At 44.3% G+C, this 72,089-nt stretch overlaps 2 long non-coding RNA genes and 2 pseudogenes across 2 annotated transcripts; 1 reads left to right on the top strand and 3 right to left on the bottom strand.

Moving 5' to 3' along the window:
- Window positions 1–19,033: 19,033 nt before the first annotated feature.
- Window positions 19,034–24,126, bottom strand: LOC146174960 (uncharacterized; annotated as a pseudogene).
- A 409-nt stretch (window positions 24,127–24,535) lies between these two features.
- On the top strand, window positions 24,536–26,303 carry LOC146174959 (uncharacterized; annotated as a pseudogene).
- A 25,017-nt stretch (window positions 26,304–51,320) lies between these two features.
- LOC146174958 (uncharacterized) lies at window positions 51,321–58,152 on the bottom strand. Its single transcript, XR_014701706.1, has 3 exons — window positions 57,966–58,152; window positions 53,675–53,829; window positions 51,321–51,435 (listed from the first exon to the last, which is right to left on the bottom strand). It is a non-coding gene; the product is annotated as an uncharacterized LOC146174958 (long non-coding RNA).
- A 3,052-nt stretch (window positions 58,153–61,204) lies between these two features.
- Window positions 61,205–66,341, bottom strand: LOC146174957 (uncharacterized). The gene is made up of 3 exons (XR_014701705.1): window positions 66,276–66,341; window positions 64,989–65,125; window positions 61,205–61,544 (listed from the first exon to the last, which is right to left on the bottom strand). It is a non-coding gene; the product is annotated as an uncharacterized LOC146174957 (long non-coding RNA).
- Window positions 66,342–72,089: the final 5,748 nt, after the last annotated feature.

Here is a 72,089-nt window from a genome sequence, read left to right as displayed (position 1 = left end):
ACGAGAGGTTGACGGAACAGCGCTCACCGTTTGTTCCTGAAGCTTTTTGGGTAATGCCTGTGGCTCCCACTCTGATCTGGGCCGGGTGAGCGGTTCTCGTCTCTGCTTCACCGATGGTCGTTCGTGCTTGTATTTTCGTGGCAACAGGATGGTGTGACGACCAAAATACCCTCCTTCGTGGTATAGTTCCGGCCTTCCGAACTCTGTAAATAGGAGGGGGCGGAGGACGACTTGCACCCACAACTCCGTCAGCAGGAGGCGGCGGACGATGACACATCCACAACTCCGTCAACAGGAGGGGGCGGACGACGACTGGCACCCACAACTTCGTCAACAGGAGGGGGTAGACTACGACTTGCACCACAACTCCGTCAACAGAAGGGGCGGACGACGGCTCCCACCCACAGCTCCGTCACCAGGAAGGGGCGGACGACGGCTTGCACACACAACTCTGTCAGCAGGAGGAGGCGGACGACGACACACCCACAACTCCGTCAACAGGAGGGGGTGGACTACGACTTGCACCCACAACTCTGTCAGCAGGAGGGGGCGGACAACGACTTGCAACCACACTTCCGTGAACACAATGGGGCGGACGACGACTTGCTCCCACAACTCCGTCAACAGGAGGGGGCGGACGACGACTTGCACCCACAACTTCGTCAACAGGAGGGGGTGGACTACGACTTGCACCCACAGCTCCGTCAACAGGAAGGGACAGACGACGGCTTGCACCCACAACTCCGTCAACAGAAGGGGGTGGACTACGACTTGCACCCACAGCTCCGTTAACAGGAAGAGACGGACGACGGCTTGCACCCACAACTCCGTCAACAGAAGGGGGTGGACTACGACTTGCACACACAGCTCCGTTAACAGGAAGAGACGGACGACGGCTTGCACCCACAACTCCGTCAACAGAAGGGGGTGGACTACGACTTGCACCCACAACTCCGTCAACAGCAGGGGGCAGACGAATACTTGCACCCACACCTCCGTCAACAGAAGGGGGCGGACGACGACTTGCACCCACAACTCCGTCAACAGGAGGAAGCGGACGGCGACTTGCACCCACAACTTCGTCAACAGGAGGGGGCGGACGACGAGTTGCACCCATAACTTCGTCAACAGGAGGGGGTGGACTACAACTTGTACCCACAACTCCGTCAGCAGGAGGGGGCGGACGACGACTTGCACCCACACTCCGTCAACAGAAGGGGGCGGACGACAACTTGCACCCACAACTTCGTCAACAGGAGGGGGTGGACTGTGACTTCCACCCAAATCTCCGTCAGCACGAGGGGGTGGACTACGGCTTGCACCCACAACTCCGTGAGCAGGACGGGGCGGACGACGACTTGCACCCACACCTCCGTCAACAGGAAGGGGCGGACGATGGCTTGCACCCACAACTCCGTCAACAGGAAGGGGCGGACGACGGCTTGCAGCCACAACTCTGTCAACAGGAGGGGTGGGCGACGGCTTGCACCCACAGCTCCGTCAACAGGAAGGGGCGGACGACGGCTTGCACCCACAACTCCGTCAAAAGGAGGGGCGGGCGACGGCTTGCACGTGACACCTCGTGGTAGTCGACAGATGTTGCAGGTTGTGTACACGGCACGCCTACCGGCACTTCATGGCAGGCAGCAAGGAGGCTTGGTGGCTGCAAGGAGGCCCCCGGGACCAGTAGGTCACGGGCCGGCAAGTGGTCATAACGGCTTACCACCGCCGGCCGTCGTCGTTTCCCTGCTGACAAGAGCCGCAGGGACTTGGGTACCGGCTTCTGTAGTGGCCTCGGCCACCACACTGGAAACAGACTGGAAAGTCGGTGTTTGTGTCGTCCATACCTTGCTGCGTGCTTGGATCAGCAGACCAGCGACGGCCTTGGGTACGCCGTGGGAGTGCTCCTGGGTTCCGTTCTCGGAGTGGGACGTGGCCCGGTGATCCAAGAGCTTGGTAGCTGAACGGGTCCACCGAGCGAGGCAGGAGAGATGGCAAACAAGGTCCCCCATTTGCAGCAAGCGCACCAGACCACTCACATAAGGGCTCCAGGGCGATTTCTGGTGGGGGCGATGGCCGATAGGTCAATTCGTCTAGCATGGTGGCTTGAATATCGGAAGCCGCTCTTGTGAGATCGTCCAGTGAAGAAAAGCTACGCCCCCGTAAATAGGCCTGAAAACGTGGGTGGGCTTGGCGTATCGCTGGCGACAGGGTCCTCCGCCGCACACACCCACTCAGCGACGCAATACTAAAACGCGCGCCTATCTTCTCCGAAACATGCATGATGGTCGGGCAATTGGCGCTGTTAGGTTTGGGTCGCGAGTGCCGGGGTAGCGTACCGCTGCGGCGCTCGGCCTCTCGGTAGCGTTGGCCTGGCGGCTCCGTGGACGGCGGACGGCATCAAAGGTGCCAGCAAAGACGAGGCGTCTTTTAACGAAACAACCTTTACTGTAACATCAGGAAGAAACGGGCAGTGAAGCTGACCCGGAGAGATTACAGACACTCTCACACAGCTGGTGTCTAGCGTCGTGCCAACGGCGCGTCAAAGTAGTCTCTCTCTCAGCGAAGTCGGCCGCTGCTTTTTATAGTTTTTCCAGTTCACAGGGAAAGGGTAAACCCTCACAGGAAAGGGAGAGCCAAACATGTTGGTTCACGACGAATGACTCAATCGCAGGTGTTCCGACCTCATCTCCTCCACCTCCTGCAGACAGGAGAGGGCGACGCACTTTCCCTCGATCTCCAGGCTTGTCCAGCTTGTGCACACACACGCACGCACACACATTTGGCGCGTGGCAGGAACACGCTGAGACTTGTCGGCGGGAGGAAGCGTTGCGCGGCCGATGAACGGCGTCGAAATGGCCGATCCGCTCGCGGTTCTGCCTGTTGCTATGCGGTGGCCGCGTCAGCTGTCCCACTTCTCGGTGGAGAAACGTAACAGACTGCCCCGCCGGGGGAGGGAGATCCCGAAGGGCAGGGGACTGCATCCGCTGTCCGGAGGGATCGGGATGTTGCTGCTAGCCGGGGTCGTTCAACTCAGCTTCTCTTGAGCTCAAACAGCCTGAAGAAGTCCTTGGCAAGTCCGGGTTTCCAAGGCACTCTGCAACTTGTCTTCAGGAGAGATTTCTGGCAACCCACAACGTCACAACCACGCTAAAAACTCAACCGTTCAGCCAGCAAGCACGGCACAAACTTCACTAAGTTTTGCCAGACTATTTCCCTCCTATGCCCCCATCTTCATTAAAGGGCAGCTTAGCAGCACTTGGAACGCGTCCACAAATTTGAAAATCGCATTTTCAAAACAGCATTCTCAAACAAAAATAATACAATGCAATCTGTTCAAAATCCTATGTCAGGAAGAAAAACACCAACAAGTGAATACAGGCTTCTTCTCACGTTAGGGCTTCGACTTAAGCCCTCGGCATTACCGTTGAGATCACCCGGCCTTTTCACTAAAGCATCGGCTGTCCGTTTCACGGAACAACCTTACCTTCCTGTTTCTGTGCAAAGAAACACATGAGGATGAATCACTCACTTTCATGAACAACCTATCCCTCTCCTTACGTGTGGCGCACCAATCACGCATTTTCTTTGCACTGGCGCATTTGTGCCTTTGGGATAGTCGCTTTTTCTTTCGCGATAGCTTACACTTGCTCCATTCTTTCTCGCGCCTGCCTTTCCGCTTTTTTTCTCCGGCAGCGCTGGAACACAGGCGTTTTGCTTTCTTTTCGCAATCGTTTGAGAGTCCTCTCCTTACGATGGCAGCATTCTTTATCGCGCCTGCCCTTTCGCGTTTTTCGTCGGCAGCACAGGAATACTAGCCTTCTGCTTTCTTTCTGCAATCGTTTGCCCTCCTTACGATGGCAGCATTCTTTCTCGCGCCTGCCTTTCCGCGTTTTTCGGTGGCAGCACTTGAATACTCTAGTCCTACTTTCTTTCGGCTCGAGCTCTGGCAAGCTAGCGGTAACCGGAGCTAGTAGGACACCGGTGTCGTCGAAGCGGTCAAAGTGCGGTGCAGCGTCTGCATCGCAGCCAGCAGCGCATGACTCACTTTCCGTCAAGTCCGAACGACAACTGCTCACGCCAGCCCTCAAGCTAGGCATTTCCTCTGGCGGCGCCGCGGCTGCATCGCATGACTCACTTTCAGTCAAATCCGAACAACCGCTTATGCCAGCCCTCAAGCTAGGCATTTCCACTGGCTCGCCACTCACGTTACACGGGTCCTCCGATGAGCCGCATCGCTCAGCATTAACCGGCGCACGATCAAGCTCCGTCGACAGCTGGGGCGCTTCGGATAGCGTGAGGGTCATGTGTGCTACGTCCGCGTTCGCACTGGGGTTGCTTTCGCGAATATATCCTAGCGTGGTATCAGGGCACGAACGATTCTGACTCTGCTCTGGTCGCTCGCTGTCGCCTTCGCAAGTCTCGCTCTCTACAGCGAACGCGCACCCCTCGTCGGTCTGCCCTGGCTGATCACAACTCGCGGGCTGCGCAGTTTCCCTGGTCGGCACTTCGTTTTTCTGCGTGCCCTGCTCTATGACACAGCTGATTTCGGAACCCGAAATTTTCTCATTTCCTAGCTGATTTCCATCTCCGCCACGCTCTACACCAGCTTCTGCATTTAACTCGAGAGGCGGTTCAGTTATTGCCAGTTCCCCACTCTCAATTGATGGAACTGTATCTCCTACAGCTACTTGGGTCCGCATGCAGTTTACCTCGCTTAACGGCGTCACTTCGGACTTCTCACCGATTAAGCCTATGTTGACCGTCTCAGCTAGTGGCTCAACCAAGGTAACACGATGCCCTTCTGTTAGAGGCTCGGTCGGCTCACTACTGCGGTCACGTTGCTCGGCCGCTTCCCCAAGCTGTTTCTCACACTCCGGTGCAAGTTCGATTTTCTCCGGAACTTCCGCACTGTCTAGCCATTCGCTTACAGCGGCTTTCAACTGATAGGCCAAATCAAAGTATGCCTCGTTACAATGTTTCTCGCTTTCATATCTCTTCCGAAGATCCTGAGGCGTTATCTGATATCGTATCAGCAATGACTCTTTTAGTTCATCGTAATTTTTCAAGCGGTCGCCAACCAATCGCTTGATTTCTTCCGACGGTTCAGCGGAAAGAAGAGCTACCAACTTCTGCGCCCAACTATCTCGCTCGAAGCGTTTACTTCTGCAGACATTCTCGAAGTCTGCCAAATACTCGGCCACATCCTCGGCAATGAGGAACGGTGACGGACCATCTCGCGGTATTGAACCGTTACACTGAATGGCATTGCAAGCTTTAATCCTTTCCACGCTCATTCTATGTGCTGAAATCTCCAGCTGCATCAGTTTCCTACGTTCACGTTCACGCTCCTCTTTCTCTAGCCTTTCCTTACGTTCTTCAATGATCTCAAGGCATTCCAAAAGCTCGTCATCTTCAGCTTTCAACTCAAGAATAGCCTTTAACACTTCTGGTTTTCTGAGTTTGTCTGACAAATCCAGACCCAACTCCACCGCAAGCTCCAGCAATTTCGGTTTGCGCAACGACTTCAAATCCAAACTCATGGCTGTTCCGAGTGCTGCCTTCTCTACTGCCCACTATTGCCTTGCTGCAATTAACCCAGCAACAACGACAACACAATTACCAGCTCTGTTCTCTACTTAACGAAAGCCTGGCAAAACTCAGTAGAAGAAAGTCCCGCACTCACCAAACCTCGCAGCCAAGAATCCAACGCAGTCGTTCCGCTGCAGGCAACCAGTCATCACACAGGGCTCGTTGCACTGCTCCCGCCTTTTCCGCTGAGCTGCTTTGATTCACGAGTCACGCCTCGGACATCTCCGCTCTTCCCACCAGATGTTGCACCTCGGTAAGGCCTGGCTCGTTTCAAAACCACGGTCACTGCTTGGTCGTCCTCGTCTCTCCGCTTTCCGCTGTTCACCAGTTGTTGGACGACGGTATCGCCTGGCTCGTCCCTCCAACCACGGTTACGGCTTGGTCGTCCCACCGATGCCTACCAGTTGTTACGTTTGAGGGTCGCGCGCCCCTCTGTGGCGTTGGCCTAGCGGCTCCGTGGACGGCGGACGGCATCAAAGGTGCCAGCAAAGACGAGGCGTCTTTAAACGAAACAACCTTTACTGTAACATCAGGAAGAAACGGGCAGTGAAGCTGACCCGGAGAGATTACAGACACTCTCACACAGCTGGTGTCTAGCGTCGTGCCAACGGCGCGTCAAAGTAGTCTCTCTCTCAGCGAAGTCGGCCGCTGCTTTTTATAGTTTTTCCAGTTCACAGGGAAAGGGTAAACCCTCACAGGAAAGGGAGAGCCAAACATGTTGGTTCACGACGAATGACTCAATCGCAGGTGTTCCGACCTCATCTCCTCCACCTCCTGCAGACAGGAGAGGGCGACGCACTTTCCCTCGATCTCCAGGCTTGTCCAGCTTGTGCACACACACGCACGCACACACATTTGGCGCGTGGCAGGAACACGCTGAGACTTGTCGGCGGGAGGAAGCGTTGCGCGGCCGATGAACGGCGTCGAAATGGCCGATCCGCTCGCGGTTCTGCCTGTTGCTATGCGGTGGCCGCGTCAGCTGTCCCACTTCTCGGTGGAGAAACGTAACAGCGCCATGAACATCTGTGATCTCAGACCTTACAACGAGCGTCTAAACCACTAGTAACGGTGTTTTCGACATTGTGGCTGCACTCCGAATTGGAGAGTACATACACAGACCGATCTTTGTTGTCCTCAATCCTTTCCGTTGCTGCGCAGGATGCCACGTGATCACCGCAACCAAAGGAGCTTTCACAGCTATGATGGTAGCTCTGCGGCCTACCACAGCTGCAGTCATCACTGGACGGTCCAAGCTCCGTACAGTTGACCAGCCTATCTTGCTCCCCCACGGCGTCGGCAAGCAAGGACCGAGGTTCAGGGGCACTTGCGGCACGTGGCAACTTGGTGCCACATTGACGCGGGCTTTGCATCGCCTTCCATCTCGGAGACTCGAAGACACAGGTACGGCCGGAGAGAGGCAGTCTGCCGGCACCGCCGCCATTCACCGGCCATACCATGCAGGAACATCGCCGTAGAGACCCCATCCGGCCCCTTCCCGAGGAAGCCAACGTAGGCTGGTGCTCGCTGTGTGATACATGCATAATCTTTCAAGAGGCGCATACCCTCGGCGCGCTTCACCAGGAGCAGCAGCGGCTGCGCGACACTTTGCACCAGGCTCTGCAGCCGGGCGCTCCAAACGACGCCAGGCGACGCCTGCTCACAGAGTTCGCCACAGCTCTAACCCAAAGCCAAGGCACGCCCCAAGCACCTCCAGTTTAAGACGCGGTGGCAGCTGAAAACCTCTTGGACCTATACGATGTCTAATTCGTCGTGAACACTTAATGCGTTTATGCTTTGCCTTATTTTTGTGTTTCCCAGTGTTGCTGAAACAGTGCTATTTGGTTCCATGCCGATGCACCTTGCCAATGGTGTTTTTATTGCGAACACCACGTACAACAAGCTTATGGCAGTCCAAAAGTACTCTCATATTGTAAAGAGGGCTGCCACGGCCATCTGGTCGACAGAGGCCCTCGCCAAACGGAGTGTGACGGGGACGCTCTCGAACAGATTTATGGCCGAAGGTGGGGAAAGGTCGGCCCAGCAGCCTTTGACACCCCTCAAACATGATGCACTGAGAGGTGAGTGCTAACATGTGGATTGTTGTTTAGTCGCTTTATGATAGTGCAATCGTTATGTGATTGCTCTTCAGTTGTTTGGGCAGCTGGTAGGACATACGTGCAAAAATGTATTTGTTGAGACGGATGAAAACTTGTTCATTGTATTGCCTGCTGTTAGGGTAGAGAAGTTTATCTGTGTTTCTCAATTAGAAGATGCTGTGGTATTATTTGTGTACAGTCGAGTCCACTTTTAATGACCTTAGTTGTAACGCACGTTTGCATATTTTAATGAGGGGGGGGGAGGTCTACTGTGAAATTTGTATTACAATCTTGGCACTGAGTCTTAGATACGAGGAACAATCGTGAATGAATCCCGTTACAGCAAGCAAGAATGCGGCTTTAAAACAAATACCAGCGCATTGGCTTAACAGCATCTTCCTGCCCCTGCAGGCTTCGTACTGTCGACTTCCCAGGCAACAATTTAAATATTGTATTGTAAGTGCAATTAACCTCCAGCCTAGTACATCTTGATAGGCTTCAATGTTGATCAGTGCGTGCCGCCTGGGCCCAGTGGCCAGGTGATGCATAAAAATACACTGTGGTCCATATATGGCTATACGTTGTAAGTACTTCCGAGAATATGTCTATTTTGCGTTCCATGAAACCAATGATAATAATAGCCTGCTAGTTTATATTACTGGAAATGTTAGTTTGCGCTGTATTAAGTGTTCTTCATTAATGCATAATGCTCCATTCGCAATTCAGTCAGTACTTTGTACCATAGAGATGCTGCTTTCAAACTATTGTTTTGTTGCCTCCTTGTTTATTTCAGGAATAAACTAATATTCCAAAAATGTGCGAATCTCGCACCATGACGAGATTTCGTCACATTGTAATAAGTAATTGCACCTTTCTTTTTAATTTCAGCGCAGTTAAACTGCACCTACCCAGATGGTACGTCTGACAAATTTCAATATATTTGTACAAACCTTTTTATTTACGCTGCTAATTCTGAAAACATATTGTAGCCTATTTTCTGCTCTCCTTAACTCTAGACCACTTTATTTTGTTTATAAACCAGATTTGTTTACCCTCGCACGCAAGCTCCTACTCTCGGCACCAGACGCAATCTGTCGGGCTCTCGACCTGTGTACTGTGTAATATCAGTGCATGTAAAACGCCCCAGCAGGTCGAAATTTCCAGAGCACTCCGCTACGGCGTGCATCATAGCCTATGCCTTTTTGGGATGCTAAACTTTATATACCATATGCAAATTGAGTTACGCTACAGCTACCATTCCTTTGCTCTTTTTTTGGCATGTACGATTATGTACGTTTTTTTCTTCCTGTGCGAGTGCACGCAACTACGCTCGAATGCCTTCACCCATCTTTGTGCGCTGCAAGGACGATTGCGCAGTTGTGCCAGTTCCTAGTGTGAAAGGATTACACCCTTGGAGCAACAGTGGTTCACGGCAATAACACATCAGGACGGACGACTCCGGCGAAAGCGACCGCGTTTGAAAATGAGTACTGCGATCGAGCTTCGTGAAAATCTGCGCAGCGACAATTGTGTGAATATTTAACAGCGCAGTGAACCTACTGACACATTTCAACGCGAGAGCATCAAGGAGCTAGTTACAACAAAAACCAGGCGTAATCGGCCTAGTGGCGTCCGCATATGTCGAGTGAGTTGGCTCTGCCTCTCCTCTACGCAAACTAGGAAACTGCTGGAGGTGCTATCGCGTTCCACCCTTGCAATCTTGCGAAGCTTAAACCAACCTCCTTGTTTTCGTCAACCAAGCTGTTGGGTAAACAGTCGGTCTTCAAAAATTGTTTTTTATTATGCTTGCTTTGTGGCCTAATTTTGTAATGCAAGATGCAGGTTGTGAGGGTACAGTCTGCGCTGCAGTGCATTAAACTGATAAAATGCATAACTGCTCCTGTACAATGCGATAATCGCCCAAGCTCGCGAGCTTGAAAGTTGTGCACCACTACAAAAAGAAAACAGCATTTCAGATAGCTAGTGGCCTTTTTTGTGCTTGAAATTATTGAAGCGCATTTTAATCAGATTGTTTTAATTTAGGTATGGCCTGTATGATACTGCCTTTTGACTGCAGCTTATTTAACTTTATCCTTGAAGCATTGCAGATGAATCTATGTGATATTCGAAAGATAGCGGGTGACCAAAAAGCTTGGTGTGATGTGCCACGACTGAACGATATAACTGGCGTGAACTAAAGGAAAGGAGGGCAGAACCTCTCTGATATTTGAGACTACTTGTAACAAGTGTTGTAGGGCAGGTACAATATGAGAAATACTCAATTTCCTTGTTATTGGTCTCCAGAAAACCTCAAGTCAAGGATTATGCTGTGCATGAGCTACATGCTATTTCTCTCACCTCATTGTGTTATTTTCGTCTTAATGTGAATACCAAGACAAAGTTGCCGAGCATTTCAGAAGGTCTACAGAAATTTAGTGTAGGCTTGAAGACTAACCTTTGTTGTTTTTTTCTTTTTACAGAAAGCTGTTTGCTTCCACTTCATCGCGGAAGATGGATGTGCGCTTAAAGTTTTACGTCATATTGAGGAATTAGACATTTTACAATAAAATATGCCTGTTGTACTTTAAGCTGCCCTTCTATTTTATTGCCTCGTGGGAGCGAAAAAAGCATGCATGCAGCATTTATGCGAATATCCGGGAACGGACGTCCGAAATGGACGTCCATTGCCCAGACAAACATGTAAACATGTCCCTTTGGACGCTCATGGAACGGCCGACGGACGTCCAATGGCTATTTGCAGACGTCCATCGGCCATTCGGAACATCTGAAACAGATGGCCATTGCCGTCCGATGGATGTCGGTGGTTGCTTGGGTAGATCAGCCGACGTGTTTTTCATCATATGTGCGCGCGCGATGGTGTGCATACCTGCGCATGACATCGCCGGGGAACTGAAGATCACTACGCTGTTTTTTTCTTTTCATTTGGCCATCGCAGGACGATCTGCGGGATGTAGTAATAGCGAGTTTTACTCGGTCGCCAGTTTTCCGTGCGTCGTGGGTGCGATCGACGGTACGCATGTGCGGATACAGGCACCAGCAGAACATGAGGAGGCCTATGTCAACCGATACTTTTACCATTTGGCAGTCTCTGCCGCATCATCGACGTCGTCTCGCGGTGGCCGAGTGGCACTCACGAAGCGCGGATGCTGCCGAACAGCAGTGTCACCGAACGCTTCGAGAGCGGTGTTTATAGGCACCGTGCAGAAACCCAGGGGGCAGCACTCGCGGCGAACAGGCAGCGCCACGAGTGAGCGCCGGAACAGTTTGATAGGGAGACGCGCGGTCGCCTAGGCAGGGCGCGCGCTTGAAAAGGCAGCCTGCGCAACGAAATGGTAGCAGTTTCAGCCAGCTCGAGCGACGTAGCAAAGCACGAACGATGCGAGAACCACACGACACAAGCCGCAGAGACAGAGACGAGCCCTGGTCGCCCGCTGGGCGTTTATTTCTAGGCTGGAAACGCGCGAAACGGAAGACGACAGGAGAAGCGCGCGCAGTTGGAAAAGGCCGAGCAAAAAACGAAGGGGGTGGGAGGGTGGGGGCGTAAAAAACACGGTAAAAATGTAAAAAAATACAAAAAAAATTTGTGGCGAACGCCCCTCCTCCCAAGTGTGGTACAGCTTTACAAGGGCCAGCTCGAACTGGGGTGGGTGAGAAAAAAAAAAAAAAAGCTGCGGGGAATCGAGCGGCCGAGAAAGGTGGAACGAGTATGGGAGAAGAACAGGAATGAATGAAGCTGTAGTCGGAGGAGAGAAAAAAGCCTTAAAAAAGGGGACAAGCCTGAAAACTCGAGAACGCGATTACCGGGGCCTGAAGATGACGCAGGCACTTACATTACGCAGACGGATTTTAAAGAGCTTAAGCTGTTTTCTGGTGAGACGGTTGCCACTTTTCTCGACGATAAAGGAAAAGGAAAGGATGGCAGATGGCACGCGGTCGCTGATACAGTGACACAGCTATGAGAATGCAAACTGCCTTACAGCACCGCACAAACGATGTAGTGTTTCTAATACACATTCATGTCTTCCTCTCTGTCACATGTCAGAATTGTAGCATGCTTAATTTTCTTTTTCGTTGAAAGAGCGTCCTGCCTCATCCCGACTTGAATGCTAGTTTTCTTTTGTTTTTTTTTACGATCCTTAATGCCTCATTAGCGGTACTTTCATGTCCTCTGCCACAAAATTAAGTTTTGATAGGGGAAGGTAACAGGTGGCAGCTAGCCGCTCGACAACTTGCTTGGAGCAGGATGGCATGTAATGAATGCAAGATCTGTTCAGTGTATCCACGAATAAGTAAAAAAAAACATTTTTTTACTTATTTTTATTATAGTCTCGATTGAGCAGTATCGCATGAGAAACAGCTTATCATTCGAGGTTCAACAACTCAGTAGACATCGACATGTCATTAACACAAGTAAATGAATAAAACGTACCAAATGGCACCTCCTGAATCACATCTACAGAGGAGGGCGAAGTGGACAGCAAAGGATGGCGAGAAAAAAATCATATCAGGCTGGGGGACGGACAAAGGAAGCCGCCCAAGAGGAGAAGAAAAGTAGCGGCATAAGCGTGGAAGGAAAGGTTGTGGAAAGAAGAAAAGGAACGAGCTGAGAGGAGGAAAAAAATAACAAAAGCAAGCAAGCAAAAAAAAAACTTTGCCAAGGCAAATTCGCGAAACTAATGCGCAAGACATAGTAAATGCGCCATTTAAACACTCCATTCCTGTTGATTACTCTCTGCATTGTACTGGTGCTTATGCAAGCTATCGTAGACAAGGGAAATATAGACCACAGGACAGCAAAAATAAAAATTATGCAATGAACTACTGCATCCACGAGCGCGGCCCACAGGCGCGCACGGTGTTCCCAGTAGCGCTGATGCCTATGAGTTGCCCAATTTCTTTAAATATTTTTTTTTGGGGAGGGGGGGGAGGTTGAGAAAGGATGCTAATTCAGGTGAAGGGATAGTCTGTCCTCTTTCGGGAAAAATGCTTCGCGGTAAATCTGGACGCGGCAATACCCAGGCATGATTGCCAGCTCACTGCTCATTGGAAGACAGCGATTCGCCTTAGCGTCGCTTCGCTTCGTAAAGCTTATTCGGTGACGCGAAAACTATTTTATCAGGCCAATGAAAATGTGTGCAACAGCAGCAATCCAAGGTCTGCAACCTAGCAATTCATTTGTGACCATAGAATGCCGCGAATCGAAAGAACGAACAGCGAATGCGCCCCATGCAAAGCAGGTCCCCCGCGTCTCCGCTGCACGGCCGGGCGCATGTCTCCCTACCAAACTGTTCTTCCCGCCGCGAGGGGCGCGCGCGTCGCTCTGCGAGTTACTCCTGCACGGTGCCTATACCACAGTGCTGCTTGAAGAGAGCGGGGACCCGTGCAGGCCTGGCCAATTACGCCATTCCGGACAGCGGACGCGCCAGGGAAAAGGCGCTACAACGCAGCACATGGCACTACAAGGTCGACTGTGGAGAGGTAAGTTTATCATTTTTGTGAAAGTAAACAGAGCTGTCAATGTTTTCGCGCTATTGCGTATACGCAGTCCGAGGACATAATGAACGCTCAAGATGACCTTCGAAATAACAAGCATGTCTGCCGTTATGTACGCGATCGACATCTCATGTAGTCGGTCATACTGCCATGGAACAAAACAATAACATTAGGGGAGCATTATTGGCTATCTTTTGAGTTTGCATTCTGATTTGCTTTTCATACACTGAGACATTAGAACATACCCTGTGAAATGCTCTCTTAGCCTGCATACTATATATAGGTCTACAATATTTTGAACATATTACTAGATTTAATTTCATTCAATTAGCAATCATTTTATCTGGAAGGGTGCTCATCTCTCATTAACCTTGACTGCACTGTGCTTTAAGTGTTTTGATGGGATATTTTGCCAAGCGAAAATGCATTATTGAGCGGAAGACAGAACTTTCTAAATGTTACTCCAAAGTGTACAGTTTACATTAAGCAGCTAACAATGCACATATCCTGAGGCAGATGCATTCATCAGTGTTTGAATTGTATTGTTGTTTCAGCATGTCTGTGCCAGTTCAGGGCAGCACTTTGCTTGTGCAGGACAATTGGGCAACTGAAGCGGCGCTTCCATTGCCTGCATGGGGAGCTTCGAATGGCACCTCATCGGGGCTCGGCAATTATTGTCGCCTGCTGTGTGCTGCACAACATTGCCAAAGAACACGCATGCAGTAGCGGTGAAGATTAGCTTCTACCAACAGAAGTGCCAGTTCGGCCCAGTGACATAACCGATGATGGCAACACGGTTCGGAATGCACTGGTGCAGCAACACTTTTCCTGCTGTAAGTATCGAAATATTTTGTAATTTCTAAAGTAAATATTTTTATCCCCTGTATTATCAGTCACATCTTGCCCTGAAGTGTACAAATGCTTCTGCTTACTGAGCAAATATTTTGACATACCTGTAACCAAAGAAATACACTGCAAAGCAAGAAAATTTATTTCAGTTGTGTACAGAGACATTGCTAAAATTCAAAAGGTAACATCATCAAAAATATTGTTCACAAAAGCACACCAATACGCTTACTACTTGCTAGCCTTTTCTATAAGCATATGAATATTTCGCCCAAAAGTTCAGTATTCGAACCTTGCTCTGTATGCTTTGAGTAGCGTGTGTTGCCAGGATAGCACAAGTTGGTGAGGAATTTTGGCACATGGAAGCTCGTCATGCGTGCTGTGCAAATCCGTATAGCTGATCACTGCGTGTTAATCCAAAATGTGGTTCCAACGAGAAAACACATACCACTTACAGTTATGTCAGTGAATGAATATTAGACCTATGCATCCATATCACTGTCTATAATATCTATGATGACATTTCTAAGCTAAATGCGAGAGGCAAAATGTTACCAGCAATGTGAATGCGCCGACATGCATGTTTCTTGCCCCAGACTACACTGATTTTCAGTCTATTTATTCATCATATTTAATGATAATCTACAGAATGGACAGAACCTAATGGACAGAAACATGTTTTCTATTTGTGCACACAGGAAAAACTTAGCATGCTAGGGGCAAAAGAAAAGAAAGTAGTGCGAAAGCTGGACACCATATTGTCAAAATTCTGCTTTTTTAGCACTTCACGTTGGTACAGTACTCTGAACTTCAGTAGGAAAGATGATTGTGCCTAGGATTTTGTTGTGAAAGGAGTGTAGACTTCTATATTGGTTGTTTTCTTACTTGCAGCAGCATGAAAGACATTTCTATACACAGATCAGCACATGGTATTTGCTATGACTGCCAATATTTTTTTATCCAATTTGTTCTCTTCCTGTTCCTGTCTCTGTTTCAGCAGTATAGAGACAGCAGTGATTTCATACCACCACATAAGTCCCATGAGGTATGGACAACTGTGATACAATTGCTGTTTCTTCACTGGCCTCGATTTTAGCTTTCAGGCATGCTGGCTTATTGTTCTCGTTAACCAAGACGGCAAGGGAACAATTATTTATATTTTTCACGACTCATGAGCTCTATACAGAATTTTGTCAGCACAGTCATCACTGGTTTAGGTGTGGAATCATGATGCTCAGAAACATCCCACCAGCCAAGGCTGAAAGTGCACACTTGAGCAGCACATAAAAAAAGAAACCGGTTGCATCAGGACTAGGCACATATCCGTGGAGATTTTTTTACAGTATTGTGAAAACTACACATATCACAGTCTAGAAATGTTTTTAAAAACTCCGAGTTTTTAAAAAGCACGAGAATCTATTACTCGATTATTGTCTAAAGTATTCCAGCAATCTCTTGAGCATTGTACAATGCCCACAGGCGGCATATAACGTCATTCAACTGCACATTGCATCTTTCGCCAAGGCGTTTGATAAGGTTTGCCACCGGCTTCTGCTACTAAAACGGCGCACAAAAGGATTTGATACTATGTACTGAAATGGCTTCAATGCTTTCTAACAGAACGTCAACAGTTCGTAGCAGCTAACGGCACTAACTCAAGCTTACACCCCGTCCTTTCTGGTGTTCCGCAAGGTACCGTGCTTGGGCCCTTACTCTTCCTAATAATAATTAATGACCTGTCTGATTCCATTACTTCATCAATTCATCTATTTGCCGATGATTGTGTCCTTTCCCGTGAAATAATAACTGATGATGACGTACGCGCCTTACAAACATATTAACAATATCTCTTCCTGGCGCAGTGTTGGGAAATGACACTAAATGTTTACAAATGTAAATTCTTACGAGTGTCAAGGTCGACTGGCAACTTACCTGCATATCATTTTAACAACGTTGCTCTCGAATCAATAATATCATACAAGTACCTAGGCATTCATATCACATCTAACCTTAGCTGGAAAACTGACGTCGAATTCATTGTCAACAAAGCTAACCACCTGTTAGGCTACTTAAAACTGAAATTTCACCCAGCCCTTGCTAACACTGAGCTTCTCTTCTACAAAACTATTGTTCGTTCGCAACTCGAATACGCATCATCAGCTGGGGAGCCATGTACCAATGATCTTATCAACCAGTTAGAAATGACTCTGAACAACGCAGCTCGTATCATCTTCTCTAACTATCATCGCACTGCCAGCGTATCCACGATGAAATTTATTCTCAACCTGTTAACTATCGCAACTCGTTGAAAGGTCGCATGCATATGCCTCTTTCATAACATATATCATGCTGACCTACACAATAAACTGCTCATTCGGCAGTCTTATATATCATACCGCATAGACCACATTCACAAAGTGGGTATAACTGCTTGCAATAGGAGAAGTTTTCTTGACTCATTCATACCCCGCACTTCAAAAACTGGAATCGAATTCCCAGCCCTATTGCAACCATCACTAATTTTTCATTATTCCAGGCTTCCGTGGGCAATGTCGACCATGCAAATTTTCTCTAGTACTATATAACTTTTGCTTTAATTTTTCTGTGTTCACCTCAGAGTACCATGCATTTAAACATTTCCGCGAAAATACTGTTTGAATATTGTTTAATGATACCTTATAGTACATTTTTTGAGTCCGAAATAATACTTGTGCAATATTACAAAATTCTTAACTATGCTGACACCTTTTTTACTTGTATACTTTTTGATGCTGTGCATTTTTGGTATCTTGTACTCCACCCACTCCCCTCTGTAATGTTCTTACCTGAGGGGAAATAACAATAAATAAATAAGAGCTTTGGTGCAGCACACCCTGAACCGGTTCCGGCAGTGAGAACCACGGCTGAATCGAATGCAGCTGCAGTTATCTGAATGCCACTAATGAAGAGCTCTCGAATGTGAAGCCGCTCGATATGCTTCGGTTGCGACTGTAGGAAAAAGGAAAGAAATGCACGGGCATGAATGCCGACTGGCTGCCCATTCTTCTAAGCAATTTTTAAGTCACATCATCATCATCATCATCAGCCTGGCTATACCCAGTGCAGGGCGAAGGCCTCTCCCAAATTTCTCCAATTAACCCGGTTCTGTGCTAGCTGCATCCACTTGACCCCTGCGAACTCCTTAACCTCATCCGCCCACCTAACTTTCTGCCGCCCCCTGATACGCTTTCCTTCCCTTGGGATCCAGTTTTTTGCCCTAAGCGACCATCGGTTATCATATCTTCGCACTACATGTTCTGCCCATGCCCATTTCTTCTTAATTTCAACTAGAAAGTCACTAACTTGAGTTATTTCTCTGACCCACTCTGCACGCTTCCTATCTCTTAATGTTACCCCTACCATTTTTCGTTCCATAGCCCTCTGAGTTGTCCTCAACTTAAGTAGAACCCTCTTGGTTAGCCTCCACGTTTAAGCCACATAGGTGAGTACAGATAAGACACAACTGTTGTATACCTTCCCCTTGAGCGATACCGGTAAGCTGCTAGACATAATCTGCGAGTGCTTACCAAATGCGCTCCATTACAATCTTGTTCTTCTTGATATTTCCTTTTCATGGTCCCGACCTGTGGTTACTACCTGTCCTAAGTAGACATATTCGCCTACTACTTCCACTGCTTCGCTACCTAACGTAAACTGCTGTTCCTTCCCTAGGCTATTGAACCTTAGTCTTCTGCATATTGATTTTCAAGCCTACCTTTCTACTTTACCTGTCTAGGTCATCAATCATTATTTGCCATTCATCCCCCGAGTTACATAGCAAGGCAACGTCATCACCAATCGAAAATTACTGAGGTATTCTCCATCTACCGTTATTCCTAACTGCTCCCATTCCAAGTCTCTGAATACTTCCTCTAAACAAGCTGTGAATAATACTGGGGAGTTCGTGCCTCCTTGCCTAACACCTTTTTTTATGGGAATTTTCTTACTTTCCTTATACAGAACTATGTTTGCTGTGCAGCTACTATATATATATATATATATATATATATATATACGAACCTTGAGAGTGTTCACCAGCGGGTGGCGCTGGTGAACACTCTCAAGCGAAGAGCTAACTGGGTCTTCAGGCGTGTTCCTGCTCGTCCAGCACAATTGTCCCGGAAAACCGACTCTGCCTATTGTCGCCAGCCTGCTCCGCTGTTCCTGCTACTGAGATGCAGGAGTCTGCGAGTAACTGTTTGTAAGCAATGGATGCACACTGCTCACCCCTTATCTTTTTCCTTTGTTTCATCATTTTTTGCTGGTTTTACCCAGATGAAAATTTCATGCTGGTTTTCTGCTAGTTTCATGCTGGTTCCCGCAGTGCTGGTTTATTATCACATTCCCAGAAGCTGCTGGTTCCAGCAGCTGCTGGGAATGTGCTAATAAACCAGCACTGCTGGAACCAGCATGAAACCAGCAAGAAAATTTCATGCTGGGACCATCAGCTTCTGGGACCAGCAGCCACTGGATTAAAGCGGCCGGTTCCAGCAGGGGATTGCGAGAAGTTAGCCTACTCGTTACTCGTCGATATGGAGAACACCTCTAAGCAGCAAGCTTTTGTCTTCATGAACCCAAACACTTGTTCTTGTGCACTTTTCAGCAAATGAACAGCACAAAAGTATGAAATTGACTGCTAGATTCCTTGTTGCTGCATTTATGCTACAAATGCAGCAACAAGGATTGGCAGTGGGTCCAAACTCTTAGTGCATATTCCATTGTGGTAAAATTATTTTTCTAAAAAATACCTACATAATGCGGGATGGCACCTTTGTGCTATCGACAGCATCCATGTGTATCCTGGACAAACACAGTCATAGTTTTTCGAATTTTAATTGCATGCACAGCTCCGACAAACAGATGTGCCCCCGTCTACCTTGGAAACACATAATTTTTCACATTTATTCTACTTCCGTAGTTTTGATTTCAACAGATCCTGAATTTTTTCAGTAAGCCCTTGTCAAGTTCTTGTCTGTCTCGGCAGTGTCTACCGCCTTCTGGAGGCCCCAGTGCTGGAGTGTTTCTGCACAGGCAGAATCAAACATCAACATTACAAAACTTACAAAAATAATTTACATGAGTTTCTATAATATGCCTTATGGCAGGCTTGCGTACAAAAAGAAACACATTACAAAACACATACCGACAAATGAAGCAACTATGACTGCTATGCTATTTAGCCAGAGCTTGACAGTCAGCAATGAAAATGACACAAAAACTGCAACATTGGACAAAAGCAGAACGAGAGCAAGATGGCTTACATGGTATTAAGGAGCACTGAACAAAAGTGAAGGGGGACGCCTCAGTTCGCAGGCCGAGCCAACCAATGTTTTGACAAGTGGACTTGTCTTCGTCTGGGCGATCATCACAGGCAGGGGTTTAGTTATGCTTTTGCTTCTGAAGAAGAAAAGCTGGAGAGGGAGAAAATGGGTGAGAAGAAAGTAGGTCAAGGAGTGTGGAGGGGGAAAAGTTTCTTCAGTATGTATTTTTCAGCCTGGAACCAGGGATCCTGTGGCCTGCAAAAGAAATGAATACCCCAGTACCAGGAAAAACTACAAAACTCCGTAGATGATTAGTCACCACTTAAGCAGGTTTGGTGCATATGCACTTTCTTACAAAGGGACAGGCTTTGCAATGAACCCTGATAAGGAATATATCTAAGGAATTAAAACTTTCTGCGAGGGGCGGGGGGAGGGAAGAGAAGGACAAAGAAACAGAACAATAACTGTACAGTGAACCACAACTGTAATGCAAAAAAAAGGTTGGAGGGCAAACTCAAGTAGCAAGAGATAAGGAGGAAATGTGTTTGGAGAAACATATGCAGCTTATGCTATTGTGGAGGGTAATAGTGTGTACATGTGCTGTGATTAATGTGTACGATTAACGATATGTGGGATTGTTTTCCCGAATAGGTATGGTGCAGAGGTAATATACTTAAGGTATTCTAACGTTCCTTTAAAGATATTTATTTCTGCTGGTTTCAATGTTCTAAATTTATGAATTAGATATGCCTCTATATTTTTGTCCCTTGCAGATTTAAAGCGTGACTGGAGAATATATAATTTAATCTCTTCAAACTTATGGTCTTTCTGATTTAAATGCTCCCAAAAGAAGTGTCACAGCATATATACACAGTATTCCCCTCCCCAACAGCATAGGCTGCACATGTTTCTCCAAGCACATTTCCTCCTTATCTATTGCTACTTGAGATAGCCCTCCAACCTTTTTTTTTCATGTCAGTTGTGGCTCACTGTGTGGTTATTCTGTTGCTTTGTCCTTCTCTTCCACCCCCCCCCCCCTCTTTGCAGAAAGTTTTAAGAATTGTTGCCTTTAGATATCTTCTTTATCAAGGCCTTTTGCAAAGCCTGTCCCTTTGTAAGAAACTGTTTCTGCATAAAATCTGCTTCAATTACCACTAATCACCTACGGGTTATTGTAGTTTTTCCATGTACTGGGTATTTATCTTTTTTGCAGACCACAGGATCCCTGGTTCCAGGCTGAGAAATACATATTGAAGAAACGTTTTTTTTACTTCATGATCTACTTTCTTCTCACCCATACTCCCCCTCATACTCCTTCAACTGCTTTCTTCTCACCCACTTTCCCTTCCCCAGCTTTTCTTCTTCGGAAGCAAAAGCCTATTTGAACCCCTGCCAGTGATGACCGCTGATGAAGACAGGTGTCCACTTGTCTTCATCTGGGCAAAGCGATCATCGTTGGCTCCACCTGCGAACTGAGGCGCCCTTGTTCAGTGCTCCTTCATAACATTGGACAAAAATACACATGGCTTGTCAGCTTTACGAAAGCTACCAAACCATGCAAGTTATCTTGGCGCCATCTATTGCAATGCAATATCATATGCACCAGAACATTGAATAAATACAGCAGCCTGCAATGCATGCCACTTAAAATACCTGAATGAAGCGGCTTTTAAAGGAGAGGTATATGCTTGGTAATTTCAATGCAATGTGCCAGTTTGGCACCATGCTATGCCAAAAGTATGACTGCTTTTACTGCATGTTTGTTCATAATGCCCGGCAGTGAAAATATAGGTTATGGCATGCAATAGAGCAAGCAACAGTTGCCTGACAACAGCGTACCTCGCACAACAATAAGCTTATGAGGTGTCAGGGCAGTTTTGGCTTCTCCCCGTTCGGAGCAAGCTGTCCCTCTGACGCTCCTTGTCATGGGGATGTCGTTCCCCCATATCGCTTGTTCTGTGTCCTTTATAACTAAAGTTCCTTTCTTATTTCTGAATATTTTTTCAGCTGATGTTCCACTGATAATAACACCTTTTGCTAAATGGAACTGTGAAACAAGCAAAATAAAAGGCCAATTTTAGTCGCACCCTGCATAAGGTCAGGCTAAGGAAATAAACAGCATCCCGCTGAATAAAAGTATGCTGTGATAGTAGCTGACTTCAATAGAAATCCATGGCCATGAACGTAAGAACATGAAAAAATATGTACTGTTAGCAACAATGAGAGAAAAAAAAAACATGAAAAATACTGCACGCTTCTTCTTGTAAACGTATCATCATATGAATAGTGTGTGCTCCGCGCATAAAAAGGAAGAATGAGCTCTGGTCACACTGATGTTATGCTTGGCTTGAATTGAAGCAATGGATTTGAGCATGCTAGGAAGAAGGAGTCCTTGCTTTTGTAAAATAAATATGGTAAACATATTCCACACAACACGCTTCTACTGTTAGCTGCATTATTTAAAATCCATTCAGTATGTATGCAGCAAGAGAAAGAAAATGAACATGATAAGTAGCTGACTTATTTACACAGTATATTACTCACAGATCAATATTCTATGTAAATAAATTCTCCGCATGGAGCTAAAAAGAGAAAAATAAGGATCTTTGTAATGGCACACACAAAACGTAGTGTATAATATTTGAGATCATATCTGAGCCTACTGATTACCTGAAGGTATGAGGCAGTGCAGCTCTTGAGCCTCCTCTGCTTCTGCAGCCGCAGAAAAGCATGGTGCTGCATAGCATTTAAGAATAATAAAAAGCACGATCTGTCACATTTCTTTAACTGCAGACAGAATTTGTGCAATAAAAAAAGAACTGTCACTCACCGGGAATACGTTTGCTGTAGGTCGTGCTTTCCGTCTCCAATGGTTCTAAAGTTACAACGATGTATTTATGTAACTGCAGCTCATTTTGAAATGCAGGAAATTACATAAAGAGCCAAAGTACTTACGCCCAGCCCGGTCTTCAGTAGAAACTGCAAAATCCTCAGTAGCAACTGCGACAAAATAACAGTTCACATTATAAAACATGTTTCACGCACATCAGTTTGCTGCTTAATACCCCAATCCTGCTCGATTTGTCTCTACTCACTGCAGCCATCTTATAAAGTGGCACAAGCATGCAGTGGGAGTTCAAATATACTGTAGCAATGGTTGCTTCTAAAACTGTCAAGTGCTGACTTAACAGTCTGCTAGCTTTAACTTTCAATAAAAAATATCACTCTGAAGTGTTGCCATGAGCCAGAGCTAGGAAACAGCTTTCCTGAAATCAGTTGTACGACTTTAGCACTCAATTTAAGAAAGCTGACATTTAACTAGGATTGCATTTATATCTTGCACAACCTATTGATAGATGCTGCCATCTTGATGCAATTCGACTTCTAATGCGTTTTTGCAAAATGAATAAAATGTTCAGCGCTCTGTGCCCTGATGCAGCAAGTGCACCAGTTAAAGACAAAGCCTTCATGACATTATGTTTCAACGTACTTTGGGTAGACATTGTGGTTTGATAAAAAGGAAAAACTGATTTAACAAAGCAGGAGAGAAAGAATCTACATCATGGCACCTGTGATTGTCATTGTGCAACTATGCATAGCTTTCAGTATCAGGTAATAACGGGAAATAAACCTGTCGTCATATGCTCACTGGAATGTTTCTTGTCTTGTTGCTGCTCGCCTGTATACAAAAAGAAAAAAATGGGCAAATTTACAAAAAGCCCACAAGCTGTCATGTTCAAGCCATTTCACATGTGGGTCATAAAAGATATAAGTGCAGAGGAAAAAGCGTTATTACACTGAAAAAGCTTGGACTCAAGGCATCTTTGCAAGCTCGCCATTTGCTGTCTTAAGAACTTGTTTTCATCCTGCAGCTCCTTTGCACCAGACTTGCACAATTCCCTTTCTCTTTGAAGCTCACTTTGTTGCCGCTCCTTGGCGCGCCCTTTCCAGGCTTGCATCTTTCTTTTAATTCCATGAACTTCACTTTTTGCAACCAGATCATCACTGTCCGATGATGTAGTGACTGGATACCTTGCCCTTTTTATTGGCTGAAAATACATTATGTAACGTTTAGGGTAACGCAATTTGCTGTCGCTACCTTTCTTAAAAACCTTTCTTCAATGTGCTGAAACAAAAAAGCAACAAGCACCCTTACCTGTGATCCAGATTTTTGCACAGACTAGGGCTATTTTGTGTGCTTCTTTAATATTTTCTTTTTAAATCTCCTCGTATGTTGCCCTGTTTGAGTTTTCTTTATCATTCTTTTTCTCTGAAAGGTTAAGAAAACACATAAAACAATTTAAACAGGGCAGTGCCGAAAATTGCCTATTGCATGCAATAAAGCTAGTTGTCCCAACCTTTTTTTCAGCCCTTTTCTTTTTTGCTTGCGACTTCTCGTTGTCATCTGAGCTTTCTTCAGATACTTGTATTTTCGGGATTGCCACCCTCTTTGCACGCATTTTGTCGTGGGCGTCGCTTTCGCTTTCTGTAAGAAATGGGACCAATATACATGCATAAAGCAATAAGAGAACTTAACCATACCTGTCAGCATCAAAACTTGAGTGTTGTACAGTCCACTGTTTTTGTCGTCAACTGGATCCCGCCAGTAAGCTCAGTATACAGCACGGTTGCCGAAGTCACTGCCGTTTTTCAGCAAGAAATCCTCAATGTCGCTCACAGAAATCACGTGTAGGTGATTATCGCCGTCACTGAGGAACCGCACGACAGCGAACATCGTGAATGAAGAGGCGAGATTAAAAAACACAAACTTCGCACAGCTTCACTATGACCAAACACACTGCACTTGCTTTTCCTCCATTTTTTTTTCCTCCGATGATGTCCGCGATACCGATGACGATGAGACCGTACCCTTTTGAACGGGTCTAGCGTCGCGCCTGACTTCAGAAGAAAATAAACATAAGTAAACAATAATTCTTGTACAGAAATATTTAGTACCAATCAGTTATTTAGACTGAGTGCAAGGAGTAAGTAATCAAGTAATTATTTTTAAATTGGGCAGCTCTGGGGTAGCTAGAAATCCAACTTCATCCAGACCAATCGAAGACCTAAAAGGTATTATGATGTGCGGAAGCGGGCTGACCGAAGTTTTAGTTAGTTGAGCGATAATACTGCAGTGAGATCTTTGCAGTCAGTTCATGGTGTGCAGGGAGCCGCACTGGATGAAGTATGGGCCATAGGAAGGAATACCTCAACCCAGGAAACGCCTCCTTCATCCCATACTCAATGAAAACGTTTCTGCAGAGGTCAGCCCGGCGCGCACAGGAATGCCGTGCTCCGCAGCAGGACAATGAGCCAACTCAAGCCCGCAGTAGTGCCGTTCCCGGATTAGGCCATGCGGCGGCTTCGATTCCAATTGCACAAAGTGACGTGGCGTGGGCGCACCTGCCAGCACAGACACAGGATACCGAGAACAATGGAGGCCCCTTGAATGCTGAATCGGTGGCGGCGTCAACATCAAGTGAGGACCCACAGAATCCCATCGACGCAGAAAACGTGTCACAAGTTGAGCAGGAAGACTGTGCCTTTTCTGCTGATGATTTGCTGGCATTAACAGTCAACTTTGTTTTGGAGTTTGGACTCCGTGGAAGGGAGTTGAATCCCTCCAAAGGCTAATAATGCACGTGCTAGCTAGGCACGACATGCTTGCGACAAAGTATCGCTTCAAAGAGAGTGTCGGCGCTGAAATTAATGCTACAAGCTGCCCGTTTTCACTTTTACTGTGGGAACTGTATGAGGCTTCTTGCCGAGACCACTGGCAATCTTGCTAAGAAGAACGCAGTACAAGAAACGTGTTCCGAGTGCGGGCGTCAATACAGTGGCCAGAAGATGCTCCAGGATGGACACGTTTTTTAACACTGCCCATTGCCAAGTTATTTTGTTCTCTGCTATGCGAAAATGATGTTGCCACTCCACTCTGTGAGAGGCTTAATTTTATACAGCAGAGTTTGTATGTCGACAATGAAAGAATGACCGATGTAACAGATGGCTCCCTTTACAGAGACCTTAGGCAGAAATTAGAGTCCAAATATGACCTCACCCTAACTATTACCACTGATGGAAGTCCAGTCTTCAAGTTGTCGAAATTTTCTGTGTGGCCAGTTCAGTTAACCGAACTACCGACGAACATTCGGCAGAAAAGTGTCCTTGTATCTACTCTGTGGTACGGCCAGAAACATCCAGACATGACTCTGCTATTAGGTGCATTTGTGCAACAAATGGATCATTTGTCCACTGATGGCATCAAATGGATGGCTGGCAACAAAGCTGTGTACTGAAAGGTAGTGTATTTTTTCAGTTTAATTTTTAAATTGCTTACGGAGTAGAGCTTCAGAACATTATTTGTTAATGCTGCATTATGTTAGAGTGCATACAACTGTAATTTGTGGAGCACAATCCTGGGCAGCAATGTGCTCCACAGTCGGTGTGCAATCTGATGTGCTTGAAGCCAAAGACGGCAGAGAATGGCACACACAACTGCTGATAGTTCAGTGCAGTTGTGCATGTGAAGTTTTACCCCCATCCCTCCCATACTTTGATGCAGTGGGATGCCCCCTCCCCCCCCCCTCTATGATAAAATCCTGCCAATATTCATGCTATTTGTGTAGTGTTTGGTACCGCTGCCAAATGTGACAAGTAGTGCTCAATCATTTTGCAGTAGATTAAAGGCAGTGTACATTATTTATAGGATTGCAGCAAACGTATGAAATAAAAGATATATGTTTGTCAAATAGTGTCTGGATGTTGTTAGCATTGGCTGTATATTTGCTAGTTTGTGATATTTAACACTGAAATTATGTGCTTGTTTACGCAGGTGTACTGCTTCAGCTGCTGTGCTGATGCACCTGCACGGGCCGCCATGCAGCACTTGACCCAATTCAACGGGTACTACGGCTGTGGATGGTGTTTGCACCCTGGTTCTTCAGTGGATGGTTAGTGATGATAATAACAGAATTAAGAGTTCAGTCTGCTTTCTTGTAAAATGTATTAAAGCATATTTTCTTTTTTAAGCACCTTTTCTATAAACGCGTTAGTGTTCAGTGTATTTGGCCTTGCCACTTCTCAGCTCAGGGGCACTTCTAGAAGTGTATGTTGTTTGTAGTACCAATATCATGTTTCAAGATGATTGCACATTGTCAGCTTTTAAAAATGCATTCTAGAAGTATATTCTAATGAATGCAGGTGTCAGTAAATGCGTCAATATTTAGAGGCACTGAACTGTATGTAAAATTTGTAAAGTTCTAAATTTATCTTCTTTTCCTCTTTTCTAACTATGCCAAACAGGATCCGTCAAATACCTAGTGAACAGTGTTGTGCCTGACAGGACTGCAGAAGGCACGAAGAGCACGATGATTGAGGCTGCTGAAACTGCACAATCTGTACACGGTGTAAAAGGTGTAACACCCTTAAATAATATTTCATACTTTATAATAATCTGGGGCTTTACCCCAGATTATATGCACTGTGTGCTCCTTGGAGTGTCACGGCAGATAATTAAGAACTGGCTTTCTGATGTAGGGCAGCAGCACTACGTTGGGGCACCACAAACAGTAGCAGCCGTAGGTGAGCATTTGTGTGCTATAAAACCACATAGTTGAGTGCCACGTCTTCCACGCTCAATTTCGCTGAGGAAATATTGGAAAGCCTCTGGGTGGCAACAGCGGCTTTTGTATTTTGCATTGCCATGTTTAGAAGGCATCCTTCTGCAGCAATACCTTAAACACATTGTATTACTTGTGAAGGGTATTGCCCTTCTTCTCCAGGACATAGTGACCATAAATGACATAGCTGAGAGCACAGATTGCTTAGTAAAGTTTATTGTTGACATGCAGTTTCTCTACGGAGAAAAACACATCACCTTCAATGTGCATCAGTAGTTGCACATTCCTTAGAGTGCTGTGCACCAAGGACCACTTTGGGCACATTCTTGCTTTATTTGAGTCAAATATTGGCCAACTTAGCCGCTAGTCACATCAGCAAAACGTGCACCGCTGCAGATTGTGGAGTGCCTCATGATGGCCAGCAATTTCAGGAGTCTGAAAGCCTTAGCTAGCCCCCGTACGCTGACATTCTTGACAAAACCTGGCCTATCAAATAGTAAAGGTGCTTTACTTCTCAGCAGCCCTCGAGCTGTGTCTGACCAGCTGCTTCACCTTGTTCGAGACAAAGTTGGTAACATCATAAGTGGCCCTGTTGTGGAACATGATCGAGTTATCGTGTCTCCAGGTCTTGAACAAGACACACAGCTCAGCCTTACAGACCTATTTGGGAACATGCCTAAAAATAAAGCACAGTGTTTCCTTCAAGGACAAGACAAACAATTTATGGATTGTTGTACTTTCAAACAGATTCTTGTCACGTTGTAATTCAGTACAGAGCACATTTTGAGATCTGAGGATGCTAATTCTCAGCAACTAGTGGAGGTTTTTACTAATTTTGGGCCATGTAACTATATAAAATTCAATGTAAAGAGTTTTTTGCAAGAATTCTTTTGAAAATGCTCTCTGTCGGTTGCTAACAGGATAATGAGCGTACCTGTTTTCTTTCACTTTCTGTTCTATGCCAGAAATGATTTCACCCCAGAAAATTGCTTGCAGTTTGCGTGTTTGACCACCTGCAGTTCATTTTTGGGTCCTCAGCTAGGATAATGTAGGTGTTTAAAATCATACCCTATAAGCCGATTTTAATTATGGCCTAATAGCAACCCGAATACATTGATGTCTAACAATGCAAAGCTAGTGCTACTGTAATAGCTCCTTTTGCTGATGTAAATTTTCATCTCTAGAAAACATTGTATTTTTCTTAGGGTTTAATACTCAATAATGAAATGGATATATGGAACATCATTAGTGTAGGGTTTAATACTCAATAATGAAATGGATATATGGAACATCATTAGTGGAGGGCTCCAAATTAACTTTCATCTATAGAGCTCTTCAACATGCATTCCCTGTGCGTTTTTTCTTTTCACCTCCATGGAACCCAGGTGCACAGGCTGAGCAGTTGAGGCATCTAAAGTGCTACTGCATTGGGAAATGCAGCCCCTTTGCCATTGGATTGGATCCTGGCTGTAACAAATTCAATTCTGTGAAAGAAAAATGTGGGAATAGCTGCATATTTGGGAATTTTGTTAGTGCATTACCACCAGGTGGTACAACTTCAGATCGGTGAAAGAAAAATGTGGGAACAGCTGCATATTTCGGCATTTTAGTTAGTGCATTACCACCAGGTGGTGTAAATTATTCTCAAATTGTATTCTCTCAAATTTTTCTAGTTTTTTGTGGACTTTTTCCTCTTCGTTCATTTCACTTGAGCCACATATATCATGCTATGCCAACAGTGTTTTTAAATGTCAATTTTATTTACATGCAATGATTTTTGTTAAACTCATGCAGTACCATTTGTGTGTAAAGAGCACGACGATAAATGCCTTTCTGTGTGATCTGATATGCTCTATTCATGGAATAGTAGTGTGCTGTTTCACACTCTGGTGCAATATAGTTTCTTGTTCAGTCATTTTCAAATTGAAATGTTGGCTTTTTCAAAATAATTTTCTGAGGTCAAGTTTCTAATGGTTAACATTTGAATCCTCCCAAGTACTCTATATGGCTGACAGCTATATGTTCTGAAGGTTGCTAATAAGCCACTGTTGCCACTGTGCTGAGTTGCTACTTTACAGACAAGTATTTGTTTTGGTGCGTCTTGTTCCTCTTCAGTTCGATTGTTATGACTATGCCTCTCATGCTTTTCATTAAATAGATATAATGAATTGTATATAGTGTATCAAAAAAATTTTAAAAGAAATTACAATGATTTTTTCAGTGTGCGTGAAATTTAGCTATTGTAAATTCATGAACATTTCTGCTATCAGATTTTGAATGCCTCTCAAATGAACAATAAATTCTCTGAATCTGCATTGTGTGTCAAGTTTGCCATTTCCACTTTGAAGATAACTATTTTCTCCAGTGCACTGCATAGGTGTGCACAATAAAAATTCTGATATTTACATTTCCAAACTTGATTGTCATATTCTGCCACAACCCTTCTAGAATGGATCAGTACATACGATTGAAAAGTAGTAGGCCCTTAGCTAGAAAGAGCAGATCCAAAATTAAAGAATGAATTGTTGGACTAGTTAATTCATTGCTTGTTTTATTTACACAAAAATGAGACGTCCACTCGCAAAGTGCAATGATATCTCTCTTGTGCTGTCATGCAGACACTGTCTTTTCCCTAACGAAATTCAGACTAGTTTACAATGCTGTGACCAACAGTTGTAGTTGAAAGCCAGTAGGTTATAAAATGGGACCAGTCCAAACACACTCACTGGGGGCACTGCTGGATCCAGGTCTAGCCAATAAAATCCAGCAGATTAACTACTGGTTCCATCAGCAATTCCCAACGAGAAACCATTACCTGCTGGAACCAGTAGAGAAAACCAGAAAGACCCTGCTGGAACCAGTGTAACCAGCAAGTTGCCAGCTGTGACCAGCAGAAAAACCAGCAAGCATCCTCCTGGCACCAGCAAAGCCAGCAGATTGCCTGCTGGGACCAGTAAGCATCCTTCTGGTACCAGCAGCAAGCCGGCAGGCAGCCTGCTGGGACCAGCAGAAAACCAGTAAGCACCCTGCTGGAACCAACACAACCAGCAGTAAACCAGCAGATTATATGCTGATTCCAGAAGAAACAGCAAGAAACCAGCAGAAACTTTTCACCTAGGTAGGCATGAACTATTGTAGTGCCATGTTCTCAAAACACAAGCAGCTGAAAGTGCTGCGTCTACCACTTAGATACGGCGTCGGCGCTGGAACATGGTGCATTGTATCAACTGCGGTCGCTTGTTGCTATAGTGGCTGCTAATCTCACTTCAGTTCATGTTTTATCATCCTGAAACTTGCAGGATCCTGTCAAATGTTCAGCAGTTCAGCACTCTGTAAGAGACAGTTGTCCCCGCCAAATGGAAAAAGCAAGGTGTCCATGTACTTGCTGTGTGATATCAGTGCAGGATAATGAACCTTTCTGGGCTCAAGTTACTAGAATGCTTCATTTCGGTATCCCTTATAACCTAAACATACGCACACATTGTCGTGTAAGAGACGAGTACAGTAGCCAACACAGTTTTTGGACTCCAATAATTGGGGCTTCCACGATACTTTGCACTTTTTTTAGGAACTGTCACGCACTCCATACAAGTAAGTACATTTTCACAGCCGATATTTCTGTCCCTTGGTGTCCAAAAGCTTGATTTTTCGGACCAAATTTGGCGCCAGCAATACTGTGGAGATCGATTTTTGCCCAAGAATTTTTTTTCTAGGCATGAAATAGAAGCGAGCAGACATCGTCGCAAACAACTCCGGTTTGCGTGCCCGGGAAAGCTTATAGGTGAAGCGAGTCATTCTGACGGACTAGCTTTATTGGCTCTCTGTGTACCGTTGCTGTTGGAGCAGAGAAAAGTGAAGGGAAGTGGGAGGGGGGCGGGGCAATGCATTCAGGTAGCGTCTCGTTCCATTCGTTTTTTTCCCTGTGAGTCCATCTCGCGGTCTGTGCTACTATCGTTAACCATGGAAACGGGAACTGCATGGTTTTGGCTTACGCGACAGGCTTGTGCATTCGTTTGCGGCAAGCATGACCCATGCGTCGTTGTGAAGTGCATGGACACGACAAAAGCATGAGTGGCCAAAATATTCTTACTGGGGGTTGCAATGACTACAGCTTAGCACGAACTGCTTCAGCAAAGCACCACTGTGCATACGGTCACTGCCATGAGGGAGTTGCATGCTTTCAGGTGGCGCGCATGTCTACCGCGTCAGCACCAGTCAGCGCATCTGCAGTGGCAACCGGGCCCGCCGTATAGGATCGCGGGCGTATGCGCATGAGCAGAGCGCGGGAACCGACCACTGTAGTGGATGGTGCTATGCCATAACTCCCTGTTATCTACTATAAACTAAACATGGTGAGAAGCGAAGTTCATGATTTCTTCAAAGCAGATAAGCTTCTGTAGAAAAGGGAATTTTTTTTAAGTTCACAGATTTTTCAGACTGTTCGATTATTCAGACCATTTCCCGGGTCCCACCTAGTCAAAAAATGATCGGCGAGTGTATAACGTGAGCGGCATGCACACATGAGAATATCTTTATGGCTTCTTTACTTTTCAGCTGAGCGTACTCCAGGGACTCAAGGGAACTCTGGTTCCAGCACTTGTGAGTTCAATACCGTGGCAGTCTGGGCGTGTTGGTTATTCATGATGGAAAAATACAGCGCAGAGAAGGACGAGGACAAAATGAAGACACATAGGACACACGAGCGCTGACGCCTGAAAAAGATCGGTGAACGGGGGAATGTGAAAGTTGTCTTTTCTGCCCCCGATAAGCTGCAGAAGTTGTGCAGATTGACAAGGCCCGGTGGTTCAAGAAACCCTAATTGCAAGAAGAACCACCGTACAAAGTTTGCAGAATGTTCGTGTTCAGTGGTCTACAGCATCCCTTTGAAATGTGGGAAAAGCTATGTAGGGCAAAGCGGTAGGTGCTTGAACGACCGCCTCCGGGAACATTCTAACAATGTGTCTGAAAAGCGAGGAGGGTTTTTGGATGTACACTGCAGGAAATGTAAACTAAGCTGTAATGACGAAAATGTAAACCAACACGATCCAGATGAAATGTCCGTGTGTCATCCTGACTACCAACAATGCCATGTTATCGCAAAAAAACCGATGTCAACTGAATCGGGAGATTATAGAAGCTGAAATGATAGATCGGTTGGGTGGTTCTTGCGTAGCCAAGCCTTCTATCGCTCTTACTCGTAAGGAGTTGATATACTTAAGACAAGATATGAATGTATCGCCTACTGCGCATGTATGATGTTGGGGGTTTCATCTGTATAATAAGGCTCTGAGGCTCGAAATAAACTGTTGCAAGTCAGCGCTCGTGTGTCCTATGTGTCTTCATTTTGTCGTTCTCTGCGCTGTATTTTTCCATCCTTCCAGCACTTGTAAAGGTAGGTTTGTGATTCTTGCTCAAGAATACGCTTAAGGAAATGCTCAAGATATTTGAAATGAAGTTAGATGTCATATTTAGAAAGTCTCGATGTTTCCCAGCCCTACACGAGTAGTCACAAATCAGAAGAAGCATGCAGGTTGATGTGCAGGTGAATCCAATAATTTTATTTATTGAGCATATTTAAAGGAACCATCACAAGGTCATCAGACTCATTAAATGACACATGCGCATTGAGTAGGAAGCACTGAAATCCTGTCATGAAAAAGCTAAAAGCAGGTGATGGGGTAACTTGAAAACGAGAAATTTGAGTTTTTTTATCCTAAATAGCCATAGAGCATACTTTTGGGTCAGAAGAATTTTTAATGCAGTATGGTTCAAAAGGTCACTTCATGTGGAGTTTCTCATTTGTTACGGTCCAAGAGGTGGGATTTTGTTGTGCAGTCATGAATGGTTGCCAGACTAGTCAGCTATTGAAACAAATGAAACAAATTATGTTCTAAATATTTTATTGCACCAAACCAGCTTTAATTTCAAGGATTATAATTTGTTAATGTGGAATCAAATTCAATGGTTAGTCTTTCTTCAAATATTTGCCATCACGACCCTTTTGAGATTTGCAGAACATGCGACTTTTCACATTTTGCAACCGAAAATTTAGCTTTTCATGATAATGATCAAACACACATTGATTCCAGCTGTTGCAATGCCATTGGAGCTACGGCCATCTTTTTCGGATTGCCGATGATAATGGTCAGGTAAGCAGTACATTTATTGCCTGAATTTTCTGCAAGATGACCACAATGACTCAGAAGCATATTTTCAGGTTATCATATTATATCTATTTATTAGGCGCAGTAAGTCATGCAGGATGCATTTATTTTATGTTTAACAATTTTTTAAAAATAACATACGCACCCTGGGGCAAAGCGACGGCCCTGCAAGTGGTGACAAAGTTGACAGTAAATCCGGGAGCGGAGCCAGACGCGTTGTCTGCTAGTCGTATGTTTTCACGCAGTCCTCGCATCATGAAATCATTTTCCCGCCATGATCGCATTGTTGCATCAACAGCATCCGCTCCAAATGCACTGTGACACAAACTATGGGGTATCTCCAGCGATAGTTTTTCCTTGGGCAAATATTTGAAAGTTACAAAAAATGCCCTAGAGATTGCGTCTACTCGTCCCAGTCCGGCAAGCAATTCGATCTACAGCGTGCTGTCTGAGTCCACTTCGCGTTACGAAATCGCTTGTCATTCCTGCCTCGTATTTCAATATGAAATAATTTAAAATATTACCGGCGCTTCATCGTAAATTTTCTGAACATCGCTATTTTTCACATTAGGTAGAGCAAAAATAATATATGTTGGTTACTGAGTAAAGCAATACGTTAATTTACAGAGTGCAGTGCTCAATATTTTTATGGTGCTTAATTTTTGAAGTCAATAGGTCCTGAGTGCAAAGTAAAGAGTGATAAAATAAGCGTCAGGTACGAGATTTAATGAATTAAACACGCTCCAAGAGCGTGGTATCAGTGGCGTTGATAGGGTCATCTGCATCCAGTGGTAGGGGTGGCGTGGCGCTCCCCTCCTTCCCTCTTATACCTGCGCATTAGGCGCCGAATTGCAACTTCCTTTTTACCTCCTCTGTGTTCATGGTTTGCTTTAAGTCAAGTTCGCTCTGCCCGCAACCACGCAGTGCGAGTGATGTGGCATTTTGTTTTAACACTTGGACGCAGCGATCGTGCCCACGAAGGATAATTTAGCAAACCATCCCATCGAAAGCACATATATAAGAACAAAAAGCAGAAACACTAGCACGTGTAAGTTGCGAGGAAATTTACTGAGCAAGCAGCCTAAGACAGGTGATTGCCCAGTATGAGACCGTAAGAACAAAGGAGCCTCATGAACCAGTTACGCAATGAAAGCGCCTCTGAAATATTGCAATCAGAAGCCTTCATTATGCTGCAGCTAACAGTCTTGCAGTTCGTGTTCTTCTGCATTATAAGTGCCAAGAGGGCGATGGTTGTAAACGAGATCGCATAATGGGAGTTCACAGAGAAACACGCAGCACACACTGTAACCGGATGCTGTGTAGGACAGATGTGTAGGACAGTCATCTGTCCTACCCATCAATGGCCAGATCGTGCCGTGACCTTTTAGAATTGTTCGCTACAAAAGGTGTCTTAGTTTCCATGTACTACTGCTATTTCATTTTATACCTGCAGGTGCACCTTGCGGATAATGTCGTCGTGAGTAGTGACACATGGACAGTGTTGATGGGCCAGCCAGGGGATTCTTCCTTTTGCAAGCATCTTGCTCTTGCCTTGTGGAGAAACAACGTACTTGCACAGCGTAGCCTGACTGGCAAACAGTGCAACAATAATATTGCGAAGTAAAAAACAGCAGTGTACCCTCCGTTGTCACCTGCTAAGGTGGCAGGCATATCATGTGTGTATCATACAGTATCATGAGTGAGCTTCCTGCAGCTCTTGGTGCATGCCAAGTCTGCATGTCCCTCCAGCAAGTGTGATCACCTATATGATACTGTTATGGGCTGTCAGAGTGCATATAGGAAGTAAAAAAAATACCATATTTCAATTACTGGTCTGTTTCAAAGCAGTGCCAGGGTGTCTAGCGACCGGAAAAAATGGGAATTGTTAGGAAAATTTCATTCATAGGGAAAAATCAGGGAAATGGTAGGGAAACCATCAACAATTTCGCCAGGTCAGGGAAAATAACACGGTAAATTCTGCAGTGCATTTTCATTTTAAGCTGGCGCAAAGCAAATTTTTTTTTTGGGGGGGGGAGGGGGGGCACCGCGGCCGTGTTGCAAGGCGAGGCGCAATATATTAGTTTACGTCAACGCATGGCTGAGCTGCCACAGTAGAAGAACCAATACGCACGTGAGTTGGGTAGCCAATAAAATATGCAGAAGCACTGCACGGGAGTAGTACGTCACAATTTATTGGAATGTTGTGAATTTAAAGAAAATAAAGTTTTACCTACAGGAATCGAATACATGGTACGTGGTGTTTATCCATTACGCCACAAGCGACGGGTAGTGCGGTCTTTAAATGCGCTCTTATTCATTTTGATTCAACGTACTAAAGATGGCATGACGGACGCAACTGGCATGATCAGAGGATTACTGCACTCAATTTTAATCCAGCAAACCATTTTATTGCATATGCATTTTAGTTTATGCACAGTAATGTACACACAATAAACATATGGCATTATTGACTTCTTTTTGTTGTGTTTTATTTTTTAGTGCCGCCACTCAGCACTTCCGTTGCTGAGGTTTTCAGGGAATGGCAATACACGCCTTGAGGTGGTGGTACTCTCTTCTTGAAAACTTGCTCTCTTTCATTTCTACTCTTTCCAAATAAGATAATCTTGTTTTGATTAACTGAAAATTATATTCCACGCAGCTGATTTTTTTAGTGTTCTATCTTTTCTTTTTACCACACTCACTTCAGTTTTTTAAATTTGTAAGCAAGGCAGCAAATATTGATTGCTGTGAAGCTGCAATGACCGTTTCAAGAGTGCAAAGAATAGATAGGTGCATCATCAGTGTTGTTGTGGTTTAGCGTGCCTAATATTTTAACCTTTTTAACCTCACATATGCCTAATTTATGGTTTCCTTTCAGCTGCTTTCCTGCACTACCTGAAGGCTAGTGGTTGCCCGGAGGATGACATACCGAACCATCACAAGATTCTGAGCCGCTACCTAGCACAGAAGTGTGCAGATCTGCGTCGCTAATCAGGCAAGCTTTGGAGGAGAGCAACAATATATATTGTGTGTTCATATAAGAACAGTCATCGAGGTCCCATGACGACTTTGTTTGAAATGAAATCTATTTTGTGGGAAAATGTCTTGGCACAAAAGAACGAACCTCAGTTTTGCAAGACATGGCGTAGCTTTTTCGGGAAATAGCTGTATACCACTGGACGTGAAAAACGCGATTTTTGCCATTTGAAAAAGTTTCAAGTTTGGAGACTTGCTGCTTCTGCACCAAAGTATTGTCATCAATTTCTTTCTGCCCACTAAATTCAGCAAGTTCTCATATTGTAAAAATATTAAAACCCCTTTTGGTTGTTGCAGTTGATTTAGTAAAGAATCGTAAACTTTCCTTCAGGAGCAACGTGCGGTGCAAAAACGTTTACTTTCAACCTTACATACCGGCAGGATGACTTACGAGTGTTCGCGCTAAATCCTTTTCCCTTTAGTATGAGAGTTATGTTCTTAATTTCACGCCAAATTCAGAGCTCTAGATTGTTAGGTGTGTTCACCACAAGGCATCAAAATTGCCCGAAATTCAAAAATAGCTACCGTGGTGGTGCAGCGGTAAGACGCCCGAATACTGTGCTGGAGTACCTGGGTTCGATCCCGACCGCGGTGGCTGCGTTTCGATGGAGGCAAAACGAAGAGGCGTCCGTGTGCTGTGCGATGTCAGCGCAGGTTAAAAATCCCCAGGTTGTTAAAATTACCCCTAAACTCTCCACTACGGCTCCTCTTTCTCTCTTTCCACGTTCATTCCTACCCTCTCACTTTCCCTTACCGCACGGTTCAGTCTTCCACAGAATTGTGTGTGACCGATACTGTGCATTTCCCTTCCAGTGAACCAAATGAAAAAAAGGGGGGGGGATTTGATTACAGTTTAAAAAAATGTCATATTTGATTTTTATAAACATCACTCATGAATCCTCAGTACCTCAGAAATATGGGGGACTAGCAAAGTGTTGCACCTCAATGGAGGTGGCATTAGAGAATTGAAAAACTTTGTATTATCGAGAAATTCGATACATGGAGGTTCTTTACACAGAGGTTGAACTGTCTCGTTATTATCATCATCACATTATTAGTGCAGGATTAAAACACTAATTGGAAGGTTGCATTTCTATGACATTTTCTCAGCTCAGCTCTATTATTTCATGGCATGGTGGTAAAAAATTGTTTTCCTAGAGCTGTCACTTTCTCAGACCTGTGAAACGAAGCACGACCTGAAAAATCTCGGCTTTTGTGTACATTTTGTCGAGAAATTTCATTTCTGTATGTCTATGTATGCACTTGGTATAATTAGGCAGTTTTTTTAGGTATACTCTGTCGCAGGAGCTGTTTGCAGCATTGTATAAGGCAGGGGAGGACCAGGCCTAATCAATATTCCTGTGCACTGTAATGAGTAATTGTGCTTTTACACACCTCTCATCACTCCTGTATAGTGCAAAAGATGGGAAACTTTTCGCAAGGATGCAGAGGATCATGTGGCAACAAGGTCGACATAGAACCGACGCCATGGTTACATATATCTATCCTGGGCCGCTTTGCCTTCAGCACACATTTTTGCAATTTTTTAAACCTCTGGGGACCGGCACTCCACCACTGTGGTTCGTCTGCGTGCGCTTTTGGTTCTTCACTTTTTCCCTCCTTTTCTAGCTGTTGGAGATGGAGTGTATGGTCAGCCTCCAGAGGTGGTAAATTTAGGCAGCCGGTGACACGGGAGAGTTGCACTGTCTTCTCCTTCCACTTAAATCTACTTTGCTGGGCACCGCATCATTTCTGAAACTCAGTTGACAAACTTGTAAAAGAAAAGTGGAAAAATTTGCAAAACGCAAGTAAGTATGTAGGCATACGGTACCCTCGAGCTGCACTCGCTGCTCGATTTCTGCTACTGCTTTCGTGCATAGTACTCTGTACAGCCCCTCTCACTTTTGACAGGAAACTAGCAATCGAATTCAAAGCAAACAAAGTGGGAGAGCAGTTAAAGTAATTTAATGTTTACATTTCGTTCTGCATATTCGAGCAAGAAGTCTGGAGAGGAGGGATAGACCATACGGGGTGGCTGTTATGCATGAAGAGAATGTCAAAACGAAAGTAACTAAAACCGAATCAGCAAAGATCGAGTAAATCAAAGTTCCACGGCAGTTTCGGAGCAAATAAACTTTATTTAGACATAAAATTCATGACAGCTTTCAAGAAAATGACGTGTAATGCTACCGTATTCATCGCTCCTGTAGTTTTTTTTGTCTCTTTGCCATTAATCTTCCCATTATGAGCTAGCAGAATAAACTTGACAAGTAATTAAAGGCACCTGCCTCCTGCTCGTCCACATATTTTTGCGATTTTGATTTGGGTAGTATAAACCAGTTTGAGTTCTTCAATCTGCATGCGATGAATCAAATGCACAAAGGTGATTTGGAGCAAGACAGCACAGCTGATTTCGCTCATACAAATAATTAAAATGGCGATGTGTTATCAACAATGGAGAGTGAGCTTTTCAGAGCACACGTGCACATTCAAAACTTATTCCTCGGTAACCCGCACTTCCACACACATTCATACACAAACATTTACAGAAAAGGATTAGATTTGAGCAATAAGTTTGCAGCTGTTGCATATGCTGCTTTCAGTTTGCTGAGCAGCCACTCCCCCATTCACTCCGTAGGGTTGTCAGAGTCGTAAAAAAGCATTCAATTAAGAGATGGCAAGAATGCGCCCACTGCCAGTCATTTCTGAGGTGGAGAAAAACTTATAAAAAAGTCTGGTGAAAGTGTAAGAACCAGGATGGCAATACATAGCTGGGACGTAATTTCTACCGCTGCCTTGTTACATGATCATCCGCATCTGACGTGCAAAAATTGAGCCCCACAATAGATATAGTGCCGCCGCTGTTGCCACGTCCAATTTGTGAAGCGAGACGGATAGGATTACAATTACCCATGAGAGCATATGTGACCGCAATTGGGCTAAGTCTCGCCTCTAACATTGCTGCAAACAGCTTGTCAAGTGAATGATTTATAATGCTTACATTTTAAGGGATTACAATTTATCTTGTAGTGTAGTTAGTCAGATATATGCTTTGGCTTGTGATTAATAGTGTTTACTAGCTTTGTGAATAAGAGATACTTTTTAAAAGCACTTACCTGATTCTCACGTTTTGTACTTGTTTTCTGCAAGTTCAAAGGTGGCCCTGTGGTTATGGTGTGCCCAGCTGGGGTCAATAAAGTGGATAAGTAGCCGTGCATATATGTTCAAATTCTCACCTACGCTCAGTACTAAAGGCATGCTTTTATTTATCAACCCTGTGCAATACTCATGAATCTCTCATTGATATTGCAGTGGGATATACTAGTGTCTGTGTTTAAGAGAAAATGAAGATACTTTTTCCTCCTGTATAATTTTCAGCCAGTAGTGTATTACATATGTTGTGGTCTACTGTTCATGATTCTATATAATTTTCTTTCACATTGCATCTCATTTTTCTATTACATGCTTTTTGTGGAAAGTGTTTGTTTATTGTCAAAGGGTTGCTTAGTTCGTTTGTTCATATTTTTTGCAACTTTTGCGTATAGTTAGAACAGACTATTGTGTTATTATCAGTGTATCTTTTTGTAAGCACGTTTGCTGTGAATTTGCTGTTGTCTGTTGTTCACCTATTGCACGATGTGTAATCTGGGGTGTAGGCCTTGTCAGGAGGTTGCTTTGCCTTCTATTTTAGCTTCACCTCAGGGGCAAACTCGTTAAATACGGCTGAAAAAATACTACTACTACTACTAATTAAGCATGATGCATTGAAAAATCATGTGTACTACAGTAGCAGCATATCTGCATAAAAGCAAAATTTTATTTTGTTTTATTTGATTCATGAGAAACGCCACAGTATATGCCATACAATGCTACACACTGCACTGCCGCTGCACTACATTGACGATACGAAAGACGAATGTGCGACAGGGAACAGTACGACACACAACGGTAGTACAGACAATGGTACGACAATAGTACGACATACATCACTACTACAAACAGCTAGACCTAGGTGAAGATATATCGTTGACCTGCAACTACATCAAGAACGGCAACATTGGCCTCATGTCCAGTGCCCACCTCGCCTGGGCCGACCAGCTTCCCGAAGGAATATTTTCCCATCGGTGCCTGACTCTTGCCGAGAAAATCTCCACCAGCCTCGACTTTGTGAAAACCTTATCTTGGCATGCCTGAATAAATCCGAGCGCGTTTACAGATACCCTGAGTTTTTTTCAAACGACGGGCAACAAGGATATCTACCGGTCGTCCCGAGTACTCGGGCAACTCTACAGACTCAATAGGGGACTGGTCAGCTCTGGCTCCTGTGGTTGCGCCAAACGCAGAGTACGGCACAACATGTTTGAGCTCCTCGGTTGGCAGATGCATGAGCATGCCGCCATGCAAGTTAAGGATCTGTATGTTGACGCTATGAGCCAAACACTCCGCAGGTATGGTATCTCAACTGAGGCTGAAGTTGTGACAGGTCTTTTAAGCAGTCTTTCTTCACACCACAGGAGCAGGAACCTTATACGTAACGTTGAGGCTAACCTGCAAAAGCAGTTCCAGAAGCTGGTAAAGAGAATGCGGCTGCGCTTTTTCCGTGACGTTGAGGAGAGAAAGAAGCCTTTCAGGAGCGAGTACATAAGAAACATTGCTGCAGATGGCGTCTGCATGTTACACATGATAACTGGGAGAACAGCCACTGGTACCTCCGAAATGAACTGCCAGGGCTTTCCGTGGTGCATCAGTGATGTCTTGCTTGTGCTGCTTAGAAGGAAAAGAGCACAGCACGCTCAAACACCGGATCCACAGGCATGTGAGTTGTTGTTGCAAGAGCTTAGCGATGTACTCACAAAGGGCCTAGATGAAGTGCCTCCCCTCAGCATTGCACTCAACGCACTGCGCCAGTGGGCCGCCAAAGAAGGTCTGCTAACAAACCCATGCTCGGATGGCCTTGGGATATGCGATCAGTTTTTATCTTCTCTGTTTATGAACTTTGCTAGTTCAGGCGCAATAACCGAGCCGTCACCGCGGAGTAGGGTTGGCTGCCGTCATCGTACGAAGGAAGGACATGATGTTCTGTTTAATCCACCACGCCGAAATGCTGCCGCTTACGTGATGGCGTTCTTGAGGCACCTTGCGCATGCGTCGGTGCTGAGTCCACCGTGTTTCCAGTGTCGGTAGTCATCTTCGCAGGCACACATCCTCACGCTGGCAGCGTTACGGTGCTACAGCCAGATGGTGGTGTGCGGCTCCCCGTGCCACTTAGGACTGGACATTAACTGCGACTGCCACCGGGCTGATTGACAGCTGGAGGAGCACGGGCTCATCAGAGTGCAGGTAAAGAACTCCGCTCTCCTGCGTCTGCTGAGGGAGGATGGCGGCACGCGAGTCAGGAGACGCTACGCCGGTGGTCGGGTGTTCAGACCGTGCGCATCCGCTTGCGTACGAGCCGGTCCGTCACCTGCCACAGCGCCCTTGTGTCCGCCAGAGGGCGCGACTGGCAGCTGTGGTGAAGGTAGGTCAAAATTGGATAAATTCGATGGAAAAAAAACAGAGTGTGGAATTATACCGAAAGTGGAAAATGCAGATCAGGAAGGAAGATTTCTTTGATAACTCAAGAGGCAGTGCCCTACTTTTTGAAGCTAGATCAGGGTGCCTTAGAACACGCAGCTACAAAAAGAAGTTTAACAATGGAGATGACGCATGTGCTGCTTGTGGAAACTCCAGTGAAACAATTGACCATATTATACTCGAATGCAATGGTATCCATCCGGAAGTTGATGCAGGCGCAATCACTGTTCCTGAAGCTCTGTGGTTTAGAGATAACAGTGGCCGGGTGAATAAACCGGCGGTGGAAACTAGCAAAAAACGGCTGGAAGATTGGTGGCTTAAAAGCAGAGAAGTGACATAATGTTGTAATGTAGGAGCAAAATTTAATAAATAGAATGATGGTTTAGTTAACCATTCTAAATCAATAATTAAGATATATGGAGAAAAATGAGCATGATAGCTACTGCTACCACCCCGATTCAAAGGGGACGCTAATATATTCCATCCATTCCATCCATGCAATTTACGATTTGTCAACATTGCTTTATTATTTCAGGATTTTTTTCTTGTTTCTTTGCAAAGCATAAGGTTAAATTGAAAAACAAAATAAAATTATACTCATAATTGTTTTTGTAATAGTTGGGTTTTGTAGGCAGCACGGGTAGGCAGTCATTGCTTTATTAGCATTTTGGCATTGCAGTCGCTAGCGACTGCTTGCTACCCGCGCGCACTGATCGTTAAACATATCTTTTCTCGTCTTTCGACATGCTCAACGGTTGCTCAACGTGCTCTCGATGGTGTGTGTTCGGTGTGCTGTCTTTGTTTCCCGCTCTTGGACATTCACGCCGATTCCATCCCATCCATCCGTTCCTGGAGGAACTCCTGCTCCAGCCTTGGTTCGAGCAAGCTATGGTCAACGAAGCGGCCGCGGCAGGATGGCGGCCGCGGCAGTGACCTCTCCTTTGCCAAGGCCACTGTTGTTGCTTTCCTAGCCCAGTTTTGACAGGCTGGCCAGCGAAGATCACAATAGCTCCTCTTGGGATGTGGCGGCGTTTGTATTCTCTTGTATTAAAATAAATAAAATAAAATAAAAATATTGGTGGCGGCTGACTATTTGTTTGGCTTTGCGAATAATGTACAGAGGAGCCAGACATAGGTGGCCTAAAAATTGATTAGCTCTGTTTACTAGAAAGAGCTTGAGGAAGAGCTTGTGCGTTTTCACACTACCGTCTTCAAAAACAGTTCTCTTGAGAAGCAGTACACCGCTCCCTGTTTTCCCGCCACTGCTGGAATGTATCGTAGAAGCGCGTCAGACACCTGCGATTCGCGTTATGTCCGCTCGATCATATGAAATAAGGTGACGCTCACAGGAGGTAGGAAAATCTGGCGAGTTTAGGATGGTGATGCAAGTGAGATGATGTTTCTGGCGATGAACATGCATGAGAAGAGAGCTCGGTGACAGATTGTGTAGTCATGTAGCATCCTGTCTTTCGTGCGCGCCACAGATCCGGTTGCTATCACCGGATGTCTACTCTGAGGTGGCCTAAAACATGGCGCTAGGACTCGCTATTAAGGACCTAGCCTCGGGGACAAGTTGATGCGCAGTTCCTAGAAGGTTGAAAAAGACAATGACAGTCGATGCATACACTTGGCTGAACTGCAGCCCTGTCTCGCCTTTTCCGATCGCGGAGGCTATGGGCCCTTCTATTGTGAAGACTTGCTTTGTCTCATGGCTGTGCCCGTAAATCTAAGTTTTTGTCGCCGGAAATGATCCTTTACATGAAGGAAGTCATCATCGATACCCTGATGCCATCTCGGAAGATTTTGACGTGGCGTACTTCTTTCTGTTCCTGGATCAGCAGCTTTAGGAATGAACTTGGTAGCACCAATGGGCGCATTTTCAATTCACACGTGGTGGTACCTTATTTGGGTTGTTGTGTGCGCAATTTCGGCAGTGACAGCAGTGTTGTGGATTGTTGTTCGACGATCCTTACATTCAAATTTCCGAATGGTCCCGGCACTTTCAGCTACTGAGTTTGTTAATGGCTTTCCAGATTTCTCGCCCTCCTACACTGATGTTCTTGCACTCTTGAAAATCGCGTACCATTCAAAACACTTAGCACGACTCGTTGCATTATCGCCATTTATGTGGCAGCTTCTCCAATTTCCACAAAGAATTTAACCTTCGTTTTTTGTTCTAACGTGCTGTTCACGGTGAAATCGCTGGCGTGGTAACGCACTTGGTAAGGTTAGTAACAAATGCACAGTTACCAATATATGTACACTGGCAACGTCTTGTGGTGCAGACTTGTAAAGGTCATTGCTTGCTGTGGACTGTGACGGCAGTCTTGTGCTGGTCTCTTTTGGCATGTTGCGAAACTTGTCTCGAAAATTTGATTCCGGTCGAAATATTTTGGAAATTATGCGTAGGAAGGCTAGGAAGTAACTGACGCAACTCGTTAATCTTAGGAGCTGGATGTCTCTACTCTAAAATTATGATTACAGCATTGTTCAAATCTGCCACTGGGTACGCAGATGTTTTAACTGTGGTCAGGTTCTGTGGCTGAGGTATTTGGAAAAGTGTAATGGTGACCGCACCTTGTGCAGGCCAATACACACGTGAGGTTAGCTTTTTTTTTAAATTCAAATATTTATCCTGTCACGTTTGGTTTATATATCTGGCTGAAAACGCTACGATAAAGTACGGGGACAAGGAAGAACACTTGACTTGGCCGATATAAGGAAGTATAACATGGAAAAATTGATCATGCTGTAAAGAACGGGGAAGCCTTAAAGCGGTAAAGAAGAAATTGGGCATAGGCAAAAACCAGATGTATGCGATAAGGGACAAAGAGGGTAACGTCATCATGAATATAGACAAGATAGTCAAAGTAGCCGAGGAGTTCAATACAGATATCTGCAGTAGCCAAAGTAGTCCAGACCGTAATGAGATTGGCTTTAGGGAAAAACAGTCAGACGTTCCACCAGTGACGAAGGATGAGGTCAAGAAAGCATTAGAAACAATTAAAAGAGGGAAATCAGCTGGAGAGGATCAGATAACTACCGATTTGTTGAAGGACAGGGGGGATATCGTGATAGAAAAACTGGCCACCATGTATACGCAGTGCCTGGTGTCATCGACGGTACCGGAACCATGAAACAATGCAAACATTATCCTCATTCATAAGAAAGGGGACTCTAAGGACCTTAAAAAACAGGCCAGTCAGCTTACTGTCTGTTACATATAAGGTATTCGCTAATAAAATCAGGACAGCCTTAGACTGCAATCAAGCAAAGGATCAAGCAGGTTTCCGGAAACGGTACTCTACTATCGATCACATCCATACCATCAATCTGGTGATACAAAAATGCTCGGAATGTAACCAGCCCTTATACATAGCATTCATTGATTACGAAAAAGCATTTGACACAGTTGAAACCTCGGCGATGATGCAGGCATTGCGAAATCAGGGTGTAGACGAGCCGTACGTGAAAGTGCTGGAAGATATATGTAGTGGCTGCACAGCAATCATAGTTCTGTATAAAGAAAGTTACAAAATTCCCATAAAGAAAGGTGTTAGGCAAGGAGACACAATCTACCCTATACTATTTACAGCTTGCTTAAAGGAAGTATTTAGAGACTTGGAATTGGAGCAGTTAGGGATAAGGGTTGATGGAGAATATCCAGTAATCTGCAATTTCCCGATGACATTGACTTCATAAGCAACTCGGGGATGGACTGCAAATAATGATTGGTGACTTACACAAGAAAAGTAGAAAGGTAGGCTTGAAAATCAATATGCAGAAGACTAAGGTAATATTCAACAGCCTCGGGAAGGAACAGCAGTTTATATTGGTAGCGAAGTACTGGAAGTAAAAGGCGAATATTTCTACTTAGAACAGGCAGTAACCGCAGATCCGGACCATGAAAAGGATATAACAAGAAGAATAAGATTGGGATGGCGCGCATTTGGCAAGCACTCGCAGATTATGACTAGCAGCTTACCGGTATCGCTCAAGAGGAAAGTATACAACAGTTGCATCTTACCTGTACTCACCTATGGGGCTGAAACGTGGAGGCTAACCAAGAGAGTTCTACTTAAGTTGAGGACAACCCAGAGGGCTATGGAACGAAAAATGGTAGGGGTAACATTAAGAGATAGCAAGCGTGCAGAGTGGGTCAGAGAAATAACTCAAGTTACCGACACTCTAGTGGAAATTAAGAATTAATGGGCATGGGTAGGACATGTAGTGCGGAGAGAAGATAACCGATGGTCGCTTAGGGTAACAAACTGGATTCCAAGGGAAGGAAACAACTGTTTTACGGACGTTAATTATCATTTGCCATGTCTCGCACCAAGAACAAATTCAGAAAACGGTTTTTGAAGCTGTAAATGGTCTTGAAAGCAGGATATTGTGTTATACAACACGCAATCGTCCGCATACAAACGTATGTTAGAGGTGATGGTACAAGGAAAGTGATTTATAAAAATTAAGAGACGCAATGAACCCCACACAGAACCCTGTGTAACTCCTGAGGGCACTTCTGCTACTAAGGAATTAGCTCTGTTAAAGGATACAAATTGGGAACGATTAGAGAGAACTAGAAATCCAGTTGAGAATTTGGGGATTGTTCAGAATGGCGTCAAGTTTATACATTAGTTCTGAGTGAATAACCGTATCGAATGCCTTAAAAAAATTAATGAATTGTGCGTCTATTTGATTTCCCGCATCGGGGTTATAGCAAATGTCATGAGTGAATCCATTGAGCTGTGTCAAAGTGCTGAAACCCCGTCTGAACCCATGTTGAACATTTGCTAGTAAATTTTGGGATTCAAGATATGCCATAATGTGTTTATAGATAGTGTGGTCTAAAAGTTTGCATGTATGTGGGGTTAAAGAGATTGGTCTGTAATTGGATATATTTTGCTTGTCACCGGTTATGAACAAAGGAAGACCTTTAGCCATTTTATAGGATGTGGGAACAATGCAGGAAGCAAGAGGCGTGCAAAAAAGAACAGTGAGGCAGCGACAGTTCCATAATCAGTAGCGTACTAAAAACGAGTTTGGGATACCATCAGGCACAGCAGACTTCTTGGTATCCAGTTTTAACACTAGGTTTAAAACACCTTCTTCAGTAATCACCTTCAGTAAACACCTTCTTCAGCAACACCCGGAGCGCTAGGAAAAGCCTCGATCATTTGGTTGCTTATCTGTCACATTACTCGTATCGTTTTGATGTTATTGCGCTGACAGAAACATGGCTCAAGCGAGGTGAAACTGTTGAAATTCCTGGGTACAATTTCCTCTCACTACCGCGGGATAGTGTATCACGTGGTGGTAGCCTCGCACTTTTTGTTCAAAAAGGGATCGACTACTGCTGTAAATGCAATGCAAGTTATGAAGCAGGTGTAGTTGAAACACTGTTCATTGAAATGAAGTGTGGCATCATTATAGGTGTTGTTTACCGCCCACCTAGCGCTTGTCTAAACAAATTCTATTCCGTAATGGAAACTACGCTATTATCACTTGCGACGGGTACATCGTCTTTGATTGTCTGTGGTGATTTCAACATTGATTTGTTGAAATATCATTGCCGTGATTACCTCCTGCTGATACAGTCCTTTAACTTGACAAATGTTATAGATGTGCCAACTCGCGTCACTAACCAATCCGCCATGTGCTTTGCATCAAGGACATAAATGTGTTTGCTGGTGTGTGCGACATTGCCATCTCAGACCACAATCCCATCTTTATTCTTTATCCCTCTGACCCTTTGCTCTATCCTCCCAAGCAGTTTAAAAAACGTACGACCCGAATCGATTACGCTCAAGTGCGATCGCTGCTTCAGTGCACCGATTTCGAAGGGGTGCATGATGATGACATAGATATTGAGTGTCAGTACCTGGTAAAGAAAATCACAGACGTCATTGACCGATCCACTTACATATACACTAGGCGTAACTACGACTATGGTATATGTCCTTGGATGACAAAAGCTATACTTGAAGTCCTGAAAAAGAAACATTCATACTATCATAAGGGGAAAAACAATCGGACTAATAGGTATTACCGGGAACAGCTTCGATGCTACAGAAACAAATCGGTCGCCATGATGAGGAACTCAAAGAAACAATACTACACTAATCTAAATATGAGACAGAAAGGAAATTCCAAAAAGATATGGGGGATTGTGAAGATGTTGTTGGATTCAAGAAAAAGAACAATGAAATAAAACAGCGCAAGGAACGGGACGAAACACGAAGGAAGGGAGACAAAGACACAGGCGCTGACTAACAACTGAAATTTTATTCCGAAGCAGGGCAATATAAGGTACAAAGAGAGGGGTGTGGCCAAATGCGATCCTGCACAATCACCGAAACAGTGTAGTCACGTCCAAGAGTAAAAAACGATAAAAAGGTGAAAAGCCGAAAGACTAAAAGCGATAAAAACCACGGTGTAGGAGGCCGGGACGGAAAGTAAAACCGGTAAGACAGGCGTGTGTCTCAACATTAGGGTTCAAGAGCACAACATTAGGCTTCAAGAGCACAAGAAAAACGTAAACAGCATTGCAATTTCCGGGCACCTCGCCATGCACTGCAAAAAGTGCAAACATAACGATGATGATCCGGACAAAACCTGTTACCCAGATTTCAATCGCTGCACAATTCTTGCTAGAGGACGGGATATGTAGTATTCCACTCCAAGAGAAGAAACATTGACCCTAGTACGATTCACATATCTCTAAACAACGATTGTATTCAGCAAGTTTGTTCTTTCAAATACCTTGGTATCATCTTTGACCTACACTTGCACCTGCAAGAGCAGATAGATAAGCTATCTAAAAAGCTAGATTTCAGTGACTACGCGCTTACCAAGGCGAAAAGTATTTCCCGTACACCATACTACGTTCCTTTTTCGTTATTTCACTGCCACGTCAGCTACTGCTGTGAATCTTGAGGACAAACGTACAAAACTTATCTACTTCCCTTACAGAGACTGCAGAAGAGAGCATTGCGTATAATATATCACGTATCTTCCAACTGCAGCAACAATAATTTATTTCTAGAAAATCGAATACCTTCTTTGGAATCCATGCTTAAATACAAAATCTGTGTATTGGTAAATAACATCATTAATACTAGTATTCCTCTGCCACTTGGTATTTACTTGTTACCATCTCGCATGCATTAAATGGCAATTTCAACCTCCCTGCCTGCCACAATGTGTACGGAGAACGTTCAGTGCAATTTTCTGAAGCAAAACATTGGAACACGTTGCCTATTAATGTGAAACTTGCAGGCAACTTTAAAATGAGTTGCAAAATGTTCTTTATTAATAGCCAAGAGGAGTTATGATCCCCTCCCCGCCCTCCACCCCCCCCCCATTTTTTTGTATGCGCTTGCGTTTTGTATTAATTGCCTATGAATTGTTTGCCGAAATGTATTTTCCTCCGGTGCGTGTTGATTCTTTTTGTTTGTCTGTTTTAGTCTTTTTGTGTGCGTGTGTGTGTTTGTATGCGCTCATTGCGGCTGCCTGATCAAGTTTATTCTGTACTGGACCGTCTACTAGCCCCACGGCTATCGGTCCAAATATTATTTATGTATTTCGTTTCATACAAATAAAGATAACTTTGATTCATTGATTGATTGATTGATATATAGTGATATCCTTGACTGTCATGGCACTACGAGCAATGATGTCTGGATTTATGCCGTTGTTTCCACAAGAAAACACGGAATGGAAGTGTTCATTAAATGCAGTAGATATTTTAAATGGGTCATTTGTAGATTCAGCGTTAATCACCATCGTAGTAGTTGTAGCTTCACGTGGTAAGACAGATGAAAAAACTTACGTGTGTTAGTTTTTAGAAGATCGTGTAGCTGCACTCGGAAGAAACAATCTTTAGCGGAGTTAATTTTCAATCGGAGCTCGTGTTAGGCTTTGATAAAGCATGTCACGACTGCCTGATTGTTTGAACGCTTTGTACGCCTAAGTTAATGTACACTATACGTAAGATGGAATATATCTCGTGTCATCCAGGAAATTTTTATACTTTTCTTTTGTTTTAAGAGGGATAAAACAAATGCAATTTTTAACTAAGGATTTGAAGTAACTCACCAATGCGTTAGCATCACATGTAGAACTTAGTGCTACAAATTCTTCAAATCCGTATTGAAATGTCCGTTATTGAAATATCAGCTTTATTGAAGCCAAGGAAACGTAGAAAAAAGAAAATTTTGTTTTGCAATCCAAAAGTTTAAGGAAATAAGAACCGCCCTATGATCGTAAATTACCTCAATGACGCCACAGTCGTAGCCCTTTCCAGCTATGTTAGAGCTAACGAAAACCAAATCGAGGAGAGCGTCGAATCTTGTGGGTTTATTGGTAATCTAGACAAGGTCAAATGAAAGTGAAAAGGAAAGTAGTTTCCTACTTATCGATTTTTCTTTAAAAAGCGTTAAATAAGGCCATTTAATGCCGGGGGCATTAAAATCACTCATGGAGATAACGTTACCCGCATTGAATTGCTGTTCGTTAATGTACCGACAAAGAGATTCAAGTTCATCTACACACGAATTTGGCGGGCGATAGTAGACACCAATCACGACATTTGTTTTGATCAGATAAAGTTTACACAAGATTGATTCTATGTCATCTGGGGGTGACAACACTGAAAACTTGAGGTCAGACTGAAAAGGCAACGCGACGCCACCACCTTTAGTGCGGCGTCGGTCATTGCGAACAGCAACGTAGCCAGGAGGTGTGAATTCTGAGTCTAATATGTCATCATGCAGCCACGTTTCTGTTATACCAACTACATATGGTGAATGTGCAGCAATTAAAGACAAACCGTCTGTGAACTTGTGAGTTATGCTTCTGGCATTTAGGTTCAAAATTGAAAGGTTACAATCAGAATAACGGAGCAGTCAACGAGGGGAACAGAATCTCGGAGACTCAGATATATCTGCAGGCGAGGAATCACCAGATTGCGACTGGCAAGTGCGAAAACCAAAAAAGTCGGTTCTCTGATAAGAGCATGAGACCCACTGACTCAAATGCAGCGAAATTTGTTGATAAAAGTATGATCAATGGCGTAGCTTGTCCTCAGAACCCTGACTTTGAAATTGTGCAGAAGCATTCCAAATTTTTATCCTCAGAGCGCGAACAATGGGTGAAATATCTAGTTATGTAATAATCAGACCCTTTACCCTTACAAAAATGTCTATGATCACTTTATGCGATGTCTTTAGACAATATGATCATAGAACCTATCGACCATCAAAAGAAAGTCTTTAGAACACGTATGATCTATGTATGACCTTCCTTCCGACAATTGGCCACCGTGATTGAATAGAATGTATTTACATAGAACGTATTTATACCTCCTATGATTAGCCTATTGATAGCGTATATGGACACTGTAACGACTGTGTTCCGATAATTGGCCACCGTTATTTTAAAGAATCGTGTTCATACAAAGTATTAATTTCTTGTGTTATGCTAACTATATTTCAAGTGTCTAATAATAATGTGTATTTTACTCACTGTTCACATGCGTGTAATATTTCGTGAAAAGTGAGAGTGGTGAAACAGATGCAAATTCATACCTTCATTTATTGCACAAACCCTTGACACGGAAACACTTGGTTTCCGATGGCAACGACATTGTGTGTTTGATGTAGCGGCCATATCAAATTTATCATGGTGTCACCTAGAAAAGAAATATACATGCTAAAAATTTATCTGCCAATTTCACACGCTTTGTGCTAGCATCACACACATCTCTCTTCACTCAGATGCCTATTTTTCCTCAAAATATGCTAACAGGTTTCCAACCACTTTCTGCACAAACTATACTGCAAAACACCCTCAGGAGATAGAGACTATTGCTGTGTTTAGTTGTATTCCTTTTGATCCTCTATATCATTCGACATTAGTTTATCACAATAGGGGCCCAGGAAACAAAGGAGTGAAATTTACACGCCAGTATGCTTGGTCATCAGATAAACTCTCTAATCTGCCATTTGCTACGTCAAGCAAATACACATGTTGAACAAAACTTGAAGTTGGTCTAGATGGTGCATTGTCTCTTGACTGAAGATAAAGCGCACGGGAAGACACACAAGAGAAGAAGACACAGGACACGCGCTAACTCACATCTGGTTTATTTGCAGCAATAACAGCAAATATATGCTGAAAGGGGGTCATGCGCAGTACACAACAATCACATAAAGACAGAGAAAAAAATATAAGGAATATTACAAAACATGATCAAGGAATATCACAAAACCCGATCAAGAACACTGATCTCTGCCTTCCAGAGCCGCACCGACGTATCGCTGACACACCCATCTCCCCTTTTCTTGATATGGAATGCCTCCAAAAGCTCACGCGCTGTCTTATCACGGCCTCTGCCCAGAATCTTAATGTCAGCCAGTCGCGGCTCGCACGCAGTGCAGTTCGCGCAATACGCTGCCAAATATGTCCCTCCACTTCTTAAAGCCCGCAAATGATCCCCTGCTCGATCATTAATACAGCGCCCGGTCTGGCCAATGTAGGCCTTCCCACAGGTCAGCGGGATCTCATATACGACCCCCATGCAGCAGTCGACAAACCGCTTAGAATGTTTTTTCTCACAACCGCTCGGTTTTCCAACACGCGAAATGCGTGAGCAAAGCTCCGCCACCTTCTTCGGAGCGGAGAACACCACCGGCACGCCATGTCTGTTCGCCACTTTCTTCACGTGGTGCGCAACCTTATGCATATACGGTACCATAACAGCTTTGGCCGTATTTCTCACCGGAGCAGTTTTCTTCCCAAAACCAAGCGAGCCATGTTTGGGAAGAAAACTGCTCCGGTGAGAAATACGGCCAAACCTGTTGTGGTACCGTATATGCATAAGGTTGCGCACCACGTGAAGAAAGTGGCGTACAGACATGGCGTGCCGGTGGTGTTCTCCGCTCCGAAGAAGATGGCGGAGCTTTGCGCACGCATTTCGCGTGTTGGAAAATCGAGCGGTTGTGAGAAAAAACATTCTGAGTGGTTTGTCGACTGCTGCATGGGGGTCGTATATGAGATCCCGCTGACCTGTGGGAAGGCCTACATTGGCCAGACCGGGCGCTGTATTAATGATTGAGCAGGGGATCATTTGCGGGCTTTAAGGAGTGTAGGGACAAATTTGGCAGCGCATTGCGCAAACTGCACTGCGTGCGATCCGCGACTGGCTGACATTAAGATTCTGGGCAGAGGCCGTGATAAGACAGCGCGTGAGCTTTTGGAGGCATTCCATATCGGGAAAAGGGGAGATAGGTGTGTCAGCGATACGTCGGTGCGGCTCTGGAAGGCAGAGATCAGTTTTCTTTATCGGGTTTGTGATATTCCTTGATGATGTTTTGTAATATTCCTTATATTTTTCTCTGTCTTTATGTGATTGTTATGTACTGTGCATTGTTATGTACTGTGCAAATACACCAGATGTGAGTTAGCGCGTGTCCTGTGTCTTCTTCTCTTGTGTGTGTCTTCCCGTGCGCTTTATCTTCAGTCAAGTTACACATGTTGAGCGGCAACGTATCTGTACTTATACATACATTTTGGTGCATGCTACCAGCAAGTGATGCCACTATGCCTGTTTGCTCCCATTTTTCCCGAGTGATGCCTATGTTAGCCATAGCAGATAACACACACACCTAAGTAATTACTGAAGGAGACCAGCTATACCAAGCACCTAGGTGAATACAAGAGCAATAATAGGGAATGATGAAGTATATTATAGTTACCCTACAATATGCAGTCACACATACTTTTTGCTACATATGCAGGTAACAAGTCTCAATAGTGTATTCCCATACAGTAAGAAAATAAGAAAGTGCCACTCATGCCCATCTTTTCCTTTCAAGAGCTTGTCACCAAGGTAAAATCTTTTTCACATATGAAAGCAAAATTTAGAATACCTTTCTTTTATAAGACGTCCACATGGATGCTGAAGAAACTACGCTGCTATGTCCCACTGCTACTTGTCCCGGAAGTCAGTTTGCCTTGTTACTTGTCGGCTCAGACCACGGCAGCAGGGTGTCTCCAGATATGGTCGAATGAAGCAACAAGAGGACTGCATATACATATGAGAACACTAGTCGGAATAGCACGAAGAAAGATTTTTTGAATAATAAAGGAAAAGTCAAATGCACAAGTAAAAGAAACATAGGAGTATTTCATATGGTTGCTGAGTGACAGTATGAAAAGCCCAGAATTGGAAACGCAATGCTCCACTGAGGAAAATTACATAATCATAAAATGCATAAATACATAATAATCTAGGTAATCTCGGGAATAGTGGCAAGTCTTATGTAGGCACTATCTTTTGGAGATACGTGGAAAGACAAGTCAGATGGGGTGGTAAAAAATGACTGGTTTGGTATATGTGGTTTAACATCCCAAAGCAACCCAGGCTATGAGAGATGCTGTAGGGGAGGACTTCAGAGCGTTCGACGAGCTGGGGCTCTTTAACGTGCACTGACATCGCACAGGACATGAATGCCTTTTTGCTTCAATTTTGCGCTTACTGCTGAACTGGTCGTACTCAAAATAGGTTGGCGCTACTTTTATTTACCCCTTCATGGATCACTGCCTTGTCGTGGCGGAGGGGCTTGCGAAACTCGATGAAGTCGTGAGCTCTGCTGTGTAGGGCCACCCAAGATAGACAGGTCACGGCAGAGAGTTCTGACAAAATGTGATTCAGTGGAGAAGGTAATGGCAACCCACTCCAGTATTTCCTGCCAAGAAAACCTTATGGCCAGTCACAATACCATTATCGATATGGCGCCAGAAGATGAGCCCCCAGCTTGGAAGGCGTCCCACATGTTACTGGGGATGAACAAAGGGCGATTCCTAGTAGCTCCAGGACGAATGAAGCGGCTGGGCTAAAGCCTAAAGGACGCTCACTTGTGGATGTGTCGGGAAGCGACCGGAAAGTCCGATGTTGCAAGGAGATATATCACATAGCAACATGGAATGTAAGATCTATGACGCAAGGTAAACTGGATATCGTCAAGCGAGAAATGGACAGATTGAACATTGATATCTTGGGTATCAGCGAGCTCAAGTGGACCGGAATGGGAGAATTTAACTCCGGCGACCATTATGTCTTTTATTGTGGGCACGAATCCAAGAGAAGGAATGGGTCGCTCTCATAGTAAACAGAAGAATGGGCAAAGCAGTGCTAGGGTACAACCCCAAAAACGACCGAATGATTTCACTTCGGATCCAAGGTCACCTTTCAACATAACAGTTATCCAAGTCTATGCACCGACCACTGCTGCTGAAGAAGCTGACGTTGAGAGATTTTATGCGGACCTACAATGCCTTTTAGACCGCACCCCATCATCAGACGTCGTTTTTCTCATAGGAGACTGGAATGCTAAGGTCGGGAGTGAAGAAATATCCGGAATTACAGGCAAGTTCGGTCTTGGTGAGCCAAATGAAGCTGGGCAGAGGCTAGTAGAGTTCTGTCAAGAAAACAACCTGACCATAGCGAATACTCATTTTCAACAGCACAAGAGGCGCCTGTACACATGGATTTCACCGGACGGTCTGTACAGGAATCAGATCGATTATATTATTTGCCGGCAGAGATGGAGAAGCGCTATACAAGCACTAAAAACAAGGCCTGGGGCCGATTGTGGCACCGATCATCAGCTTCTTGTTGCCAAAATTAAGCTTCGATTGAGGAAAACGAAGAAAACTAGAAGGCCTTTCAGGTATGATCTGGATCAGATTCCATTAGAATATGCTGTGGAAGTGAGGAATCGATTTCAAGAATTAGATCTGGAAGACAAAGAGCCCGAAGAGATGTGGACTGATGTTCGTGATATAATACAAGAAGTTGCTACTAAGGTAGTTCCAAAGCAAAAGAAATGCAAAAAAGCAAACTGGTTATCTGAAGAGGCTTTGCAAATAGCTGAGGAAAGGAGGATGGCAAAAGGTATGGGGGAAAGAGAAAGATACAAGGTTCTCAATGCGGATTTTCAGAAAATAGCAAGGAGAGATAAGAATGCCTTCCTGAACAGACAGTGTCAAGCAGTTGAGGACAACAGCCAATTAAGGAACACAAGAGCTCTAAGACAATAAAAGATATCAAAGGAAGCTTCTGTGCTAAGCTGGGCGTGATTAAGGACAAACGAGGCAAGGACCTCACTGAAGCCTCAGAGATAAAGAAGAGGTGGCAGGAATACACAGAAGAACTGTACAAGAAGGACCCGGATGTGCAAACCCAACATAGGACGGTTGTGATTGCTGATCTCGAGCCGGGCATCCTGAAGAGTGAAGTTGAATGGGCCTTAGCCAGCCTTGCTAAGAACAAAGCTAGCGGAATTGATGGTATTCCAGCTGAGTTGCTTCAAAACCTCAACCACGACGCTGTTAACACACTGCATACATTATGTCAAAAGATTTGAACAACCCTGCAGTGGCCACAGGATTGGAGGAGGTCAGTTTACATCCCCATTCCAAAGAAAGGCAGTGCCAAAGATTGTTCCAACTACCGCACGATCGCGCTTATTTCGCATGCTAGCAAGGTGATGTTGAAAATCCTCCAAGGTAGGCTGCAGCAGTATGTGGATCGGGAGCTTCCGGACATGCAAGCTGGGTTTTGCAAGGGCAGAGGAACTATAAACCAAGTTTCCAATCTTCGCTGGATCATGGAAAAAGCAAGAGAGTTCCAGAATCCCATCTACTTCTGCTTTATTGATTATGCGAAAGCGTTTGACTGCGTAGATCACAGCAGATTGTGGCAAGCTCTCCAAGAGATGGGAGTTCCAATTACCCTCATCTGTCTCCTCATTAACCTGTATGAAGGGCAAGAGGCCACAGTCAGAACTGGGCATGGTCTTACTGATTGGTTTCCGATTGAGAAAGGAGTGAGGCAAGGCTGCATACTGTCGCCCTGCCTATTTAATCTATATGCAGATTGCATCATGAGGAAGGCCGGTCTGGACGAGTCTTCAGCTGGAGTGAAGATTGCTGGAAAACGTATCAACAACCTTAGATATGCGGATGACACCACTTTAATGGCAGAAAGTGAAGTGGAACTCGAGAGACTTCTGATGCGCGTACAAGAAGAGAGTGAGAAGTTTGGGCTTAAACTGAACATTAAAAAGACGAAGATCATGGCGTCTTGCCCTATCAAGTCCTGGAGCATCAATGGACAAGAAGTGGAAGTTGTGACAGATTTTCTGTTCTTGGGCGCCAAGATTACCTCGGAAGGAGACTGCAGCCATGAAATTAGGAGACGCCTGCTTCTGGGAAAGAGAGCAATGGTAAGCCTTGACCGCCTAGTAAAGAGCAGAGACATTAGTCTGCCAACCAAGATCCGTATAACCCGTGCTATGGCCTTTCCAGTTGTGATGTATGGATGCGAGAGTTTGACTGTGAAAAAGGCTGACCGCCGAAGAATTGACGCGTTTGAATTGTGGTGCTGGCGAAGACTCTTAAGAGTTCCTTGGACTGCCAGAAGATCAAATCAGTCGATTTTGTCAACCATAAACCCTGACTGCTCATTGGAGGGTCAAATTCTAAAGTTAAAGCTCAGCTACTTTGGTCATCTGATGAGAAGAGAGGAGTCGCTGGAGAAAGATTTGATGTTGGGAAAGGTTTAGGGTAGCCGGAGAAGGGGTAGGCAGCGAACGCGATGGTTAGATGGCATTCTCGAGGCATTGCAGATGAAGCTATGTGATGTTAAGAAGATAGTGAGAGACCGGAAAGCGTGGCGTGACATGGTCCATAGGGTCACGAAGAGTCGGACACGACTGAACGCCTGAACTGAACTGACTTTTATTTAAATTTAGACAAGGTCCTTTTGAGGATACAAGACCTGCATGTGTCCCACACATTCAGGGAGACGCGCTAGCCCTGTACAAAGACTTAAAACGTGGAGAGCTTGTCTCATTAAAACCCACCCGGCCCCGCATAATCACTTTTTAGTACCTAGTATTGCCTGCTTTGGCTCGTCAATAGTAGGCTACCGACAATAGGAGCTAAATTATTTCATCCTTAAAAAATCATGCAGCTTACTGCTGGAATATGCAGTCACACATAATTTTTGCTACATATGCAGTTAACAAGTCGTAATAGTGTATTCCCGAGAGTAAGAAATCAAGAAAGTGCCATTCATGTCCATCCTTTCCTTCAAGAGCTTGTCACCAAGGTAAAATCTTGATCACATATGAAAGTCAAATATAGAAGAAATACCTGTCTTTTATAAGAAATCCACATGGATGCTGAAGAAACCTTGCAGCTACGTCCCACTGCTACTCGTCCCGGATGTCAGGTTGCCTAGTTTTTACTTGTCGGCACAGACCACGGCAACAGGGAGTCTCCAGATATGGCTCAATGAAGCATCAAGAGGACTGCATATGCATACGAGAACACTAGTCAGAACAGCAGGAAGAAAGTTATTTTCAATAATAAAAAAAGGAAAAGTCAAATGCACAAGTAACAGAAACAAGGTATACTTCATATGTTGCTGAGTAACAGCATAAAAGCAGCACAGAATTAGAAATACAATGCTCCACAGAGGCAAACTATAGTAAAATGCTTGTGCACAAAATTCTCTTTTAGAGTGGAAGATTCAGTGATATATGCAAGGGGTTACGTGTATCTATTGTGCATGCATACAGTACTATAGGAATACATTACTGTCTGGGAAGTCAACCTCCACACCACCAGGTATCAAACTATTTCAGAAGTTTCTGAAAGATTTCTATGCAATGACAGGAAGATCTTTCACTATCAAACACAGTTGCAAACAACACTAAAATCTAATGAGCCCATGTATGTTTCTCTTAAAAATGTGCGGACGAAGGAAATGTAGTTGCTGCTCCTTTTATTTATTTACTTGTAACTAATACTGCATCATTTCCAGCTATAGCATGCGTGAACACAATGCAAACAAACAATAGAGGTGAGCAAGCTTATCTAAAGATTTAGAATGACTTTTTGTAATAAAATGAACAGAAATCATTTAACTAGCCATGTACAGGAGACAATGCATGTACTAAAGCAGAGCTGCACAGATTTAAGAGCCTTAAAAGCTCTAGCAAAACACCCTTCTTGTCACTGTTGCCTTTTCACAAACACTACAGGCTGGCCGAGAGCTAGTTTTGATACAATACCTCCAATTATCGCATTCAAACTGATCACTTTTTCAAATACATTGATAAACACAGGTACACATGGCTGAGATTTCAAAACATCATCTGTTGGACAAAACCCTCATTATACTCTTGGATAGGTCTGATAATAAAGATCAGCATGGCGAACAGCCATTCGGCGCTTCCATGTGCTATACAAGCTTAATAGCCTTATCATATCTTACAGAACACTGTTGTAATTTTCAACACCTGAGAACCAAATTCCATGGGGGTTTAAAAGGACATCTTTGAGCAAAGTTCACTGTAGGATATTGCCCCCAAAAAACCCAATCACAACAATCTATAAACACATGTTCGACAGCCTCTGGCTTTCTGCACAAAATACAGTTCACACCCCATGGCAGAAAGATCTCTCTCTGCCATCTATGTTTATCCAGGCAGAACCCAAACATGCAATTTAAAAAAGATTTTTAGCAGGCTGTAAAGGCATTCGTTTTACATGTTAGGATGTATTGTTATTTGATAAACACAAAAGGGCCGCCACTCTGATACTTCCCTTCGTCTTGCAGCCCACCCCTTCTGTAACAAGCCCCCTCATGTTTGCAGAACTCAAAAACACACAAAACAATTAAACAAAAAATATTCTCCAACAGATAAATATCAACATATTACTTTTGTTATTGCTAGTAACTTTTTGGCTCTAGGGTTAACGATGCATTTATTTGGGTTGTGAATAAAATGAGTTCGGAAGTTAATTGCAAATCTTGGTGACTAGCAAGAAAGTAAATATTTGTGTATATGTTGCTTTGAGCAAAGTAAATGTTCTCATTTAGTCACAGAAAAACAGAATACCACTTGAACGAACGTCACTTCGACGATGTATTCAGTTGTACGAACTTTATTAAATCCCCCCACTGAAGCTCTATTGAACACTATGCAAACACACTTCATTTTAACAAACTTCAGTTATTGCTCATTTAAGTTCAACGAACATTTTCCGCGGTGCTATCCTGTGTCTTCAAAGTCATACTGAGCGCTTAAAAAGCACAGTCCGCACTCTTTGTGGCATATTTTTATGTTAAGAACCACTCTTCATTATCGCGTGAAGAAAAGTGGCCGTTATTTAGCTTTGAAGTGAATTGGCTGTCTAAACTAGCTTGTGACCAGATGAATCAATAGCTGTCTTTGCACGCTTAATTAGCTGTACAGTCATAGCCAGTCAAAGCCAGATCTTCAGCCCTACTAGGCCCTTTAGCTCCAAGAATTGCGAATGTGTGCAGTTTGGTTAACCATGATCTGCTTGGAGAAAATGAAAGCCTTTTCTCCTCAGCAGGCCGCTGTGATAGGCAAGATTCTCAGGAGCTTGCACAGTAATCGAGTTCAAAGCCAATGTAGTCCGTTCAAAAGTGCTGCAAAAGGTTACGCATTCTTCACTCGCAAATGAGCGCAATGACAAATAAATGGGCCCAGATAAGATTTGAACAACCTAAAAATCTGTGACAGATTTTCTCTTCTTGGGCTCCAAGATTACCTCGGAAGGAGACTGCAGCCATGAAATTAGGAGACGCCTGCTTCTGGGAAAGAGAGCAATGGTTAGCCTTGACCGCCTAGTAAAAAGCAGAGACATTAGTCTGCCAACCAGAATCCGTATAACTCGTGCTATGGTCTTTCCAGTTGTGATGTATGGATGCGAGAGTTGGACTGTGAAAAAGGCTGACCACCGAAGAATTGACGCGTTTGAATTGTGGTGCTGGCGAAGACTCTTAAGAGTTCCTTGGACTGCCAGATCAAATCAGTCGATATAGTCGACCATAAACCCTGGCTGCTCATTGGAGGGTCAAATTCTAAAGTTAAAGCTCAGCTACTTTGGTCATCTGATGAGAAGAGAGGAGTCGCTGGAGAAAGATCTGAAGTTGGGAAAGGTTGAGGGTCGCCGGAGAAGGGGTAGGCAACGAACGCAATGGTTAGATGGCATCCTCGAGGCACTGCAGATGAATTATGTGATGTTAGGTAGATAGTGAGAGACCGGAAAGCGTGGCGTGACATGGTCCATAGGGTCACGAAGAGTCGGACACGACTGAACGCCTGAACTGAACTGACTTTTATTTAAATTTAGACAAGGTCCTTTTGAGGATACAAGACCTGCATGTGTCCCACACATTCAGGGAGACGCGCTAGCCCTGTACAAAGACTTAAAACGTGGAGAGCTTGTCTCATTAAAACCCACCCGGCCCCGCATAATCACTTTTTAGTACCTAGTATTGCCTGCTTTGGCTCGTCAATAGTAGGCTACCGACAATAGGAGCTAAATTATTTCATCCTTAAAAAAGCATGCAGCTTACTGCTGGAATATGCAGTCACACATAATTTTTGCTACATATGCAGTTAACAAGTCGTAATAGTGTATTCCCGAGAGTAAGAAATCAAGAAAGTGCCATTCATGTCCATCCTTTCCTTCAAGAGCTTGTCACCAAGGTAAAATCTTGATCACATATGAAAGTCAAATATAGAAGAAATACCTGTCTTTTATAAGAAATCCACATGGATGCTGAAGAAACCATGCAGCTACGTCCCACTGCTACTCGTCCCGGATGTCAGGTTGCCTAGTTTTTACTTGTCGGCACAGACCACGGCAACAGGGAGTCTCCAGATATGGCTCAATGAAGCATCAAGAGGACTGCATATGCATACGAGAACACTAGTCAGAACAGCAGGAAGAAAGTTATTTTCAATAATAAAAAAAGGAAAAGTCAAATGCACAAGTAACAGATACAAGGAATACTTCATATGTTGCTGAGTAACAGCATAAAACCAGCACAGAATTAGAAATACAATGCTCCACAGAGGCAAACTACAGTAAAATGCTTGTGCACAAAATTCTCTTCTAGAGTGAAAGATTCAGTGATATATGCAAGGGGTTACGTGTATCTATTGTGCATGCATACAGTACTATAGGAATACATTACTGTCTGGGAAGTCAACCTCCACACCACCAGGTATCAAACTATTTCAGAAGTTTCTGAAAGATTTCTATGCAATAACAGGAAGATCTTTCACTATCAAACACAGTTGCAAACAACACTAAAATCTAATGAGCCCATGTATGTTTCTCTTAAAAATGTGCGGACGAAGGAAATGTAGTTGCTGCTCCTTTTATTCATTTACGTGTAACTAATACTGCATCATTTCCAGCTATAGCATGCGTGAACACAATGCAAACAAACAATAGAGGTGAGCAAGCTTATCTAAAGATTTAGAATGACTTTTTGTAATAAAATGAACAGAAATCATTTAACTAGCCATGTACAGGAGACAATGCATGTACTAAAGCAGAGCTGCACAGATTTAAGAGCCTTAAAAGCTCTAGCAAAACACCCTTCTTGTCACTCTTGCCTTTTCACAAACACTACAGGCTGGCCGAGAGCTAGTTTTGATACAATACCTCCAATTATCGCATTCAAACTGATCACTTTTTCAAATACATTGATAAACACAGGTACACATGGCTGAGATTTCAAAACATCATCTGTTGGACAAAACCCTCATTATACTCTTGGATAGGTCTGATAATAAAGATCAGCATGGCGAACAGCCATTCGGCGCTTCCATGTGTTATGCAAGCTTAATAGCCTTATCATATCTTACAGAACACTGTTTAATTTTCAACACCTGAGAACCAAATTCCATTGGGGTTTAAAAGGACATCTTTGAGCAAAGTTCACTGTAGGATATTGCCCCCAAAAAACCCAATCACAACAATCTATAAACACATGTTCGACAGCCTCTGGCTTTCTGCACAAAATACAGTTCACACCCCATGGCAGAAAGATCTCTCTCTGCCATCTATGTTTATCCAGGCAGAACCCAAACATGCAATTTAAAAAAGATTTTTAGCAGGCTGTAAAGGCATTCGTTTTACATGTTAGGATGTATTGTTATTTGATAAACACAAAAGGGCCGCCACTCTGATACTTCCCTTCGTCTTGCAGCCCACCCCTTCTGTAACAAGCCCCCTCATGTTTGCAGAACTCAAAAACACACAAAACAATTAAACAAAAAATATTCTCCAACAGATAAATATCAACATATTACTTTTGTTATTGCTAGTAACTTTTTGGCTCTAGGGTTAACGATGCATTTATTTGGGTTGTGAATAAAATGAGTTCGGAAGTTAATTGCAAATCTTGGTGACTAGCAAGAAAGTAAATATTTGTGTATATGTTGCTTTGAGCAAAGTAAATGTTCTCATTTAGTCACAGAAAAACAGAATACCACTTGAACGAACGTCACTTCGACGATGTATTCAGTTGTACGAACTTTATTAAATCCCCCCACTGAAGCTCTATTGAACACTATGCAAACACACTTCATTTTAACAAACTTCAGTTATTGCTCATTTAAGTTCAACGAACATTTTCCGCGGTGCTATCCTGTGTCTTCAAAGTCATACTGAGCGCTTAAAAAAGCACAGTCCGCACTCTTTGTAGCATATTTTTATGTTAAGAACCACTCTTCATTATCGCGTTAAGAAAAGTGGCCGTTATTTAGCTTTGAAGTGAATTGGCTGTCTAAACTAGCTTGTGACCAGATGAATCAATAGCTGTCTTTGCACGCTTAATTAGCTGTACAGTCATAGCCAGTCAAAGCCAGATATTCAGCCCTACTAGGCCCTTTAGCTCCAAGAATTGCGAATGTGTGCAGTTTGGTTAACCATGATCTGCTTGGAGAAAATGAAAGCCTTTTCTCCTCAGCAGGCCGCTGTGATAGGCAAGATTCTCAGGAGCTTGCACAGTAATCGAGTTCAAAGCCAGTGTAGTCCGTTCAAAAGTGCTGCAAAAGGTTACGCATTCTTCACTTGCAAATGAGCGCAATGACAAATAAATGGGCCCAGATAAGATTTGAGCAACCTAAAAATCTGTGACAGATTTTCTCTTCTTGGGCTCCAAGATTACCTCGGAAGGAGACTGCAGCCATGAAATTAGGAGACGCCTGCTTCTGGGAAAGAGAGCAATGGTTAGCCTTGACCGCCTAGTAAAAAGCAGAGACATTAGTCTGCCAACCAGGATCCGTATAACTCGTGCTATGGTCTTTCCAGTTGTGATGTATGGATGCGAGAGTTGGACTGTGAAAAAGGCTGACCGCCGAAGAATTGAAGCGTTTGAATTGTGGTGCTGGCGAAGACTCCGAAGAGTTCCTTGGACTGCCAGAAGATCAAATCAGTCGATATTGTCGACCATAAACCCTGGCTGCTCATTGGAGGGTCAAATTCTAAAGTTAAAGCTCAGCTACTTTGGTCATCTGATGAGAAGAGAGGAGTCGCTGGAGAAAGATCTGAAGTTGGGAAAGGTTGAGGGTCGCCGAAGAAGGGGTAGGCAACGAACGCAATGGTTAGATGGCATCCTCGAGGCACTGCAGATGAATTATGTGATGTTAGGTAGATAGTGAGAGACCGGAAAGCGTGGCGTGACATTGTCCATAGGGTTATGAAGAGTCGGACACGGCTGAACGACTGAATTGAATATTCCTTGAAGCTAATGGAAACAATCTTCCACGCATTTATTTCAGACCCATAAACTTTCATTTCAACAAACTTTTTCCTAAGGTCCCTTGAACTTTGTTCAAGTGGAGCATCACTGTATGTGTACATATGCTGAGGTAGTCTAAATAAACAGTAACTGAATGTCAGCATGAACATGAACACATTGCACAGTGCAGTCAGCTATATTATGAAACTATGTTTGTCACTGAGCTATTAAAACACTGGTTTACTCAATTTTGCCTCAACTAGAAACAGTAGGTACTACTGCAATAAAACAGCTAAGTATATCTCCTGTTTTAAAGCTCTGAAGAGGCCACCAAAAATTTTCTTTAGTGCAGACTATGAGCAAGATTCACCAACACGTCAGTCTTGCGCTAAATACACAGCAAGAATGATATAACAACACCGAGCTGGTTTCAAGCTTTGCTTTAATGAAGCCGCCCTTTGTACTCTCCCTTATACACATCCGCCCTTTATACTCTCAAAAGAAAACAATAAATGCAAGAAAGCATGAACCAGTAAAAATTTTACAGTTATAAAGCAAACACATGAATGCAAAAAACATCAGCATGTGATACCTACCATTTTAATGTCTCCTTTAGAGGAAGGATGCTTTAGGGCAGGGCATCCATGGCTGATAGAATAAACTGCCTCAACAGATTCATGACGCTGTCTGCTTCATATTAAGGCAGCACTCCCTCGATGGGAGATGAAATCTGCTGCAAAAGCAGTTTGACAATACGATTGCATCAGCTGGACTGCAAGCAATATTGCCAAACAAGCCGTAAACGCAGTAAAAGAAAGACTTCATTAAATCCATGCTTCTCAAATCCATACCATACCATTACTTTCCCTATACTCCTAAAGAAAAGCTGTCTCAGAAAATGAATTCCTAGCAGCTCTAGGTCACATGCCATAAATTACAAAAAAACTCGATCCTATCATCTGTTTCAATTCTGACCCTTGTCAGCAATGTCAAACATTAATAAACGAAGAACTTCCATAGTTGAAATTCACTTTTCAAAATATGCTGTTTCTCTGTGAAGCTTAAAGGTTCTTAGAAATTAAACAAAACAGAAGACTAAGTTTGAAAGCTCTAACCACTTACTTCACAGCCAATTGTTAGTTTGACCCACATAACTTGCCACGCCTCCGTGAAAAAAAAAAAGAAAACCGTTGGGACGTAAATAAACAATACGTACTGACCTACTGAGGATACAAATATAACTAATAATGTGTTGGAGTCTGCGAATTGTTATGAATAAAATGATATATCACCCCCCCCCCCCCCCCCCCCAATCTGTGCCTACTCGAAAGGAAAGCTTAAAGTACAAGTATAATTTTACGCGCAAAAGTCGTTGCTTATGGACTATTCCAATCAACCTCGAATTACCGGCTCTAAGTGGAAATAGCTCAGCAAAGAGACCATATAAATATAAAAGATAGGTAGCGAGCGATCGCACACATCTGATGGAAGATAAAAATAGCGTCTACATCGCTTTCATGCAGTACAAGGCCTCTCTCAATATTTGAAGCTGACAGTTATGGCTGCGAGGCAAAGCGGTTGTTTACGTTTGAATAATTGGTAATAACTCCGCAAAAACAAACGCCTTTACTATCTGAACTTTGTTGCAAAATGATCGGAAAGAGGCCGCGGACCATCGAGGATCACTTTTTAGGACTCAACTAGGTGCTAAAAAGGCTAAACGATGAAAAATCTTCCTAGCAGATTGGTCGTGCTGTGTGCAGCAAATTAAAAAATGGGTAAACGCATGTAAGTTAAAAACTGCTCAGTTCAGAAACATAAAATTTTCCGTGAGTATGTGCAAAGGGTTTATAAAAAACGAATGAAAACGTTTGGCAACTTACATTGAAGATTTCTGGCAGAAAGAAGTATTTTTTTCCGTGCTCGACGTCGCCAAACGCCGCCTCCCCGATAAGTTTTTTTGCAGGTCTTCTGGGCCTTCGGTGCACGATCACGGGACACAATCACGTGACGCATGCGTCTATTTTTGCAGGCATTCTGACAGCAATCACGTGACACATGGGTGCCGTAGCCAGCCAAGCCGTAGTCTCGGCGTCCGCTCACGCGTGTATCGTGGAGTTCGCTTTTTTTTGTTTTTTTTTTTTTTGTTTTTTGTCGCGCTGCCGCGCCAAGGTCGCCGCGCTGCTCAGACGAAAGGCGGGAAGCGTGGAATGCCGAGCGAGCCCCGGTTCTGTGCGTTCGCAATCTTTTGCTTTCGTTCTTTTTCTTCCGGTGGTTTTGTGGGGTTGCTGGTATTCGAGGTGATGCAGAGAATCGGAGTGGCGAGCCCGCTTCTTCACAGCGCGCTGCATGGATCGTGTGTTTGCTTTCCTCATTGTAATGAAAACTTGAGTTCTGACCGCATGCGGGGCCACACATATTGAGTACCTGTGCATAAGTTATTTGCACACACGCCCGCTCACACACATGCAGATTTACAGTGGCGGATAGATATAGCTCTCAAGACTGAGAGCATTATCCATTTATGCTAATTAAACACGAAAAACTGATTGCTGATTTGGTTACTTTTACTCAGAGACAGCTTCGTGAATATTTTGTGAAACTTTGAAGCCATCCTTTTCGCTGTATTGATGACATCACTGCGGTATTACCATGAAATTGCGCTGTTATTCGGTAAACACAAATCTATTTTCCTTTTTTTTACTTTTGATGCTGTTCATCTCTGTAATGCCTGCAATATTTATGCCTGTAGTGTTCCATGTAAACTCTCAAGCAGTGTGCAACTGCTTTCTCGCTGAGGAGCCCCCCCCTCCCTCGTCCTCGGATTTGAAAATAAGGTTGATTGATTGAGTGATAATTTGATTGATTGATTGATTGAAGGGCGCGTAAATGTTAACGTAGCAGTCAAATCGCCAGCGCTGCCTAGCTGCCGATCCTTGGTTCGATCGGCAGCTACCAAACTTTAAAAAAATAAACTAAAGGAAGAAAGCGTGCAACGTCTGCTCTGTGATTTGCCGAGGGCAGCTCCAAGCCGTCACAGGTTTGATACCATGCTGTCTATGTTGGCAAGCCTGCCTGCTTCTCCTTTCACACCTTCCGCACTTCAAGGGGGAGGGGGGGGTGAAGAATGCGTGCTTGCGTGCGTGCGTGCGTGCGTGCTGCTGTGTGCTTTGCTCGAAGGCGCGCGCTCCGATGGTCAAGCGCCTCCTTGCATCCTCCCCGCGCATTGGATTTGAGACACCTTGCAACCACCCTCTCGAGAGGGTGGCTGCAGCTAGAACTAGCATAACGTTTTTAATGGATCACAACACACGGAAGGATGAATATGTTCAGCTACAGCTGGTTCATATTCCGTGGTTCTGCATGTTAATTGCTGTTAATTGTGCCGTAAGGGCGCTTAATTTATGCACAGAGCAAGGTCAGTGCTGCGGACCGCAGGTTGCGCGGTGATATAGTTCACCAGGCTTAATGAGCGCGATGCGAAGGCAGAGAGCGAATATGCGTGTTCCTGCGGGCGCATTCTATGCTGTTATGTGTGCTAGTTCGCCCGCACCGCCCCCTTCTCTGCGCCTTCCCTCTTCCGCTCTCTTCTCTTACCATTAGCGCGCCTCCCTTCTCTGCCCTTACCCTTTGCACGCACCTCACCCAGACACCACCTCCAGCAAAAACATAACAAACAAAAGTAGAACCTGTAGAGCACTCGCTCGGTTGACGCACATGCCCAAAGGCTGCTGTGTGGTCTCGGATAACCTCCGCGAGCGAAACATACGATGCGCGCGGTCAGGAACAGTATGGCCGCTGCCTTGCCGGGAGCTGTGACGCAGAAGTGAATAAGACAATTGCTAACATATTTAGCGCGGCGCTAGAAAATGTCGGCGACGCGGACGCCGATTTGTTTCCATAAGTGGTGGGCAGGGGCGTAGCGTGAACAGTGGGGTGGCTCGACGGCGTCTGGGCGCATAGTTCTAATCCAGATCGTGTCGTTATAAAAGAAAAAAAAAGAGAAGTTCATTTTTTTTTTCTGGTGAAAGTTTTGTCCTCGTCATGGAAAAGCACTCTCCATTTTCCAGTAATTTCGGCGCGTGAAAAGGGAAGGAGGCGGAGGGGGGGGGAGGGAGCTCGTTCGGTATTTTACTGAACATGTGCATATGCTCAATAGTTGTGTGTATACCATCGAATAATGCTAAAGTCCCGCCCATACAGCTTCTGGGCTACGTAGATCCGAGCGTCCAGAGCGTGCGCCTCTTGGAGAGCATCGCGCGATGTAACCCAACACCACATAGCGCACATTCGCCATCGTAAAGTTGGCGGCGCGGTGGCTGACGCCGTGCTGTCCGCGTTTACCTTCCATTTGTGATGTTCTAGTCTTTAATGGTTCGAGCGAGCTTGATAACAGGACTCAGTGCGTCCTCAACAAGAGCGGACGCTTGACGAAGAAATGCGCGATGAAGGAAGTGAAATTGTAACCAGTTAAATTTTTCAAAATATAAACTTACATGTTTTTATCAATGATTCTTGCAAATTGGTCGTATCAATTGTCTTTTTCCATTTCTTTTTTAACAGATCTTACTCATAATAAAAATAAAAAAAGTAATTCAAATATGATTTGCAATGAACAGCATGCACTCGGTCAGTTAATTGGGACTATATACTTTCGACCTGAACATTTTTTCTGACATGTCAAATTGCTTCAATATATTGCAATAGCTGTGCATGAGTGGTATAACCAAACATAATTGTCGATGGCGTTATACGGCATCGATAAAGAAAAATTGCAAAAAAGGCCAAGAAAAAGGAGTTCAAAAACTCTCGGAAGGTGTTTTGACCTCGAAACAGAGCCCTGGTTACGCCCCTGCTGTATATTGACAGGCGTATATACAGAAAACTATATTCGCCTAACAACTTGCTATGTACTAACTTTATATGAACTGATCTAAATACACAAAAGTAACCGTGTATGAACTTCATATTTACACATCTCCATAGAAATCTCCATAGACGTGGAGGCTAACCAAGAGAGTTCTACTTAAGTTGAGGACAACCCAGAGGGCTATGGAACGAAAAATGGTAGGGATAACATTAAGAGATAAAAAGCGTGCAGAGTGGGTCAGAGAAATAACTCAAGTTACCGACATTCTAGTAGAAATTAAGAAGAAGAAATGGACATGGGCAGGACATGTAGTGCGAAGAGAGGATAACCGATGGTCGCTGAGGGTAACAAACTGGATTCCAAGGGAAGGAAAGCGTAGCAGGGGGCGGCAGAAAGTTAGGTGGGCGGATGAGATTAAGAAGTTCGCAGGGGTCAAGTGGATGCAGCTAGCACAGAACCGGGTTAAATGGAGAAATATGGGAGAGGCCTTCGCCCTGCAGTGGGTATAATCAGGCTGATGATGATGACGATGATGATGATGATAGAGATTAAAAGTACGTACAATATTGATAGAGTCAATAAGGTGTTAATACAAATTCTAAAGACTGTTGACGACCATTTTTGTAAGGGTAGGCTTTGAGACATTTTTCATGACTAAAGACTTTCTTTTGCCGCAAGTCCAACAGCTTGATAAAAAACAGGGCGTGGATGCTCTTTCCGCTTTCGACCGAGTCTGTGGCAACGCTCTATGTGAGCGGCCGTGGTTAGGGGGATAATGTTCAGTTTATCGGAAAAGATGTGATCAAAACTGTCAAGTAAAGCATTTCCATTTTCAACTTGGTTTTTCTTCAGGTTGTTTATAATAATATTGTTGCGCCGAGATCGGTTATCAAGGTCATCATTCTTTGCAACCAACCAAGCCACAGTTCTAGTTAGTGTTTTAATTTTGGAATGCAAGACATCGGAATCACTGGCGCTGACAGTTCAAGTGCAGCCACGCGGGTTTCAAGCGCTTTTAAACGTGAATTACCGGGAGCTTGAAATGACTTTATATTGCCAAGGTCCTCAGCCATCTGCTTTTGTCGTTCAAGAACTTCGGCAAATAAGGTCACAATGTTAGCAGTTTGAGTTGAACATGTTACAGTAGCCGATTGCGGTTTGGCCTTTGCAGAGCGCGTGCACAGTACAGACGGACTGTCGTTAGGCTCATTACATTTTGATGAGTTTCCGGGCTTCTTTGAGGGGTCAGATCTAGGAGGTCCTAAATCGAGCTCCACGTCTCCACTGAACATGAGGCGGCTGATATAATACATGGCGTTCGAACACGAATCAACTGCGTCTTGTGGGCAAAGAAAAAGCAGCAGTGAACGATTGTCTGATTTTAGGCACCAGCTATTCTCAAGATAACATACCTGCACAATAAAGAGACAGCACTTAAGCATTGTGTCACAGCCACTGTTGCTTTTCGCCGAAGAAAGAAGCCTCGGATGGAGCTTTTAATTCTTGTGTGGTGACGTCGTGGAGCTCCCGATGTCGACGGTGCACTCACGAGTTCCAAAGTTCCATGGAATATGCAGGAGCCGAGCCCTCAATTAACCCGACACGCCGTAACTCTCGCACACAGGGGCGATAGGGTAGTCGGGCGATGCACTTGCGAAGGTTTCTGCGTGCTGGTCGTAAGTCGATGACCCGTCTGGGAAGTATGCGCAGATGACGCCACTTAGATTATTGTTCCATGAAACAGGCTTGACGATGCATCCAAGGATCTGCACAATAAGGAGACAGCGCTTTAACATTGTGTCATAGCCTCAGTTGCTTTGCCCAGTCATTCTGCGCTGTTCTGTGCTGAAATACGTACTGAAAATGGTGTAAATGACTTCATGCTCATATATACTCGGATTATAACCAGCCCTTATACTTAGCATTTATTGATTACGAAAAAACATTTCACTCCGTAAAAACCTCTCAGATCATGCAGGCGTTGCAAAAGAAAGGTACAGATGTGCCGTATGTGAAAACACTAAAAGACATATCTATAGTGGCTGCACAGCAACCACAGTTCTGCAAAAAAAAGTGACCAAGTTTCAATGAAGAAAAATGTTACGCAAGGACACACGACCTCCCCAGTACTGTTCACATCTTTCTTAGATGATGTATGCAGACTTGGAATGGGAGAAATCAGGGATAAAGGTGGATGGAGAATACCTCACTTATCTGCGATTCGCTGGCGATGTTGCGTTACTAAGTAACTGAGGTGATTAACAGCAAGGACTGATTGTTTGAAGACTTAGAGAGGAATAGCAGAAATGTAGGTTGAAAATCAATATGTAGAAGCAAAGTAATGCTCGACAGCTTCGTGGAAGAAACAGTTCACAATAGGTAGCGAAGTATTATACTATATTCGAGTATAGGACGAATTCGTGTGGTGTAAGCCAGAAGTTTCGTATCTGGTGCTGCAGAGCTGATTGCGCTCTTTAATGAATGGAGAGCAGAAAGAGCCCTGCCCGTTGTAAATGTAACATTTTCCTCCCATTTCAAGTCTGATGAGAGTATCCGTCCTAGGTACTTATATTCCCACATTGTTTTATCGGTGTGTTGTATACTGTAAGGAAAAGAAACTGGATTTTGCTTTCTGGTTACAGCCATAAAGACAGGTTTTTTTCATTGTTAATTTTCATTTGCCAGTCCTGACCCCAGTTATCTATTGATCTAAGTGCAGTTTGAAATGCAAGATGATCTTCATAGGTAATAATTTCTTTGTATATGATACAATCGTCAGCAAACATTCGAATTGTCACGTTAAGGCTGCGTGATATGTCACTGATAT

The sequence above is a fragment of the Amblyomma maculatum genome, chromosome 11 (assembly GCF_055883805.1).
Source record: "Amblyomma maculatum isolate TAMU_Amacu chromosome 11, ASM5588380v1, whole genome shotgun sequence".
Lineage (NCBI taxonomy): Eukaryota > Metazoa > Arthropoda > Arachnida > Ixodida > Ixodidae > Amblyomma > Amblyomma maculatum.
The sequence above is the reverse complement of the archived record's forward strand: the minus strand, read 5'-3'. Positions and strand labels throughout refer to the sequence as shown.